Source organism: Astatotilapia calliptera, chromosome 20 (assembly GCF_900246225.1).
Source record: "Astatotilapia calliptera chromosome 20, fAstCal1.2, whole genome shotgun sequence".
Taxonomy (NCBI): Eukaryota; Metazoa; Chordata; class Actinopteri; order Cichliformes; family Cichlidae; genus Astatotilapia; species Astatotilapia calliptera.
The window spans coordinates 10,736,286-10,808,374 of record NC_039321.1 but is presented as its reverse complement, the minus strand read 5'-3'; the positions used below and the strand labels follow the sequence as shown (position 1 = coordinate 10,808,374).

The window sequence follows — 72,089 nt, the reverse complement described above, 5'->3', positions numbered from 1 at the left end:
GTGAAATCAGACACAACTTAAAGATGCTCAGGAGAATATTTTCATAGCCATTTAATCAGGTGAAGAAACTGCAGAAAGCTGAAGAAAAAATTGGTTTGAAAGAGTAAAAGGAGAGGCAGACTGATTACAGCTAGCAACAAATAATTTTTCAGTGATTATTTTGTACTGTTGAATAAACAGAATTGAACAAAGTTGGACACCTAATGCATGAACCAAAAAAAATGATGTAGAAAAACTGGACACAGTATTAATACAACACTTAAATATTTAGGCAATGAAGACACCAAGTGAAGTGTTTCAGGTGTAATTTTGCGCCATTCTTCCTGCAAACAAGTCTTAAGGTGGGCAACAGTACGGGGTCTTCATTGTGGCATTTTGTGCTTCCAAATACGCCACACATTCTCTATTCGAGACAGGTCGGGATAAACTTTTACACGATGGCTCAGGACAAATTTAGCTCTTTTTAAATTACTGTTGATCTCCACAAACTAAAGAATTCAAGTCAATTTCCACAGCTATGGGCCAGTTATGTTTACAGTTGACATTTAATTCATTGATTTAGCACACAACCATTAGGCTGGGCTATTTAGATGCTTTTCTCTTTACTTATGTTAGTAAAATGATCAGGGATCTAGGGAAGTGGTCACTTGCAATGTTGAACCTTGAACAATGTCAGAGATTTACAGTTAACAAACAGTCAGGTGAATAAACAACACTGAGACACTCGAGATATTTAACGTGCTGCACGGGTGAAATACTCAGAGAGCAATCACACCCAGTGCGAGGCACAGCTCTTTATTTATAGGTTACATTGTCAATATGTAAATATGGTCACATTTCCTGTTATGCAGGTCCTGATGCTGTCAGTGTGTAAGCTGTGTGTGTGTGTGTGTTTCAAGAAGTTTGTGTGTGTGCTAATAATGTCACAGGGTGAGCTTCCTGTTTCTGCAGAGTTGGTACATTGTGTCTGGTGAAATATGTGAACATAAGCAGAACATAACATTTGAAGCATAATCAAATAAAAAACAGTAAAAACTCTATAACATTCCCTCCTGTTGTAAATATATTTCACTCCTGAAGTTAATATTTTACACTTAATCATACTTTATTATCAGCCAACAATCACTTGCTTATAACATTTTCAATTGTAGCATCATTCAGTATGTGTATGTGTTTTCCTATACTAAATCCTCTTCGTCCAGTTCATCTTCTTGTGGCAGTCCAACATAGGTGATCACTGTGGCCTGTACCATTTTGTCAATCATTGATCTGATACAGGGTAGAATGCAAGTTGAGAACATGCAAAGCAATAAAAGAAGAACTCCTATCAAGACAAGTCCTTTGATCTTCCAGCTGCCGCTCAGCAGCCAGGTCAGCCAGTCCTCTGTGTTCGTGACATAGTCTTGCTGCTCTGCATTACTCAGTTGTCGTAACTTGTCTAGGGCGGTGGTCATGGTCAAAGAGTGCACGTTGTCCGGGATTTAGGTGCAACAAGTGGTGTTGAATAAGACACAGAGGCCCCCTCTCTCAGCGAGAATCATGTCCAGGGCGACTCTGTGTTGCATAACCACTATTCTGATCGCGTCGATTTCCCCATTCTGAGCCTTGTTTATCCTTGTTGAGCTGTTCAGGAAAAGTCCAAATTGGTAGTCAAGAGTCTCAATTCTTAGCATGTTTTTTCCATTCCCGATCCATGGGAACAGTTAGTGTAGGACCTTCTGTCTGGTGGTCCACAACTTGAACTCCGCTGGTACATCACTGCCCCAGATTGGGTCATGCGGTTGCACGTCATCAGTGCTCCTCCTGCGTCTTGGTTGGTCCTGATGGAATACTCTGAATGTGTGGTCTGACACTAAAATTGGGGCGCAGAGTCCGGTGCTGTTGGGTGGGATGGTGAAGTATGTCTTTGAGCCACATGCCCATGCTGTACCCTGCACCCAATATGTGCCATTCAGGAAGCTTATCCGTGCCTTTCTGTCCTGCGGCATTCGGAAAGTCTGGGAGCAGTTGTGGTTCATTCCCAGCTTTCTGTTGCCGTATGCGAAGGTGAAACACATTGGATGTTGTATTCCTGGTTCCCTCCTGACATTGAAAGATTTTCCCTTGTCATTGGTTGCATTCAGGTGTACCCAGTATCGGTCATCACAGCTGTAGTTCCAGTCTGAGACCTCTGGTGTACAGAACACTACCTCATTAGTTGTATAGTTGATCAGTGTTCCATTACACCGTGGCAGGTCGGGTTTTGTGACTTGTCTCTTTAACTCAACCTTGAAGAAGAAGATGTCTTCGGGGGAACATGTTCTGCTGGTGGCTTTGTAGAATATACATAGGGCTTCGGAAAGGCTGGGTGATTTTCCATATAGGGTGGCTTGCATTGCTGTTGTTGGGAGGTGAGAACAGACGTAGCAGCCAGTGTGGTTGTCTTCTGTATGTACTCGGTTGTAGACGTACCGGTACCCGGCATTGTTCAGCCAGGGGTGGTTGTGCTCTTTGTCCATATCCTTTAGGTGTAAGTTGTCATATGACCATTTCTTTTGCAGGCGATGCTGTGGGTCCTCGTCTTTCCAGGTGAGTATCCAGCCACTATGAGGACAAGTTTCTTCATGATGACCAGGCACACCCGGGCTCCAGGTGAGTAGACCACTGGCGAGAAGACAAAAGGGCGGGATATACCCAAACAACCCTTTCCTCCACCAGGAGAACACCTAGGAGTCGGGGGAACCGGCGTCTATGCTTGTGTTGTCACTCACTTTTTTGCAGTGGCTTTGGTGGATCCAAGATGGTCTTTCTGCTATTTTGCAGGCGGTTGGTGTTGTGAGCAGGACCTGGTACGGGCCTTCCCACCTCGGTGAACTCCAATTTTTCCTCTGGAGCACTTTAATCAGGATCCAATCACCTGGTTGCAACCTGCAAGATACTGGAGAGATATTACTCGGCAGTTGGTTCTCAAACAGCTTAGTCATCCACTCTGCTAGGGTGGTTTCTCTTATAGACTTATTAATAGGCTCACTAGTGAGAGGCAGTGGAAAAAAGGTCTCCCGTGAAGTGCTTAGGGAGGATATCTGACATTCCCCCCTGTCGACACACGTGTTAATCCGTGTGTCGCTAATGCTGCTGTCTTGTGTAGGGATTTTGGCAATACTGGTTTGCCATTACAGGTCAGTAAGTCATTGTGTAGTTCTGCTCCACACGTTAGCCATTTCTTTTGCTCTGCAATAGGTGCGGCTTTCTGTTCCTCTTTAAGTACATCAAGTGGTATCAGCTGTGAAGTTTCAGACTTTAATGTCTGAAACTTCACAGCTGATTTGTATTGGTTGCTCTGCGGCCTTCTTCGCGGCTTGGTCTGCGAAGTTATTGCCTTCAGTAATTTCTGAATTATCTTTTTTGGTGTGCAACACATATTGACTGTCAGTGTGAATATTTATATCTTGACCTTTGCGCAGCATGCACGTATGATAGCCGTTAGTTCTGCACTCTGTGCTGAAAAAGAGGAAGTAAGGGCTTTTGCTTCTAAAACTGTGTCTACTGTGGTGACAGCGTAACCTACACAGTTTCGCCCGAGACTATTTTTGAACGCTGAACCGTCTTACAAAGATGTTAACGAAACCAGCTTGTGGTGTCCATTCTATTTTATCTTTCAGTGCTAGATTTTTTCCATAAACTAAGTTTTGCAATGGTTCAGCTAACAGAGCATATTCAGGTATCCAGCACCTGCAAAAATTGCAGAGACCTAAATAACTCATCATTTGTTGTTTTGTGAGTGGTTTTGGGGCATTCTACACTGCTAGTTTTCTGCTGTCTAACAGTGTTCTGCCTTCTCCTGTAAGCTTATGTCTGAGGTACGTGACCTCTTTGCCCCACAACTGTAACTTGTGTTGTGAGACTTTATGACCCTGCTCTGTTAAGTGTTGCGTGTCTCCTGTAACGAGAATATCATCAACGTATAGAAAAAACTGACCTGTGGCAGGGAGCGTGCATAATGACATAGATTTCTTTAATGCCTCTGCATACAGGGTGGGGCTGTTCTGAAAACCCTGCGGCAGTCTGGTGTAGGTGTACTTTTCATTATCAAAAGTGAATCCGAACAGGTTTTGTGAATCTGGGTGTAATGGCACAGAGAAAAACGCGTTTGAAAGATCTATAACTGAGAACCATTGTTCTTTTGGTGTCACTTGATTTAAAGTTGTGTGTGGATTTGCTACCACAGGTAGAATTTGTTCTGTTACCTCGTTTATTGCTCTAAGATCATGAACTAGACGATATTTTTCTGTGTCTGCTTTTTTCACTGGGAAAATCGGAGTATTACAGGTTGCTTTTGTTGTCTTCACTAGGATGCCTGCTTTTTCCATATCTGCAATTACTGGCCTGATCCCTGTCTTTGCTTCCTACTGCATGCAGACTGCATTTCCGCTTTTTGTAACATACAGATGCTGTAATGTTAGTTTCTGCTTCTGTATCTGTTTGTCATATGGTGGGTCAAAGCCCGGGCTCAGTTTAAACCTCAGCGTGTTGTGATACTCAGTGTATGGCTGCTGTATTGATGAGGCTGGTAAGTACCTGCTAGCTAAATGGTGGAGTGGTGGAGGCAGATCCAAGGTCCAATAATAGTGGGGCTCTCCGAGTCCCCTGCACACATTTATCTGACAGCCTGCTTGGCCTTGTTCCACATTTAACATTAGCTTAGCATACATGCCTTCTGGCCCTGGCAGGCTCAGGTTCAGTTGAGGCATTTTTAGATACCTTCTAGTTTTTTAAAGAATTCACACATCTTACATATTTCAAACTTTGAAGTTAGGGTTTTGCTTATATATATATATTTTTTAAACTTTGCATTGCTTATAGCTCACAGCTCTAAAACTGGGCATTTGTAAATCATATGCCTAATCACTATGTGTCACTGTGATCCACAAGTATTACAAGGATACTTATTGTCATTAATATTATATTTTTATTAATATTATCATCTTTTTCTTTCCATATAATAACAACAGTATATTACAACATTTTATCAGTGTATATCACTATACTACTACTGAGCCAATTTAATAGTTAGGATCATCTTACTCAGCAAACAGATAATTTAGAATTCATCCAATCTGTACAAATTGTTTTTTCTCTGAACAGGTTTGTGCCTACTTTTTAGACTGGTCTTCTGTTTGCCTCATCTCAGATCCAACCTTCAGTCACATTCATTCTCTCTGTTGCATGTCGAACCAAGTAATTTATTATTATTTTTATTTTTATATTTTATTTTGTATCCATCAAGGGCTTCGGGTGGTCTGCAGTTCCACCCTTTCCCAAGCTGGAGACATTTACCTTTTCACACACTTTCCTTGGCTGAACAATGACACAGCCTTAATGTACCTCATGCATCTCTCTTTTTTATAGAAAAGGTTTTCATGTGAATGATTTCCTTTTATTTATTGTATACAATCTGGGCATGATCACCATGCCAACTATATTTCATTGTTTAGTTCTGTTTGTAAGGTTCCTCTTAAAATAGTTACTGCAGAGGGACTGCATTTCCCCTCCCACGCAGGACAATTTAGTTTCTTTGGATTTCTCCACCTACCTGCACTTATTCGGCCGGCACCGGGATATTTTCTGTCTAACCACTGTTTATCTGCCGTGAGTTTAGTTTCGTTATTACCCATTTTGTTTATTACATTATTCACAGAACTGTGAAACTGTCTCTGGCACGAGAGTCGAGAGAGGTTACTAAGACGGCCTTCGACCCCTGTCCTATAGTCAGGGGCGGTCTCAGTTTTATGTGATGAAACACAACCTTTTTTCTCTCTCCTCACCAGTACGTAAGTTATCACAGGAAAAACAGTGAGAACGATGTAGTGTCCTAAAGTCCCTTTAAAAATCACTCATTCTCTCAATACATTTATTCAAACAGTTCGCGCAATTTCTATCCTATGTTAGTTGACACTTTCCGTACACTTATTTACCTTCTAGTAAATTTAGACTTCCAGCTTTTTTAGCTGCAAAACGAGTGTCTATTACACTGCCAGTTTCGTCTTACAAGCGAGTCTTAAAACTGCCAGTCCCCATAGGACGAGTTTTCTTGGAACAGTGTCACCCTAAACACCGATAATTTTACGCAAGGTGTGTCAAATGTGGAATAATCACCTGGCTTCGCTGTTGCCGGTCTGTCGGGCGTCCTCCTTCAAGCCCCACCGCCGTGGGCCTGTATAAGACGTTGGCCAGGACCCGAATTTTAACGTCCCTGGACTTTCAACCCTTCCTGGAGGGTGCTCTGCAGAGGCTTCAACGCAGGTTTGTCACGGCATCGGGACTTGAGGAAGGATACTGTGTGAAATGGAGCATAATATTATTATTAATACCAGTCCATAAACGGCTTCGAAGGACAAATTAATTGTCAGAGATTTACAGTTAACAAACAGTCAGGTGAATAAACAACACTGAGACACTCGAGATATTTAACGTGCTGCACGGGTGAAATACTCAGAGAGCAATCACACCCAGTGCGAGGCACAGCTCTTTATTTATAGGTTACATTGTCAATATTGACAATGGTCACTAGTATTTCTTGTTTTATACTCAAGTCTTCCTGATCATCATGTTTTCTGTTTCCTTTTTTGTTGTGAAATCAGACACAACTTAAAGATGCTCAGGAGAATATTTTCATAGCCATTTAATCAGGTGAAGAAACTGCAGAAAGCTGAAGAAAAAATTGGTTTGAAAGAGTAAAAGGAGAGGCAGACTGATTACAGCTAGCAACAAATAATTTTTCAGTGATTATTTTGTACTGTTGAATAAACAGAATTGAACAAAGTTGGACACCTAATGCATGAACCAAAAAAAATGAAATGAATCACACCCAGTGTAAAACTGAAGCTCTGAATTTACCATTACCTATGGTCGTGAGCACTGGGTAGTGACCGAAAGAACAAGATCGCAGATATAAGCGGCTTTGCCTGAAGGGTGGCTGGCAAACACCTGGCCTGTCTCCTTTAGAGATAGGGTCAGGTGTTTTGGCCATCTGGGAGGGCCTCAGAGTAGAACCGCTGCTCCTCCACATCAAAAGGAGCCAATTGAGGTGGTTCGGCATCTCACTATGATGCCTCCTGGGTGGGGTGTTCTGGGCATGTCCCAGCGAGAAGAGGCCCTGGGGAAGACCCAGGACAAACTCAAGAGAATCTATCTTTTGGCTGGCCTGGGAACGCCTTGGTGTTCCCCCGGAAAGGCTGGAGGAGGTGGCCCAGGAGCGGGAGGTCTGGGTTTTCTCTGGTTAGGCTGCTGCCCCTGCGACTTGGCCCAGGACAAGCAGAAGAAAATAGATGGATGGATGTCCAAACAGGGACTCAGAAATGCACACTATCTTGGTCGACTGCTGCATCTAAACTTTCTCCCAGACCTCTCAGACCTAATGTCCTGTTCAATATCTAATCCAAAGTTTATTTAGCATACAGACTGGAAAATCTGGGATTGATCCACTGACTTTTCAATTTGTAGGCGCTACTACCTGAGCCACAGCCCTCACCAACACTGCATGAATTTAGAAACTCCTTTTAAGTCTGCAACACATGGAAAATGTGTTTGTTTATGTGGTAAACAAAAAAGTGTGAAACAACTCAAAACATATTTTAGATTTTTCAAATAACCAGGCTTTGCTTTGAATACAGCTTTGCACACTCTTGGCATTCTCTCGTTGAGCTTCATGAGGTAGTCACATGAAAAGGTTTTCCAGCAACCTTGAAAGAGTTCCCAGAGATGCCGAGCACTTGTTTGACCTTTGGCCCTTACTCGGTCGATCTCATCCCAAACCATCTCTATTGTGTTTAGATCAGGTGACTGTGGAGGCCAGGAAACCAAATACTAAACATACTAAACCAACTAAACGCAAACTGGAAAGGATGGCATGTTGCTGTTGGTGCTGCTTCAGTGTGCCATTTTGCGACTTCCTGCAATTTTAAAATTACATTGATTAAAGTCATATTTAGTTTTGTTTTATAAATTCTCTATTTAAGCTAATTGTTTGGAGGAAATAACCCTTTTGCTTGGAAAATGGAACAAATGTACAGACCTATTTGAACTGGAAGACACTCACCTTCTATCAGTGTTTGCAACCTTATGATTGCACAGTTCTGTGTTTCTCTGTCTCTGTTTTTGTATCCAAGGGTGTGGTGCTCCTCCCTCCCAGCTACCTGTTTGCACACCTGTCATCGATCATGACAGTAATGCTGTTATACTGCTGTCCATACAATGTATTCACACTTTCATAAACAGAGTATTCATAATAATTCGTTAATATCTTAAGTTTCAGTGTGCCTTCAATTTTGAATAAACCCCCAACAGTGTCACCAGCAAAGCACCATCACACCTCCTCCTTCATGCTTCACGTTAGGACTCATCCATGCAGTTATCTCTAGCCACCTTGATTGCTGTAACAGTATCTTCACAAGTTTACCTAAAAAATCAATCAGACAAATGCAGCTGATCCAGAACACTGCTGCTCATGTTCTCACTAAAACCAAGAAAATAGAGCACATTACATTACCCCAGTTTTAAAGTCATTGCACTGGCTCCCTGTAGGTCAGAGAACAGACTTTAAAGTGCTTTTATTAGTTTATAAATCCTTGAATGGGTTAGCACCAGAGTACATTAGAGATCTGCTATCATGGTACAAACCATCTAGATCAGTTAGGTCCTCCAGCTCTAGTTTACTGACTGTCTCTAGAACCAGAACTAAACAGGGAGAAGCAGCTTCTAGTTTCTATGCTCCTCACATCTGGAACACACTATCGGGAGAAAGCAAAGCTGCAGAGACACTGAACTCTTTTAAGTCTAAAATTATGAGTAACTGATCCTATTATGGCTTTCTACTTGCTCGTTTTAATTTTCATACAAATTATTGTCTTGATTATTGTTTTATTGTAAATGTTTTCTTGTATTTTAACTTTTAAAGTGATTTATGTTCTATTTTATGTGTTTTAATTTTAATCATGTGAAGCACCTTGAATTGCCTTGTGCTGAAAGTGTGCTATACAAATAAAATTTGCCTTGCCTTGCCTGGGAACCATACATACAGAGACCATCCATTCACCTTTTCTGCACCGCACTAAGACACGGTGGGTGCAACCACAGGTCTCAAATTTGGACTCATCAGACCAAAGCAAAGATTTTAACTGGTCTGATGTCCATTCCTTGTGTTTCTTGTCTCGGATGAGAGGTGAAACGTCTTCAAGGAACTTAAAGAAGTCCAGATGCTTTTCTTTCCAAGTTCCTTAGACATCTGACTAAAGACCATTTTCTGTAGATCTGATCTACCTGTGTCATTCTACTCTGGTTTGTGTCTTTATGTTTATTTCTTGTAGAAAGTCCATTGCTAGCCTAACTAGATGACAGAAACCATGGTTAGTTTGCTTTGTAACACTAGTTTACATGGTTTATTAACATTGGTTGTCACTATTTTCCACAGAAGAAAGGCTTCAAAAGATCATCACCTTAAATGACAGCAACTGGATAGTACTTCGTGTTCAGGGTGGTAAGAAATCTTCTGAATCTGTTGGAATAAACAACATCAGATTTTTCATCCGTGCTTGAGTTAAATCAGCTAACTGCACCAACTTGAGTTGCTGAACAGTCCTCAGCTCCTGCTTCCTCCACAGAAGGAAATATGTGTGATGTAAAGCTTCCAGTGGCCCCTTAACTTTCAGCCATGAGTTGTTAGAAGTGTTGTCACAAGATTAAAATAATCCATAAGTTTACATCACAGCATTGCCTACTAATATAAGTTTTCTGAAATGTTAGAGAATGAAGATGGTTAGCAGCAAGTTATTGCAATACTTGAAGAAGTAGGGATGAGGAGCTGAGTGGAGTAGAAATAATGGCAGACAGTTGCACAATGGTGATGGAGTCTGATGGCTGAGACGCTGTCATGCCGGAGGCTTAAAGGGTCAGTGAGTATAAATTGGTGGCATCATATAACAATTAAAATTGAATAGCCCCCAACTGTGTTGGGACAACCTATGATGTCTGTAACATAAACATAACATTACAAAAGTTTGGTGAAAGGTGGAGGGCTCTGTGTAAGAGAACCTGTTTCCTGGAGGGAGATACGGAGAACTCATTATGAGCTGTTGAATGCAAACTTATGATAGTAAGAAATTATTATGAATACTCTGTGTTTGACAATATAAATACATTGTATTGACAGCAGTGTAACAGCACTGATATAATGATCAATGACAGATGTGCAAACAGGTAGCTGCGAGGAGCACCACACCCTTGGATACACAAACAGAGAGACAGTCAACACAAAGGAAGAGATACACAGAAGTGCGTGATAATAAGGCACACTGTGCAAACACTGGTAAAAGGTGAGTGTTCCAGTTCAAATAGGTCTGTACATTTGTTCCATTTTCCAAGCAAAATGGTCCAGAAACAATTGTAACTTGAGCCTATAATGTTTAACACACTTTGCACTGCATTGTCCATCCTCAGGATCAATCAATCAATCAATCAATCTTTATTTATAAAGCACTTTTCATACAGAGAAAATGTAGCACAAAGTGCTTTACATAGTTAAAAGCAGCCCACCCCACCCTCCAACTCACTCCCCACACTCTCAATACACATATATCCCCCCACCCACACACACATACACACACGCGCACACTTAAAGAGTAAAAATTGGGCTGGGCTCGCATGAGCCAAGTGAGGAAACACTATAACAGGGAGCCGTCTGCACCGGGAGCCGGTCACAGACCGCAGCCTCCAGGCTGGGCACACAGCAGGAGGGAGGCAAAGGAGCCCCCCAGCCAGGCTGAGAGGACCCCAGAGACCCAGCAGCCACGGTCAATAACAGCCCCGGTGCAGAGAGCGCCCTCCGAGGAAACACTGGAGATATGACGCAATACAATATATATAGGGTAAAATGATAAAATAAATAAGAACAGGATACAATATAAATATAAATAGAATAAGAAGATTAAAAAATGAATAAGAATAAAATCAAACAAATATTAGGTAAATCCTAAATTAATAATAGAATAACAGGATAGAATAAATAAGCATAAAATAAATAAACGCTAAGTAAAAGCTAAATTAAAAAGGTGGGTCTTGAGCCTGTTCTTGAAAACATGTACGTTCTCTGCGGCCCTGAGCTCCTCCGGCAGGCTGTTCCACAGACGAGGACCATACCACTGAAACGCTGCCTCTCCGTGAGTATGTGTCCTGACTTTAGGGACAATCAAAAGGCCAGTACCAGAGGACCTCAGGGTCCGCGAGGGTTCGTATGGTAAAAGCAGATCTGAGAGATAGGAAGGCCCAAGACCATTAAGACATTTAAAAACCAATAAAAGAACTTTAAAATCGATCCTGAAACACACGGGGAGCCAGTGCAGCGATTCTAAAACCGGTGTAATGTGGGCCCGCCCTCTGGTCTTCGTCAGCACACGAGCTGCCGAGTTTTGCAAGAGTTGTAAAGTTGAAATATTCTTCTTAGGAAGACCAGAGAGCAGGGCATTACAGTAATCAATGCGACTGGTAATAAAAGCATGCATCAGCATCTCCGTGTTGGCCCGAGAGAGAATAGGGCGGACTCTGGCTATATTTTTTAGATGATAAAATCCAATTTTAGTTACATGTTTAATATGTGGGATAAAACCAAGCTCAGAGTCAAAAATAACACCCAGGTTTTTCACTTGTAGCGAAGGACATAGTGAAAATGCCTCTAATTTAGACAAGAGTTTCTCTCTCTGAGCCTCAGGACCGACAATTAAAACTTCAGTTTTGTCCTGGTTAAGTTGTAAAAAGTTTTCTGCCATCCAAGATCTTATATCCAAGATACAGTTAAAGAGGGCATCCATTTGTCTGGTGTCATCAGGAGACACGGAGATGTACAGCTGCGTGTCATCAGCGTAACTGTGGAAGTTCACTCCATGCCTCCTGATGACACCACCGAGAGGGAGCATATACAAATTAAAAAGTACAGGGCCTAGAACCGACCCTTGAGGCACACCACATGTCATTTTATGGATCTTAGAGGAGCATGTATCCATACTCACCATAAAAGTTCTGTCAGAGAGATAGGAAGTGAACCAGCTGTGTACAGCACCAGAGAGGCCCACCATGTGTTTCAGTCTGTTTAAAAGAATAGCGTGGTCTACTGTATCAAAGGCTGCGCTTAGATCCAGTAGCACCAGGACTGAGAGCTTTTGGGAGTCCCAGTTACATCTAAGATCATTTAAAACCTTTAGGAGAGCCGTCTCTGTGCTGTGGTTCACCCTAAATCCAGACTGGAATATCTCCAGGATCTGTCTATCATTGAGAAAATCAGTAATCTGAGTAAAAACAAGTTTTTCTAAGACTTTACTTAAAAATGGTAAGTTGGATACAGGTCTGTAGTTATTAAAATCATTACAATCCAAATTGCTCTTCTTCAGAAGGGGCCTCACCACCGCCGTTTTAAAGGCAGCAGGGAAGACACCCAACTGAAGAGAGCAATTCATCATGCATAAAAGCTCAGCCTCAAAAAATCCATAAAGTGTTTTAAAGAGTGAAGAAGGAATTGGATCTAAAAGACATGTGGTGGGTCTCACTGTGGAGAAATTTGAAGTAAATTAGCAGTGGGTCATTTTTTGCTTAAAATTCTTTCAAATATTAGGTTTGGGCAAGCCAATCCAGTGAGTAATATTCTGTCATTGTAGCAATTTCCACTAAACCGTGATAACAGGGTTCTTGCTGATCGGAGTTGGCTTAGCCCTGGTTTATCGGAGAAATAAGAGAGCGAAACCGGCTGTTCAAACCCCCCCAAGGCTGCCCGCTGGAATCAAAGCGATGGGACGAGGCGCGACCTCTCACAACGAACGTAATATGGTTAACACCTTGGAGACGCTTACAGCTGCTGTGTAAACACCAGCAAGACATCAGGAACTGCTGCGTTCTGGCCTTCACAGAGACATGGCTGGAGCCCAGCGTCCCCGACTGCGCCATCACGCCGGATGGATTCACTGTTTACCGGGGAGACCGAACGAAGGACTCAGGCAAGAAAAGGGGAGGAGGGGTGTGCTTTATGGTTAACTCCTTGTGGGCTAGAGATGTGTGTATCTTAAAAACTTACTGCTCTCAGAGTCTCGAGCTGCTGACCATTAAAGTCAGGCCTTTTTACCTCCCGAGGGAGTTCAGCTCAGTTCTCCTCTCAGCTGTTTACATTCCCCCACATGCTGATAAGGCTACTGCTATGGACGAACTGTATGACATCATTACTGGACTTGAGAACAAAAATCCAGAAGCTGCCTTTATTGTGCTGGGAGACTTCAACAGAGCCAACATGAAGAAGGTTCTCCCCAAATACTATCAGCACATCTTCTTCCCCACAAGAGGTGATCAAACATTGGACCACTGTTACACTCCATTCAAAGAGTGCTACAAACCCCTTCCCCGCCCAGCTTTTGGTAAGGCAGACCATTGTTCCATTCTGCTGCTGCCTGCATATAGACAAAGACTGAAACAGGAAAAACCAGCTTCCAGGGTCATCTACAAATGGGACAGTGAGGCTGAGGAGGTCCTGCAGGACTGCTTTGACACAACTGACTGGCAGATATTTGTGGATGCAGCTGATGGCAACATCAATGAAATCGCAGACTCTGTCATTGGATATATTGGAAAGTGCATGGATGATACCATCACAAAAACCACTGTCCGCATATATCCAAATCAGAAACCCTGGGTAAATAAAGACGTTCACGCCAAGCTAAAAGTGCGGACCTCTGCCTTTAACTCCGGGGATGCTGATGCATATAAAGCAGCCAGGTACGACCTCCGAAAGTCCATAAAAAAGGCCAGAAAGGACTACAGGGACAAAATGGAGTCCAGCTACCACAGCTTTGACACCAGGCGACTGTGGAATGGACTGCACAGGCAGTGTTCAGTCCACTGCATCTCTCGCAGACGAGCTCAACAACTTCTATGCTCGTTTTGACGCAGACAACAGAGAGCAGATCCTCTACCCTCAGGAGGACAGTGAGGCTGCAACTCTAACTCTGAAAACAGAAGCTGTGAGATGGACCTTTTAAAAAGGTAAATCCTCACAAAGCTCCAGGACCAGACGGCATCCCAGTCCGGCTACTCGGAGTGTGTGCAGACGAGCTGGCAGAGGTGTTCACCAACATCTTCAACCTCTCCCTGAGGCAGTCAGTGGTCCCCACGTCCCTCAAAGCATCCACCATCATTCCCGTTCCCAAAAAATCAGTTGTCTCCTGTCTGAATGACTACCGTCCTGTTGCACTGACATCCGTCATCATGAAGTGCCTGGAGCGGCTGGTCAAAGGTCACATCTGCTCCTCCCTCCCTGACACACTGGACCCCCTTCAGTTTGCCTATCGGACAAACAGAGCCACAGAGGATGCCATCGCCCTGGCAACGCACACCACCCTCACTCACCTGGAGAAAGGGAATACATATGCAAGGATGCTCTTCATCGACTACAGCTCGGCATTTCACACCATCATCCCCTCAAAAATTGCCACGAAGCTCGTCGACCTTGGGCTGGGAACACCGATCTGCAGATGGATTCTAAACTTCCTCACAAACAGGCCCCAGGTGGTGAGAGTTGGTAAGCACACCTCCTCATCACTCATCCTAAACACAGGGACGCCACAGGGTTGTGTGCTTAGCCCCCTCCTATATTCCCTGTTCACACACGACTGTGTTGCTAAACAAGTCCAACATCATCATCAAGTTTGCGGATGACACAACCATCATAGGCCTCATCACAGACAACGATGAGACGGCCTATAGAGAGGAGGTGATGGCACTGTACGAGTGGTGTCTGGAAAATAACCTGACTCTCAACATCAGCAAAACTAGAGAGATGATAGTGGACTACCGGAAACGACCAGTCAGGGAACACCAGCCCATCCACATCAACGGTGTCAAGGTCGAAAGGGTCAGCAGCTTCAAGTTCCTTGGAGTCAACATCACTGAGGACTTCTCCTGGACCCTTCACACAGACACTGCTATCAGGAAAGCTCGCCAGCGGCTTTACTTCCTGAGGAGGCTGAGGAAGTTTAGCATGAATGCCAACATCACATCACCTCAAATTTTTACAGGTGTGCAATTGAGAGCTTGCTGACAAGCTGCATCACAGTTTGGTAGGGAAGCTGCTCTGCCAGCAGCCGTAAATCACTACAGAGGGTGGTGAAGGCAGCAGAGCACATCACTGGCACGAGGCTTCCTGCCATTCAGGACATTTATCTCCAGCGATGCCTCCGTAAAGCACACAGCATCATCAAGGACCACAGCCACCCAGCACATCAGCTGTTCTCCTTGTTACCATCTGGCAGACGTTACAGGAGTCTGTCTGCTCGGACTACAAGACTCAAAAACAGTTTTTACCATCAAGCCATACGACACCTCAACCACAACACTTAAACACACACAACACAGCAAGTACTCTGTTTAATCTGCACTGGTCACTCCACTTTATTGTCATTGATATTTATATTTAAAAGTGCAATACTGTAATTTTCTGCTGCTCATTCCTGTGCAATATCCCATCTGCCCTCCCGTCATATTTCTTTTCAAGATTTTCTTATTTAATCACTAGTGTACATATATTTATATTTATAGATACATATATATTTAGTCATCTTTTCTCTTTTACCATGTCTCTCTAATATTTTGCTCCTTACTATTTTTCTATTTTCTTTATTATTTTCTTTTCTTTTTATTATATTTTCTCCTACTGTATCATCCTGCTGAGTGACTGCTGCTCGTCAAACACATTTCATTGCAATGTTGACCGTGTGCTAACTTGCATATGACAAATAAAACTGAAAACTGAAACTGAAACTGAAGGCTCAAAATAACACCGTTGAGCGTATGGGGGGATACATCAGAGAGAGGCCTGCTCAGAATGAGACCCTTGAACGACAGTTGGAACACATCGCGGAACGGATCACTGCAGTTGTGAGGTCTCAGAATCAAAAGAATGACAACACCATGGAACAGAAGTTTGATACCATCATGGGGAGGCTCGCGGCTCTCCAACGGGAGATTGAGAGACCAGCGTCGGTGTTAAAGAGCAGCCTGAAAATTCTCCTGGGCTGCTCGCATGGAAATTTACAAAATCAATATCAAAATTGCGGACCCCCATCACAGCGCCAGCTGCAGGCCCAAGGCTGGAGCCGAACAATCACTCCCTGATAACGACTGTGTTATGACTGTTCTTCCCATCCCATGCAAGGCCACCTGGGTTGGCTGGAAGACTGTTTACTTAGCCTGTCGGGGCGAAGGACACTGTCTCAGCTGAACTCTGGACACACACACATACACTGATGTGCACACACTGATCCCCCCCTCCCTTTCCATACGCCTTCGATGCTTGTGCCCTACTGGGGAAGATGGCAGTCAACTGGACCAGTGCAGACATGCTGCAGGACCGGATGCGCTGTCTACACCGGCTCTCTCTTACTCTTTACCCGCCCCTGTTGCTTGTCTTGTGTTTCTATGGTGTATTGATAGTCATGTGCTTTTGTGCTGAGGTGTTTTTTCTGTTATTAAACTGTTCTCCCACTAGGAGCTCAGTCTGAGTGGAGTTTTTTTTCTCCTCCTCTTACCTCATGTGGTGTATTTTCGTTGTTTTTTTTCCTATCAGCCTACCTTTCTGACATGTCTCCCCAATGTGATGTTTGTGTAAAGTTGGTCAGAAGGTTCCTTTGTAAGTGCGCATGCGCCATTAACGTGCTGCCTGCTGTAACCCTAATTTCCCTCGGGATTAATAAAGCATTCTGATTCTGATTAAACAATTACCTTATATAGAGGATTTAAAAAAAAAAACCAAAGCAAGATGTGACTTTTATCAATTTATCTGTAAAAGTGCAAAAAAAGTACTGCAAGACATTATAATTTAAAAATATTGTGTCACAATTTTTAGCACTACAGAAAGAAAATTGTTGAATGATTCAACAGTTTAGTAAACTTAATAACTTGCCTCCAATTAAATTGAATGAAATTTAAGATTCCATTGTTACTCCCTGTTAGGGCTGCTCAATTAATCGAATTTTAATCACGATTACGATCTGGGCTTTCAACGATCATTAAAAATGACTGAGCCGATTATTAGCCCCTCCCTCGTGCTTTACTCTCGCGCTGCTCCGTGTGGCAAATCCAGCGCACCTCTCTGCATTTCGAACACGTGTCACAACAATTAAGAGCAGCCAGTGTTGCCAACTTAGGGACTTTGTCGCTATATTTAGGGAGTTTTCAGACCCCCTTAGTGACTTTTTTTCTAAAAAGCGACTAGCGACAAATCTGGCGACTTTTTCTGGTACTATTGGAGACTTATTTATGACGACATTTTGACGTGAAAACGCGTATCGCTCTTACTCTCAACAAGCAGCGGGTGCTGCCGTGGGCACCTCACCCGTGCCAAAGCTCTCCCAGGCGGAGGATAGTCCTCCCCCGCTGTTATCAGGGCAGGAGATGTTCACACCCATGCGTCCAAAGGGCAAATGAATCGCGCATGAGTGAAGCCGCTGCTCCCGCACTGACTGTAACGCAGTCAATTCTTCTTCTACTGTTATGCTGTTTTGTGGATCACAAGGTTTAAAACTACTTATAAACAAACACTCTCACACACAAAGTGACTCCACCAGAGTGCCAATTTCGGGTCACTTTTGCCAGTCCAGGCCCGGATAAAGGAGCAGGGTTGGAACTGTGACATTAAAAAACAATAATTGCTAAAAGAAATTTAATTTGTAGTTCTAAATAAATTCTAACTGCTTTTAGGACGTTTTTTACTCACTTTATGTCTCTTCCACGATGTTATTTCTCTCTCCAACAACGTAGGTTACAATTACATTAGCATGACCAATTATACAAATTAGGCGATGACGTCATTTGGCGACTTCTAGCGACTTTTAGGACAACCAATAGCGATTTTCCTTACTGAGGAGTTGGCAACACTGAGAGCAGCGGTCCCAACCTTTTTTGCGCCACGGACCGGTTTATGCCCGACAATATTTTCATGGACCGACCTTTAAGGTGTCGCGGATAAATAAGACAAAATAAAACTAGTACCGGTACCGAAAAAAAGAAAATTTATTCATAACACACGTGAAAAGACCAAGGAAAACTGAGTAAACGATAAAAACGATAACAAAGTAACGCTGAAAACCGATAAAAACCCTGAAAACTATACATTTCACACCTGAGCCTCAACTCTCGCGGCCCGGTACCTAACGACTAACGGACCGGTACCGGTCCGAGGCCCGGGGGTTGGGGATCGCTGATTAAGAAGACCCGAGGGAAGCTCGGAAAGCCAAGCAGAAGTTATTTGGACAGGAGAGTGACTGCTGTTGGTTTAAAAGAGAGGTAAAAAAAAACTTCAGTGGTGTGGAAACATTATGGGTTCACGGAGTCAGACGTGGATCAAGTAGACATAGTGTGTAAACTTTGCTACAGTGTTGTAGCTGCACCACAGAGCAACACTGCAAAGTTCACTACAGATGTTTACATTTTTCATTTATTTTTTATATTGCAAACATTTGCACTGTTATCAGTATTTGCACACTATTTTATGACAATCTTTAAAGTCATTATTCAATACATATTGTTAAATAAATATCGTCAAATAATCGAGATCTCAATTTCAGTGAAAATAATCGTGATTATCATTTTTGCCATAATCGAGCAGCCCTACTCCCTGTGGCACTTATAGTGTTTTCAGTTATTATCTTTAATAAATGTGTCCAAATCAAAGATGAGTTATTCACAGTAAGCAGTACAAAGGCCTCTAACGTTGTATTGTTTCCAGGTGCTTGTGAAGTGCAGTTAGCTTCTTTAACCTGTAGATGTGAATCAGGTCAGGGCCTGATGCTGTGGAGTCCTTCATACTGGAGACTTTCTTGCATTTCTGCCACTGTGATGGTTACTGGATCTTGTTCAGTGAGGTTGCTTTGCTCTGCTTTCACTAACCACTGAACATTGTTGTTGTGTTTCCTCCATTTCCCACATGCTCTTCCAGAATTGCAAACCTTGGTGGGGCTGTTCTCATATTGTTCCCCTGCCAATGAGTGTACACCGTGGATCATTAAATGGAAAACACCTGATTTAAACATCTGGTGAAAGGCTGCAGAAGACTGTCACCTCAAATGAGAAAACATTTGGATAGTTACTTCACTACCTATTGTTTTTCATATTCTGGGTGATAAAAAAAATCTTCTGAATCTGTTGGAATGAACAAAATCAGAATAAATTTTTCATCCATGCTTGAATTACATGAGCTAACAGCTCCAACTTGAGTTGCTGAACAGTTCTCAGCTCCTGCTTCCTTCATAGCAGGAAATACAATATTTGTCTATGATGTGAGTCTTCAGGTGAACCATTCGTTTTCAGCCATGAGTTGTATCAAAGTACTGTTAAACACAAGATTGCTACCAAAATAATCTATATAGCAACATTAAAACATTACCTACTAAAATAAGTATCCTAACTTGTCAGAGTTTTTTTTTGGACCAAACACATATATATAAGATATGTAAGTATATCATTAGATGTGAAACGTAGCAGAGGTGCAAGTGCCTGGCTTAAAACAGGACATATTAGCTGCATTTAACCTTCAGTTACTCTTTATATAGTTAGTTTGGAGTCAGACCATGTTTCTTTCTAGCTGACCGTCCTGTTGCTCCCATTGAAATTTATACAGCCTATTTAAAATCTAAAACTTAAAATTGTTTTAGCCTACTGTTGTTGCCACTGTCCTGTTTGAAATGGAATGAGAGAAGCTGCTTATGTGCATGTGCCGATATTAAACCCAGGAACAACATTCAGGTAAAAATGAAAGAACAAATGATCCGTCAATAAATTTAATGTTGGATCAGTGTTTCAATATTTATATCTTTTATTAGATGTACATGTGGTTTGGTTATTTGCCTTTTGGTTGAAAGTACACCGAGAGAGGACTTTTTATTAGTGATCTTTATAATAATTTTTTTCATATTAATGTAATATTTTCATCTACCGTATTTCCCGGACTACAGAGCGCACCTGAATATTAGCCGCACAAGCTAAAATCAGGGGAAAATCCTGTTTTGTACATACATTAGCCGCACCTGACTAAAAGCCGCAGGTGTTTCAATGTTGACTTATCATATGTAAGAGAATATGCACAAAGCGAATTGTCAGGAAAGAGATGGCTGTTTGGAGACACACCCCTGTTATTAATATTTTGAAAAACAAGTTATGGGTACATATTTGCATAACCTTTTAGGGTATATGTACAACTAGCGGTAATTACAAGTACAAAACATGTACTGTGCTTCATAAATGAGTAACAAATGTAGTACATAACAATAACCTACAGCACACCAGAAAAATAGATTCAGACTACCTTTTAGGCTCAGGTGCAGCGACACGGCTTTAACAAGAAGAAAAGTCAGTCATTCACCACCATCTTTCTCTTCTTCCTGCCCACTAAAACCACCAAAGTTCTCTTCTCCAGTGTCGGAAACAAACAGGCTCAGGGTGGCTTCGTCATCCACTCTCAGCTTCTTTCTTTCGTTGTCACTTTCAAAACCAAAGAAATCCTCGTTGTCAGTGTCAGAGTCGAACACCCTCTGAAGAGCCTCCTCTCCATCATGCAGCAGTCCAGCCCTTCGAAATCTGTTGGTGATCGTGGATGTTTTCACACTTTTCCACGCTGTCAGAATCCAATGGTGGAGTTGGGCATAACTTGCTTTTTGCAAGTTTATCGCCGCTCATCATCCAGGCCTCCAGCTGAACGGGTAGCGCTACTTTGAAGTTTGTTTTTCGCGCTACCTCGTACTGCACTACGTTGCCTGACGGATGGACATGTGACCAACATACCACTCTTGAACTCCGATCCTTCCGCCAGGCAACGTAGTGCGGTACAACAGCGGAACAAACAAAACAAATCCGCTCATGGACAATCCATAGAAAAGCCGCACCTGACTAAAAGCCGCAGGGTTCAAAGCTTGTGCAAAAAGTAGCGGCTTATAGCCCGACAATTACGGTAATTGAATACAATCTATTTGTGTATGATTGTCAGTCCAAAGAGGGAGAGAGGAAAGAGGGGAATGTGAGGAGAAAGTACAAGGTCAGGAAGAAACAGGGAACAGTGACTGGCACAACAGAAACTGTTAAACTGCTTGAGAGAGTTGACCACCAAAAAGTGATAGTGTGGCGGACCACCAGGTGGCTCCATTCACACCCAAGTTGAAGGGAAGTGTGGGGGTGGAGATTTTGGCGCTTACTAAATGTGAAGTTCTGAGAGTGAGTTAATAAAGTTGTTGGAGTGAGACACTGAGACATCTCCTGTCGTTATTACATACCTCCACATTGGTGACCCCTGTAGCGAACATGCTAAGGCTCGACGATGAAGCCAGCTCTGGCCTGGAAGCATCGGCGGCCGCCGGACCTTCACCTCCGCCGATGGCTGCGTTTGCTGTGGCGCTTAAATTGCCAGATTTTTGGCTTCATGATCCTCCTTCATGGTTCGTGCACGTAGAAGCTCAGTTTGCTCTTCGTGGAGTTTCAGCCGACGACACTAAATACCACCATGTGGTGGCCTCACTTGACCCGCTGTCAACCCACCGCGTGATGACTCTCCTCCGGGATCCCCCAGCCCAGGGCAAGTACGCCGCCCTCAAGGCGCTGCTGCTGCGGCGTTACTCCCTCTCTGATGCTGAGCGGGCCGAGAAACTCCTTTCCATCGCGGGCCTGGGCGACGGCACCGCTCTCGAGCTCATGGAGAGCATGCTGTCCTTGCTGGGCGCGGATGACGGAGGATTTCTCTTCACCCACCTCTTTCTTCGACAGCTGCCGGCTCCAGTGCGCGCTGGCCTTGCCAACTCCCCGCTATTGGCCACGAAGGATTACCGCTCCCTTGCGGAAGAGGCAGATCGCATCCTCCTGGCTACCAGGACTTTCGGCGTCCAGACGGTTGTTCAGGACCCACCAGCGTTTTCCCCCGCCCCCTTACCGATGCTCCAGGGGCCCTCCGACTCGTCCACGGTGGCCGGAATCGCTGCACGGCGGCACCGCGGAAAGGGGCTTTGTTTTTATCACCAGCGTTTTGGAGCGAAGGCACGGCGCTGCCTCCCGCCTTGCAGTTTCCAGACCCAGGGAAATGGGCATGTCAGCGCTCTGTAGCAGCCGCGACCGCTGGCAACACGGAAAGGCTGCTTTTCTTAGAGGACTCACGCTCGGGGAGGCGTTTCCTGGTGGACTCCGGCTCACAGAAGAGCCTTCTTCCCCCGGCTGGCTCGGACAGGCTAGCTGAGGGTTGTGGGCCATTGCTAACAGCGGCTAATGGCTCTTCCATCAAAACCTTCGGTGAAAGGTTGGTGACTGTTTGCTTTCACGACCGTGACTTTCAGTGGAACTTTGTTGTTGCTGCTAGCTCTGTGCCTATAATAGGCGCTGATTTTCTTTGTGCTCACGGGCTGCTGGTTGATGTTGCTAACAGACGTTTAATTGATGCTGTGTCATTTTCCTCATTACCCTGTTTGACTCGGGGTGCTCAGCCCGTGGTGCATGCTAACTCAGTAGATTCGGGTGACGTTTTTCAGTGTTTGCTTTCTGAGTTTCCCTCACCGCCTCGACCCCGCCAAACTGGCTGTCGCTCGGGAAGAATTTGCCACCATGGAGCGTCTGGGCATCGTGCAGCGTTCGAACAGTGCCTGGGCTTCTCCGTTACACATGGTGCCTAAATCTGATGGTCGGTGGCGACCTTCCGCCATCTTAATAATGTCACAGAGAACGATCGTTATCCCATTCCCCACATCCAAGATTTTTCCGCCCATCTTGCGGGGACCTCGGTTTTTTCGAAGATCAATTTGGTACGGGGATATCACCAGGTTCCCGTGCGCGCGGAGGATGTCCCCAAAACCGCCGTAATTACACCTTTCGGCCTTTTCGAGTTTCTGCGCATGCCGTTTGGCCTGAAAGGTGCCGCCCAAACCTTCCAGCGGTTGATGGACTCGGTCTTGCGCGGGCTGCCCTTTGTTTTTGTATATCTTGATGATATACTGGTGGCCAGCAGCTCGAAGGAGCAGCACATGTTCCATCTGTGTCAGGTTTTTCAGCGTTTGGCGGAGCACGGACTGATTATTAATCCGTCTAAATGCCAGTTTGGGTTGCCCGTTCTCGATTTCCTTGGGCACCGTGTTTCCGCCGAGGGTGCGGTTCCGTTGCCTGACAAAGTCCGAGCTGTTTCAGAATTTCCGCGTCCCACGAATGTTAAGGCACTGCAGGAATTTTTGGGGATGGTGAATTTTTACAACCGTTTTCTCCCCAGAGCGGCACACCTGCTGAAGCCCCTTTATGGGGCGTTAAAGGGTAAAAAAGCTAATGACCCCGTTGACTGGTTTCCGGACAGCATCCAAGCGTTTTCTGATGCTAAGTCAGCGTTAGCTAATGCTGCCCTTCTGGCCCACCCATCCCCCTCAGCGCCGATTGCGTTGACCACTGATGCGTCGGACATAGCAGTGGGTGCGGTGCTGGAACAGTGAATCTCGGGTGTCTGGCAACCGCTCGCCTTTTTCAGCCGTACGCTACGTGACAACGAACGCAATTACAGCGTTTTTGACAGGGAGCTACTGGCGCTCCACCTGGCGTCTCGTCATTTCCGTTTTTTTCTCGAGGGTCGTCACTTTACCGCATACGTGGACCACAAACCCTTGACGTTTGCCATGTCCAAGGTTTCCGATCCATGGAGTGCACGCCAGCAGCGCCAGTTGGCAGCCATTTCTGAGTTTACCACGGACATTCGGCACGTGGCTGGTAAATCCAATCATGTGGCTGACTGTTTGTCCCGTGCGCTGGTTTCTCCCGTCTTTCTCGGCATAGACTACTCCGCCATGGCTGCCGATCAGAGCGGTGACCCTGACATCCTCGCGCTTAAATCCACCCAGACGGGCCTCATACTAGAGGACAGACCCGTGCAGGACGGTGGTCCCCTCCTCGTCTGTGACGTTTCCACCGGCCGCCCTCGCCCAGTGGTTCCCGCTTCCTGGTGTCGTCAAGTTTTTGACTCGGTACATGCTCTCTCTCATCCAGGGGTCCGGGCCTCTGTTAAACTGGCCAGCTCTAAATTTGTTTGGCCAGGCCTTCGTAAATCTGTTAAGGAATGGGCGCCGGCAGATGTAGTGCCGGCCCAGGCCCCTCGCCGTGGCCGACCTCCTTCGATGGGGTTGACAGACTCTGGTTTTCCCCTCAGGACTACCCCCGGACCACCGGCATTTGAGCCTCCTCCTGCCTTTCCTACTCGCCTTCACCAGCCTCGTTCACAGGATGGACCTTCCTCTGCCCGTTCTCTCCCTCCCAGGTTCAGTCGTTCGGGTCGTTTGCTTAGACCCAGGGTCCTGGACTGAATGGAGACCTGACTGTGTGTTCAAGGGGGGGTATGTGTGGCGGACCACCAGGTGGCTCCACTCACACCCAAGTTGAAGGGAAGTGTGGGGGTGGAGATTTTGGCGCTTACTAAATGTGAAGTTCTGAGAGTGAGTTAATAAAGTTGTTGGAGTGAGACACTGAGACATCTCCTATCGTTATTACATACCTCCACAATAGACAGATTTGCCAACCTGAAGGTGAGGTGACATAGGTTAAAATAAAATAAAAAATCTGCAGAGCCATATTAGTATCTGCAGTAAAGATCTTTTCATACATCGTATACATTGTACCATAGGCAAAGTTGCCTCCATTTTCATCATTTTTTTTAATCAATATTTTGTACATTTGTACATTTCAAGGACTATTTTTGGAGTGTATTTTGTGTATTTTTTGTGTATTGAGTGTATTGTATTATACATACACATTCAAAGTGAATCTCTGACAAAAAATGCACTCAGTTTACTTCTTACTCACTATGAGCATCATTCATTATTCTCCCCCAGTAATTAAGGTTAGAATATGTATTTTTTTTTTTATTCCAATCCATTCTTCGTTTGCAGCATTTAAATAACCTTTATCCGATTTGATGGTTTTGTTAGAGACTTTTAAAATAGTGTTTTGCTTTTCTTTCACAAATGTGGGATTAAATTGTGTTAAAACGTACAAAACAGTGATGTCATGTTTTGTGACGAGGACCCAGGCACAGAGAGACTTGATGAATTTAAGAATCTTATGATTTAATAAAGAAATTTGCAGACTTGCACAGAGATGGTAAAATTTTGATGACTGACAAAGACAACAGATGACAGGACAGGGAGGAACAGGGGTTTAAATGCACCAAGGAGACAGTCAGAGGGAACTTGGGACAACTGGAGACGTTTAAGGATGCAGGGACTGACAGAGACGGGGAAGAAGTCTGATCGTGACGAGTAAAGTTTATCTTGCCTGGCTGGGCAGCTCTTTGGGTGCTCAGCACCCCCAAAGTTCTGATCCTAGAATCGCCCCTGCTTTGAAGTTGTTAATCCTGTAGGTAATGGAAACGCGAGACCCAGGTTGATAAAAACGTCCACTACCCACCACTGCTGTGGTAGTGGACGCCAGGGGGACCGCCTCCAGCCACCGGGTGGTGTGTTCAACAATAGTCAAAAGGTGCATAAAACCTTGCGACTGCGGCACAGTATAGTATAGTAACGATTGTCCTTAATGTAAATATGTAAGAAAAATTGTGTATGTTTCTGTTCTGTGTCCTGTGTACTGTTTGTTGTATATGTGTCTTTCTGGCTGCTGTTAAAACCAAATTAAAGGATTATTCTATTCTATTCTATTCTATTCCGAAAAACCCAGTCGTTACCACACAGATGAGGGCCCTCAGTCATGAGGGATGCTCTGACATAGCCAGCAGCCGTTTGACACCCCTGCAGCTTTATTGTTCCACTGACAGAAAAAGCATCTCCCCAATCATTGTGGCACCCCCTCGTCTGTAGGGCGAAGAAAACATCTCAGGTGGGACCTGCTTGTCATGCCAGTAAGGTTGGAAACCATCAGGACCATCAAGGTTGCATTTTTTTACAGGAGAAAAAAAAAAAGGTTATATTTTTTTCTCATCAGAGAATTGGTTTTTGAAGCCCTTCAGTCTCAGATGCCGTTTGATGGTTATGGGGGTGCAGTCGGCACCACTAATGGCCTTAATTCAGGTTGAAGATTTTTTAGGTCTTCCACTTCACATTTTTGTTCCATAACCCCCAGGATTATTTAAGAAATGACCGTCTTAACTGCATCCCACCTCAGCAGCGATGGCCAGTGTTGGGAAGGTTACTTTTAAAATGTATTCCATTACAGAATACAGAATACATGCCCCAAAATGTATTCTGTAACGTATTCCGTTACGTTACTCAATGAAAGTAACGTATTCTGAATACTTTGGATTACTTAATATATTATCATGCTTTTTACAACAATCAGAATCAGAATACTTTATTGATCCCTGGGGGAAATTAATTTTTGTTACAGTGCTCCATTATAAACCAACATTAAGACAAGACAGACAATACACTAACTAAGAATAGTACAATATATACATATATATACATACAACAATGTGAATGTACTATTGCTGTGTGATTTATTACTATTACTGAAGGTCCGCGACTCTGAACTGTAGTAAACGGACCTCTGACTAATACGGCGCGGTCCCTGTCGGCTCGTAGCCGAAAAATAGCTTTACTTTGTTGTGTAGGTCAACTTTTCTTGCGAGAGACAGAGAAAGGCGTTGAAAGACTGCTCCAACGGAACTTATTGTTTTCGGAGGAAAACACGAACACGGTGTACAGTCGAGTCTTAATAGCTTACTTACAACTGGGCTCGTCAGGCACTCTTCTTGGCTGCAGTGGTTATTATTATATTTACATGCTTCCAGCTCCCGTTTTTGCTCGATGACAACTTGTACCTTTCCACTCCCCTTTTTCTCCCTCCTCGCGCTCACAGACACATAATGTGTATGGCAGTCCATTCTCCCTGCAACACGGACTACACTGCCCATGATGCTACATTCCTTGTAGCATTCTGCCTGTTAGCTTAGCACAACAACAACAACGAAAAGGCGCTCTCTCACCCAGGAAACACACAGTCGCAGAGAGAGAGAGCGTCGCCCTGTAACCATGGCAACCGTAACGCTGCCGCCTGGAACAAAAGACCGTAGCTGTCAAACAAAACCCAAACAGTCCTGACCCGCGACAAAATGAAACAGGAAAGTACCGCAGTGTAATCCATTTATTTCAACAAAGTAACTGTATTCTGAATACCACCTTTTTAAACGGTAACTGTAACGGAATACAGTTACTCATATTTTGTATTTTAAATACGTAACGGCGGTACATGTATTCCGTTACTCCCCAACACTGGCGATTGCGCGCTGTGAGCGACCCTGCTTATGCAGTTCAACGAGCCGACCATGTTCAAAAAGAAACGCTTTTTTGCTTTTGCCATCAGAACATCCTGACAGTCTGACTACCTGACAGAAAATGACAATGAATCCACAGTTTTGCACAGATTTGGCCTTTTAAAGGCATGTGGTCCTAAATATTTGATCAGCTGTAAAACAGCCTGTACCAGTTTAAGTTTGTGAAATGTAAGTTAAATGTTTTGTCTCACTCCCATTTCTGCTTGTTGCATGTTGTTGGAACCTTGTTAAGATCCAACCATGCAAAAGATGATTTTTTGCCATTTTTCAAGTGGTCTTAAACTTTTGATTAGGACTGTATTTAATAACCGATTAGTTTCTTCTGAATGGATTAAGAATGCTTTTTTTCCGCATTGCAATGCATCACAATTGTAAATCATTATACGATTAATTGTGTCAGCTCTATTACATGTAAGATTGTATATTTGCTTTTGAAATGGGCAGTTTGCTTTGTGCTTTGTATTTGCTTTCAGACTGCAAGGAAAGAACGCTAATCTAAACCGAGCATCTGAAGAACAATATGCAAGTCCTCCAGCACATTGAATCCAAAACCAGTTCCAGTTCCCCAGACACCATCAGAGACTGTTTTGAAAGCCCTCTAAAAAGAAACTTTGTCAACCACTGCAAGTATTAAGTGTTTTATTATGTACTTATTTGTTTTTGATTGTACTAAGTTTGATATTAATTAGATCAGTGCCTTTTTAGTCATTAATTTTATAATTAAATATTAACTGTTTAGGGCGGTGGTTAGCACTGTTGCAGCACAGCAAGAAGGTCCTGAGTTCAATTCCACCATCAGGCTGGGGTCTTTCTGTGTGGAGTTTGCATGATCTCCCCGTGTTTACATGGGTTCTCCCCGGGTACTCCAGCATCCTCCCACCGTCCAAAGACATGCAGTTTGTGGGGATAGGTTAATTGATTAATCCAAATTGCCCATAGGTGTAAATGTGAGTGCGAATGGTTGTCTGTCCCTGTGTGTTAGCCCTGTGACAGACTGGCGACCTGTCCAAGGTGTACCCCGCCTCTCACCTTATGATAGGCTCCAGCGCCGCAACCCTGAAAAAGGATAAGCGGAAGCAAATGGATGGATGGATGTTAACTGTTTAACTGAATCATTGTCTCTACTGGTTTTTAGTAATGTTTCTAGCAAATTATGACAAAAAGTCAAAGAATGTAAGTTTTATGCCAGTTATCCCTATTCTGTTTATTACCTCATTTGTTGGACCTTAATTTTTTTAGACGACATTCTGGCTGCAACAGCTGCCAATAATTTTGTGTAAATATGAACTTTTGAATAAAAAGGCATGTTTTGTATTATACAGCTCTTCTGTGCTTTGTCAATAGGAGACAGTAAACAAGCTTATTAAAATGTATTTTAACTGGTTTACTTTATATTAGTTTTTTATTTCAATGTAATAATTGTACAAAAACCAAAGTTCACTGTGAATTTTACATTTATCAACAAGTATACTGTTATGTATTTTGTATTATCACAATATTTTCTACGGTGAAATCCTGGCAACCACAGCAGCCAGTAATTCACTGTAAATTCTACAATATTTTTTACAGTGTCCTACAAAACGTGCTTCTTAGACACAAGGTATTTTTAGCCTGTTGTTTAGCACAGGTCAAAATAAAGGACAAACAATACATATGCTTAAGCAGCATTTTTCTATTTGTGGGTTCTTCCTTAAGTTGCAGTGCATTTGACCTTACAGGCCCACTGGAAGCACCAAAACTCCTTTCTTTATTATTTGGAGAATTGGGACAGCTCTTACAATGGCTACCACACAGGTTACCTGTCTCATTTAGTAATGAAAGAAATGAACTATTTGAACACACCTTTTGTCTTTTTTTGTTGATAAGATTTTGTTTTGTTGATTTCTTTAATTGCTTTCTGGTTTGTTTCGTGTGGGGCCGAAAAAGTATGTTGAAACACACATTCATTTCTAAATAAGTTTTGTTTGCATTGGAAATAATCATGTAGGGCTGTGATCCAAAGTTGTTCCACAAACTCAGTGTCTTACGCTTTCATTTATTTGGTTAAATGCAAAATGCTGGGTATTGACTATATATTTGGGTTTCAAAGTACACATGTAAATGTTTCCACATTCAAATCCATTTTCCCTATTTGCTCCCTTTCAACATGCAAAATAACCTACAAACTGTGTGCGTGTGTGTACTCTCTCTGGCAATTGATGAGATAACATGACACTTTTTCCAACAGAACCCAAAATCACCCCAGGCCACAGAATATTTGCCCTTTTTATATATATATATATATATAATATATATATATATATATATATATATATATATATATATATATATATATATATATATATATATATATATATATATATATATATATATATATATATATTTTATATATATATATATATATATATATATATATATATGGTTCTGTTTGGCTCTTTTCCCATCAGAATTGTTTTCTATAGTCAAATAAAGATGCCCAACGGATTTACTTTATCAAATGGACTAAATGGAGAAAGAAAGAGGGAAAGAAAAAGAACGGGGAAGAGGGATGGTGATGAAGGCCAAAAACCAACAAAAACTGACAAAAAATACATATATTAATCACCTGGTTCACCCTGTTGAGACAGAAGAAAGAGAAAACAAGCAAAGAAAAACAGAGCAATATAATAAACAACATCATCGCAATGATCTATGTGAATATAACAGTAAATATTAAATATTACTGTGCAGCACGTAAAATCGACAGTGCACAGTGTGCTTTGAGGTAGCAGCAAAAAGGGTGTAGTTTGTGTGTGTGTGTGAGCACCTGTGTGTACACCTGTGAGCATGAGCGCGCTTGTATTTAAAAGGTTCCTTCATGTAATGATCTGCTAGAGGTTGTGAGGGGCCATAGCCCTGTCCTCCTAGGTATGAAGCAGCTATGGAGGAGATCCAGGCTCCAGACATCCAGAGACCCGCAGAACACAAGAGACCAAGGAAGACCAACGAAGGGGCAACCGTGCCACTATCCCTGAAAGAGCTGAGGAGAGCCCCAGATGAGGGGTCGCTCAGCAGCCACGGAGCAGAAGCCAGGGGGAATTGCAGTGGCTCCGCCGGCAGTCAGCTGTGCTAGAGTGACCGAGCCCCAGGCTCCAGGCCCCGACAAGCAGCCACCAGGAGTGAGCCGGTGGGTACCTGGACGCCCATCCCCGGTCACAAAGAACCACCAATGCAATATCTGAGGGCGTCTGCCACTGGCAGGGGGACCGGTGGGGGGAGATAGGCTATTTGCCCTTTTTAACCTCTGCTGATTTCTACTGGTTTCCATTAAATAATGTGGGTTTCTGCGTAAGTCATTAATATATAGTAAACAAAGATATATAAAGGGACACTTTGAAAACACATCAGATATCAATGGGGAAAAACAATGTATGTGCCAGATGTGCATATACACAGGTTTTTCTCCAACAGTGGCAATTTTCTGGGCAGAAAAATCTAAATCGAAAACAAAGATCTCCTTTGCAGGATTTGTTGCCAAATGTGTCAATCATAACTGGATCAAAATCAACACATAGGAAATTGACCTCCACTGAAGACATCGAACAACAGACAGCAAAACAAAGGTCACCTTGGAGGATGTCACAGCAAAAGCAGAAGGTGATATTACCACCGAAGTACACAAAAGCCCATACACAAATAAGGTGGGGATTTCTAAGCTGTTACCTTGTGTGGTTAAGATACAATTTATTAATTGAAGAAATTTAAAAAAATGTTTGACAGGAATAGAAAAAGTACTTCTAAGTTGTTCAAAAGACATAAGAGTATTATTCCTAAATGTATAAGACACTTTTCTTATACCTTGATCGAACCAAAATTTAAAGCCTGCATCCGCCCTACCAGGAGGAAAGTTATTTCCAAATATGGGAGTAAACCTAGACAGTTGTAACATTTCTCCCAAGTAGTTATGTGTTTCAAACCAGATCAATATAGTGTTTTTCAAAAAGGGGTTCTTAGTTTGCTTATTTAGTGTCTTCCTGTCAGCTGAGTAAAGATATATGTTAGGGGGAATTTTGATTCTGTAGACTCCATAGAAACCCACACTGGAGTCTGCTCATTAACAAAATAAAACATTGCCGCTCTGATTTGAGCAGCCCAGAAGTACCACTATTTGGAAGTTGTAAACCCCCTCTTTGATAAGGAAGGTATAGTAATGAGATTCTGAGTCTTGGTCTTCTGTTATTCCAAATAAAGTTTCGGAATAGTTTTTGCAAGTATTGATTAAAAAAGGTAAAGATATTTTGGCAAAATTTACATTTTTAGTATATTAATTAGTTAGGAATCCACACATATCTTTCCCCTCTTCTCCTTCAAGGAGGCCCACCAAGCAAATATTATTTCTTCGGCTATTATTCTCCAGCTCTTCTACTCTTCTATTCTGTCACAGTACTGGGTCTGCAACCCAGTGTTTGCATGTGTTTTAGTTATATTTGTTGATTATTATATTTCATGGGTTTTGGTTCTGCTTGTGTTATATTTTTAGTCCTAGGATTTTGGTTTCTGTAATTTTGCCTTTCTCATGTTCCTCGTGTTGTCACGCTTGAAGACTGAAGTTCATAGCCATTGCCAAGGTAAATAACACACACGTCAAACTATTACATATGAGATCCTTCAGTTTAAGGTTTTATATAGTAGGTCACAGGTCTGTATGTATTAAAATGATTGGTCTTATGAGTATGTCAGGGGTTGACATTTGTTCAAACACAAGTAAGAGAAATGAGACAACTGCAGACCGACTCAGAGAGTAATTAGAAAACGTGCGCACGGGTGAATGTCTCTGAGAAGACAAAACACGGGTGAATGTCTCTGAGAAGACACACACACGGGTGAATGTCTCTGAGAAGACACACACACCGAGCACAGGCTGCTTGCTTTATTTATAAGGCAAAAATGGGTTACATAGTACTTCCTCTTTTAACTGTCAGGGAAGAGGTTAAACATTAAATCAGCTTATCTGATCTTTCACACACTGGGATAAGAATACAGAAGTATATCATGCTTTATCTGACATCACAGACACTGAAGTAAACAATGCATCCTTATATCATGCTGTCAAACATCTCAGACACTGAGGTAAGGAATGCATCAGTTTTCCTTTAACAATAGACTTGGTTAGGTGATTCTTCAACAATAGGCTTGGTTATGTGAAAATATATGAACACACAAAATATAAGGCATACTTGGTTAAAATATAAGGCACACTTGATTATATTGTATTATAGAGATTTGGTTATAATGTATAATGTAGAAAATCTCTAACAGAGTATAAAATGTTATCAATAAAATTTTATTAAGAAAGCAAAGTTATTTTCTGTTATTTTGCCTTTCTCGTGTTCCTCATGTTGTCACGCTTGTCTTCGTGTACCCTCTGACAATTCTTCGTCTCATGTCAGTGTATTCTGTTTTGCTTCCTCGCTGTCCTGTCATGTTTAATTAGTCCCAGCTGTGTTTCCCTCCCGTTGCCCGGTGCCTGATCACTCCCTGGTGTATGTTAGCCCTGTGTTTTCCTTTACTCTTGCATTGGTAACCGAACTTATGGCTGTGTGTCTCCCTGTGGGCCTCCTCATGTGTTTTGTTTTATACATGTCCCAGAATAGTGCTGTATTTTTTCCTTTCAGCAAATAAAGCTGTATTTGTGAGTTTAAGTCCTGCTTCCGTGAGTCTGCATTTGGGTCCTTTTCCTGCCTGCTGCACAAATCCTACACTGGCTGCAACTTAAATGTAAAACAGCCTTTTCTCAGTGCCAGGGTTTCTTTGTCTCACTGGGCTACACTACAAATATGGTCCAATGTAGGAGGTTCAACGTGACTGATGGACTTACTGTGTAGATATGGGAGGAGGGGGGGGGGGGGGGGGGGGTTCTTCTAAGCTGACAAATACACAACTGTAATTAAGAAAGCAATATTATGTTTCTAAATATACAGCACACTAAATCCTATACACAGGTATTGCAGCAGTGATGTAAGCACCACACCCATAGATACACATACACAAATAGAAAGACAGAAAACACAGGGGTGGAGATTAAACATCAAATACATTTTATTATAAGGAGGAGAGATTGAAGTGCATAGCAGTCAGAACTTGACATCAGTAACAGAGACATCGTTTTCATGCAGACTGAAGTTCATCGCCATTGCCAAGGTAATTAACACACACGTCAAACTTTACATGTGAGATCCTTCAGTTTAAGGTTTTATATGGCAGTTATTAAAATGACTGGTCTTATGAGTATAACATGTTATCAATACAATTTTAGTAAGAAAGCAGGAAGCTTTTTAAAAAAGGAAAAAGATGCAGGTATAATGTAAAGTACATTTGGCAAAATGTTTCCATCTTTAATGTTCTTATTTAATTTTTTTGTTCACTGCATCTTTAAATCAAATCAAATCACTTTTATTGTCACATCACATGTGCAGGTACATTGGTACAGTACATGTGAGTGAAATTCTTGTGTGCGAGCTTCACAAGCAACAGAGTTGTGCAAAATACAATAACGTAAACAAGCAAAATACAAGAATGGCTAATCTGAAACTAATAAATATATGTACAATATATAATAGTATACTTTGTGAGTGAGTTAGTGTTGGAATTTCTGCATAGTTCCATTTTGTCTTTTGTTAAGTTTTTGATATAATGTCAACCATTCTTAAAACATTTTGTGTTCAGAAGAAAAAAAATCTGAGTTACAAAAAGAGGAATTTATGTTTTCTGCACTGAACAAAACATTTTTTTTTCAACTTTATTATGAAAAAAAAAAAATCATTGGTCAACAAACAATCAGTCACTATAAAACTCAAATAAGTCAAAGTCAACAGAATTGTAGAAATGCTATTTCAGCTCAGTATTGACTGTTTCAAAAAACTGACTATGTTAATTCCACACATCATACAAAATTGTATAATAGTTCTTTTTGGTACAGCTTCTTGATCCACAGAGTTGTGGATCCAGACTCTCTCACCACCTCTCTTTAGTGATGTGTGAATCATGAACGAATCGTTCAATACTCGAGAATCACTTTACTGACTCGTGAATCATGATTCACAAGCTCAACTGACTTATTCACTGACTCATCCCTGTTGCTGTTAGCAAACTAATTTCATAGAAATATATCTAGCTGATAATTAAAATTGTGGAAAAAAAAACAACAACAGCCAGTTTCTTAACAAAAAAATTTCTGCTCTGAACTGGAAGAAAAAACCCTGAGTGGAAACTCACATCAAGACAATAGCTCATCAGTTCACAGTAGCATCACTCTGCTAACATACTAACAGAATCGTAGCATGAACGAATCACTCACTCACTCACCCCCTCCCTTCCTGTGCTGAATCGTAGCATGAACAAATAGGGGCCCTTTCTCAATTCTCAAGTACGCGAGTTCGTTCTCGGTGAGTCCATACCTGTCGAGAACGCATGTGAGTATGGACTTGCCGAGAACGTGAACACGAACTCGCGATTTGTACAATTGGGACACCAGCGTACCTGATGATGTCACAGGTCCAGAGTTTTTACTGCCGTCCCCTCTTAATTTAACTGTGATTAATATGTTATGAAGCTTAACTTTAATCACATCCAAACCGATTTACTCAGGAACAAATAAAACACTGAAATAAACCAAACATTAACATTTAGAAGTGATCTAAGTGACTTATATATCATGTTTAACCTCAGTAGCAAAAATAATGTACATGTATGCCTTAATATAAACAAACAGGTGAGATGTTAGAACACTTTATTTTTATATTAGTGGACACATCAAAAATTACAATAGCCAGATGCTGGGGTTTGGAAGAGAACTGAACAAATATTTAAAATATAATCTGATCATTTTGAAGCAGTCTTTAGAATCTCCACGTATTAACATGCTGTTTTTGTTAGCAGTGAAAATGTTTCCTCCTGAATTAAAATATATCTCAGCCAAGCCGATTTACTCAGGAACAAATAGAAACACTGAAATAAACCAAGCATTAACATTTCGAAGTTATCTAAGAGACTTATATATCATGTTTAACCTGAGTAGCGAAAGACCGTGGGGGGGTTGAAAACGATGTGCCGGGAGTCCGCCGATCTCGTGATCCTCGACCTTCCGGTCTGCTATGGAGCTGGTGGGTAACAGACGTCTCTGAAAACATCGGAGCACATTTGGAAATATATGATATCTTGATAAATCGAGCAGATATTTGAAGCTTACACTTGAAAATAACGTAAAAGTTCATTTTGCGACCCATAAAGAGTAATATTTAAAAGTTTGTAGCTGCATTCTGGGATATTTAGCTGTACCAAGTAAACACAAGTCACTACTGATGGATGCTCGATAAAATAGGTGGAGCGAGAGCACATCCGGAAATCTTTTGCGTTCTCGGCTTCATGCGTACTTTGAATTAGAACAGTACTTGGTCTCCAGCTGATGACATATCACGAGTACACAAGAACGCAAGAACGCACAAGTACGCATATTGGCTGTGTCCCAATTCAGGGTCTGCACGCTTGAAGTACGCATTTTAAGTGCGATTACGTCACCGCCACGTGACGACGGCTGTCCCAATTCAAAGTGTACTTCAAATGCATACTCCAAATGTGCCATCGATTTCCCCAAATATCAAGCGTGGTCCCATATATCCCACAATTCATAGCGCGGCGGTGGGTGTGGATAATTTTGCTGCAAAATACGGCAGAAGGGAGCAGCCGAAGAGTGAACTGTCAAAAGTAATTGAATATGAGCATTGCCGTTATGGGTTGCGTCCTTCTCCCATATGCTCTTCCAGTATTGCTCCGTCTCCAGCCTTGGTGGTGCTGTTCTCTTATTATTATTGTTCCCTTGCCACTGAGAGTACACCTTTGCTGGTTCTGTGGAGAACAGCTGGTTTATTCTACTGCCTTCTATCTCTCTGGTGTACCTCCTCAAGCGGCTGGCCAAGGCTGTGAGTCTTTGCTTGGCAGTTTCCAAGGCCTCAGGTATGGACAGCTTGCTGAATTTCTTATGCACCTTCTTTGTCGCACCTTTCTGCAACTCCGTTAGTTGGCTAACCTCCCTCCGTGCTACTTTGATCTTGCCCTCTAGCCTCCTTCTCCATGGAGGGTAAAATTTAAAAAATGACCATTTTTAAGCATCCTTCCTTGAATGTTTTTTTTTTTTTTGCCGGTCCCGTTTGGCTCTTTTGCCATCAGAATTATTGTCTAAAGGCGAAGAAAGATGCCCAACAGATTTACTTTACCAAATCGACCATTCCAGCCTTGCCGTATTGGTCTATTTGATTCACCTTTTATTTATTTATTTATTTTTTTTATTGTCACTTGTTAAATACGGAACAGACTTGACTGGGGAAAAGAAAGTGGAGAAAGAAAGAGGGAAACAAAAACAGTGGGGAAGAGGAACGGTGATAAAGGGCAAAAAACAAAAACCAACAAAATAAGCAGACGAAAAATACATATATCAGTCAATCAATCACCTGGATCACCTGTTGAGAAAGAAAAAAGAGAAAACAAGCAGAGAGAAAAAAAAAGAGCAACATATTAAACAACATCATCGCAATGATCTATGTGAATATAACAGTAAATACTAAATATTAAACATTATTGTGCAGCACGTAAGATCGACAGCGCACAGTGTGCTTTGAGGTAGGAACCAAAAAGGGTGTAGTTTGTGTGTGTGAGCACCTGTGTGTACACCTGTGAGCATGAGCGCGCTTGAATTTAAAAGGTTCCTTCATGTAATGATCTGCTAGAGGGTGTGGGGGGCCATAGCCCCGTCCTCCAGGGCATGAAGCAGGTATGGAGGAGATCAAGGCTCCAGACATCCAGAGGCCCTCAGAACACAAGAGACCAAGGAAGACCAACGAAGAGGCAACTGTGCCACTATCCTGGAAAGAGCTGAGGAGATCCCCAGATGAGGGGTCACTCAGCAGCCGCGGAGCAGAAGCCAGGGGGGGTTGCAGTGACGTGCCTGTGAGCTCCGCCGGCAGCCAGTTGTGCCAGAGTGACCGAGCCCCAGGCCCAGAGGCCGGGGCACCCCACCCCCGAAGTGGGCCGAGCGAGCCCCAGGCTCCAGGCTCCGACAAGCAGCCACCAGGAGTGAGCGGGTGTGTACCTGGACGCCCATCCCCGGACACAAAGAACCACCAATTCACCGATGTCTGAGGGTGTCTGCCACTGGTAGGGGAAGTGGTGAGGGGAGATAGGCCTCCATACCTTGGAGGGCCTGAGATGTCCCTAGAGAGGTGGAGTCTGATACCCAACCTGACATATACAGGGAGTGCAGAATTATTAGGCAAGTTGTATTTCTGAGGAATAATTTTATTATTGAACAACAACCATGTTCTCAATGAACCCAAAAAACTCATTAATGTCAAAGCTGAATGTTTTTGGAAGTAGTTTTTAGTTTTAGCTATTTTAAGGGGATATCTGTGTGTGCAGGTGACTATTACTGTGCATAATTATTAGGCAACTTAACCCTTTAAGACCTACCATAGAACCAAGTCCGCCAGAGCTTATATTATATTTTTACATGCTGTGGAGCCATTTTTGTGGCATCAAATGTCAAACATTAAGGAGGAAGCATGGTTTGGGTGTTTTTCTTGGATACAGGTGACTTTTACAGAGTGAGAGGCATCCTGAACCAAAATTGCTACCATAGCATTCTGCAGTGGCCTCTGGTATGCACCTAGTTGGTCAGGGGTTCATCCTACAGCAAGATAATGACCCAAAACACGAGTCCAGGCTATTACAGATCTATCTTAGGAAAAAAGAACAAGAAGGCAAGCTTGACAACATGGAGTGGCCAGCACAGTCTCCAGACTTAAACCACATCGAGCTGGTTTGGAATGAACTGGACGGAAGAGTGGAAGCAAAGCAACCCAGAAGAGCCACACATTTATGCAACAGTTAGGAAGACCTTTCTGAAGAATATTTGGCTTCTGATGTAGAAAGAAGGGCACAAACACATTCAACTGTTATATCTGTTAAAGGCAGCTACTTTGATGAGTCAGAAGATTAGAAACTGTTTGTTGTTTATAAATAGATTCTATGATTTATTTTTTAACTTAAAAAGTTGTTTATTTGTTCTGTGCTTTAATTCAGAGAACTGAAGTGTCAGAGTTTCAATAAAAAACTGGAAGAACTGGTAAGTTCTCACACTTGACCAGTATTGAAAAATTACAATTACATTCATTGACTGTTTCCTTTTATATCCAGAATGCATGTTGTGCAAAACTGTAATCTTTGGTCATTTAAACATTTACAGCACTATGGAGAAGCACTTGAACATCAAAGATTTAAACAAGGTGACGTAACATGAAAGTATCTTCTATAATATGGTCTTTGGTCTGTGGTCTAACTTACTGTTGTGATTAGCACTTCATAAAAATGTGAATTCATAATATATGTGTATCATGTGTATATTTGTCTATGTAAGATATCATTTGATGATCTTTTTAGGGAAATACAATCTTTATATTTAACTCACCTTAGACATAACGTCAGTAGGCTGGCCAACTGCCAGTGCCTTGGTCAAAGGCAAGGTGACAGAAAATTTGACCTAGCATGAGGCACAGTGTTTACTCACCAAGAAGTGAGTGCTGAACGAAAATCTGAGACCAAGTCCTCCAAAACCCTCCAAGTTTGTCTATTTTTTGTTCATTTCTCTTCACACAGGTGTTTAATGATCCCATCCATGGCCACATCGAGTTACATCCACTACTTGTCAAGATCATAGACACACCTCAGTTTCAGAGACTACGAAACATAAAGCAGCTTGGGGGCGGTTATTTCGTTTTTCCAGGAGCATCGCACAACCGCTTTGAACACTCAATAGGGTATGTCCACTTGTTTACAGTCAGATACACTAGTAATGCTTTTCTTTCAGTGCTGCATGATGAAGTGTGTGTGTGTGTGTGTGTGTGTGTGTGTGTGTGTGTGTGTGTGTGTGTGTGTGTGTGTGTGTGTGTGTGTGTGTGTGTGTGGTTTTTGGTGATACAGGGTGGGGCACTTAGCAGGAGAACTTGCAAAAACTCTGAAGCTGAAACAGCCAGAACTCGACATCAGTGAACGAGACGTCCTTTGTGTGCAAATTGCAGGTCTCTGTCATGACCTGGGTAAGTGCTGCACGTCTTTCACTCTAATAGCATCAAGTTTATAATACTAGCCAGTGTAAAATAAAACATGCTTGGTAAAATGAAAAAGGCAAATGGTCAGTGTGTGTGTGAAGTATAACAGGAGGCATTAATTATTATTATTATTTTTTACATTTGTTTCTCCATGAAGGACATGGACCTTTTTCCCATCTTTTTGATGGAATGTTCAACCCCGAAGCAGACCCAGAACATAAAGACTGGAAGGTAAGAAAAAAAAAAATTTCTACTTTGAGACGCGACATAATGGCCACCCACAAAAATCAAATATATTTGAAAACACTGTCAGATGCCATCTTGAGGAAATAAAGTACACATGGCACTAAATGATAGAAACAACACAGTGTTAACAATTATCAGCACAAACAAACAAACAAACATGATTTTCTGCTAGAAGAAGCCATACCACTGTTATGTCCACGCTCATCATGTCAAACTCAAAAGTTGAGAACCTCTGGTTAAAACTGGAATACAGACAATAATTACCTCTATTAACCCTTTAAGACCTACCATAGAACCAAGTCCGCCAGAGCTTATATTATATTTTTACATGTTGTAGAGCCATTTTTGGGAGCATTTCAAGTTGCTATACATCAATACAACCATTACAGCCTAAATTTTAATAATATGCATGCATTAAGTGCATAGTAATTGTATAAATTGCAAAAAAAGTGCAATAAACTACAAAAAAAAATTAAATCGTTTTTGTTTTTTAACATATATTTCTAGTTAGAGAAATTTAAGAGGCTTATCCCTCAAAACTGTAAATACAAAAAAGTTGCACAAACTAGTTTCCCACCACAGGAAATTTATTTTGAGTGTCTGCACACCAATTTCTATACACTGCAGGAAAAACAAAAATAAATATTATACTGCAAATTTGCATCAAAATAAACTATTTCCAGCAGTGCAATATGAGTCCTAAGCATCCCAGAAACGACACAGAAAGTCATAAAGTCAAACATAACTTTTAAAAACACCAGTATAAGCTCATGAGGCCTTGATGGTAAAAAAAAAAAAAAAAAACTACATTTCCGCAAAAATGACGTCACTTCCGGTTTCGGGCAGGTCATGGCGGACATGCGATTCACGATGATGGACGTAGGAAGTGTTATTAACAGCTGATCGGATCGGCAAAGCGAGTTTCTGGAATATTATGTTTTTGTTGCTGCAAGCGCTTTTTATGCCGTTTTTGCAAAGCTATATGCAGTGTTGGGGAGTAACGGAATACATGTACCGCCGTTACGTATTTAGAATACAAAATATGAGTAACTGTATTCCGTTACAGTTACCGTTTAAAAAGGTGGTATTCAGAATACAGTTACTTTGTTGAAATAAATGGATTACACTGCGGTACTTTCCTGTTTCATATTGTCGCGGGTCAAGACTGTTTGGGTTTTGTTTGACAGCTACGTTCTGTTGTTCCAGGCGGCAGCGTTACGGTTGCCATGGTTACAGGGCAATGCTCTCTCTCTTTCTGCGACCGTGTGTTTCCTGGGTGAAAGAGCGCCTTTTCGTTGTTGTTGTTGTGCTAAGCTAACAGGCAGAATGCTACAAGCATAGCTCTAAAGAATGTAGCATCATGGGCAGTGTAGTCCGTGTTGCAGGGAGAATAGACTGCCATACACGTTATGGGTCTGTGAGCGCGAGGAGGGAGAAAAAGGCGAGTGGAAAGGTACGAGTTGTCGTCGAGGAAAAACGGGAGCTGGAAGCATGTAAATATAATAATAACCACTGCAGCCAAGAAGAGTGCCTGACGAGCCCAGTTAGCTATTAAGACTCGACTGTACACCGTGTTCGTGTTTTCCTCCGAAAACAATAAGTTCCGTTGGAGCAGCCTTTCAACGCCTCTCTCTGTCTCTTGCAAGAAAAATTGACCCACACAACAAAGTAAAGCTATTTTTCGGCTATGAGCCGACAGGGACCCCGCCGTATTAGTCAGAGGTCCCTTTACTACAGTTCGGAGTCGCGGACCTTCAGTAATAGTAATAAATCACACAGCAATAGTACATTCACGTTGTTGTAAAAAGCATGATAATATATTAAGTAATCCAAAGTATTCAGAATACGTTACTCTCATTGAGTAACGTAACGGAATACGTTACAGAATACATTTTGGGGCATGTATTCTGTAACGGAATACATTTTAAAAGTAACCTTCCCAACACTGGCTATATGTGGAAGGAAACTGACCTAGGACAAGCTGATGGCATAAGATGTAAGTACAACTCCTCCGGTTTCATATGCAAAAAAATTATTGCGCTAGCTCATATGGTTGCAGTGCTACCGTGATTTAAAAATAGTTACGCAAAACGGAGCGTGCCCGCTCTGACCGGTTTTAAAGGGTTAAGAGATGGTCATGTGCTCAAATTTGATTCTGTATGTTGTATCTGATCATTTTAAACGTTCAACCATTTGAATTCTGTTCTTAATATAAACAGTAATAATGTATCTCTTGCAGCATGAGGATGCCTCTTTAGAGATGTTTGATCATCTGGTGGTGGCGAGTGATCTGGCACAAGAGATGGAGCGTTATGGACTGATACTCCCACCTGACCTGACATTTATCAAGGAGATGATTAAACCTCTAAAGATTGATGACGCTGAGGTACTGGCCAGTTACTGTCTGAATATTATGAAACCATTCGTTATCATCGCTGTCACGAACGTCAATTCTGGTGTCGTCTCCACAGTGGCCGTATGAAGGTCGAGATGAGAATAAATCCTTCCTCTATGAAATTGTGTCAAACAAGCAAAATGGGATTGATGTGGACAAATTCGACTACTTTGCCAGGTGGGACTTGTGTTGATGACAAACTCAGTATTTCTATCTACAGCAAGTCTTAAAGGTGTTTTGGAGGGTTTACCATAATAAATGTAATTAAATTGATGCATGTCCTCTCTCCTATCTCAGGGACTGCCACCACCTGGGCATCCGGAACAACTTTGACCATCAACGCTTCATCATGTTTGCCAGGGTGTGTGATGTGAATGGGAGGAAGCACATTTGCTCTAGAGACAAGGTGTGGATCCCTGCTTTTTATCAGTTTTTAATGAGTAATTCATTATCTGATTGGCTGTGACTAAACTATAGGCGATGGTCTCAACAGGAAGTGGCAAACCTGTATGACATGTTCCACACAAGGAACTCTCTCCACAGAAGAGCCTACCAGCACAGAGTAACCAAGAGTGTAGAAATTATGTAAGTACCAACTGTGTAATTCTATTGTAAGACAACATTTATTTCATCTACAGAGTTCCCATAAAGTCATATACTGGGTCTTTTTTTTTATCCAGGATCAAAGACGCCCTCTTGAAAGCAGATCAGTACATCCTGACTAAAGGTTCAGGAGGGACAACGTTCTGTCTCTCCAAAGCTAAAACTGACATGGAAGCCTACACAAAGCTGACAGGTAGTGGAAAACATGCTCTACATATTTCCTTTTAAAAAAATACTAAAATGTCTATACATACATGTTCTGTCAAGTGATTTGTCTTACTTTGAAATAATTCTACTATCTCATTGATTTTAAGTGTTTTCAGTGCAGGATGGATAGATAGATAGATAGATAGATAGATAGATAGATAGATAGATAGATAGATAGATAGATAGATAGATAGATAGATAGATAGATAGATAGATGTTGTTCTGTCAAGTAAGTAATTTAATTATTTTTTTTGTTGTTGTCCCGTTTGGATCTTTAGCCATCAGAATTGTTGTCTTAAGGCCAAGAAAGATGCCAAGCGGATTTATTTTACCAAGTGGATCATCATGGCCTTGCCATATTGGTCCATTTGATTGGCCTTTATTATAATTATGAATTTATTTTATTTTATTTTCGGTTGCTACAAACGGGACAGACATGACTGGGGGATAGGACAGGGAGAAAGAATGAAAGAAAGAGGGAGAGAAAGAAAAACAGAGGGGAGAAGAGACGGTGAGAAAGGGGGGAAGAAAGAAAGAAAAACAAACAAAACACCTGGATCACCTGTATGGAGAAAAAAAACAGAAGAGAAAACAAACAAAAAAAGAGCAACTTGCCTGTCCAAAACATGAAATGGACACACATGCAGACGTTGCATTGCCAATAATCTTATATAATTCAAGAATTTGGTAGTGAACAAAAACATATAATATGTATGTAAAAATGTATGTAAATGAATTAACGTCTGTTTAAATGCTTACCAATGATTATTTTCATGTTGGTTTGAAGTTGAAAAAAAAAATCTCACTCTGCTGTTACTGCAGTTTATTGCAACTTACTGCAACTTCTGCATTTGTGTTGTTGTTTTTTTTTCACGCTTTGGAGATGCACAGCGTGAAAAAAAAAACTGTTGACTGGCGTGACTATTACAGGATTTGCCATGATGTCAGGTTGATTCTTCAGTATGACGGATACGTCTCTACTAGTTTATAGTAAACTGTAAATTTATTTATTTAATACTGCAGTATTACTAATGCTTTGCTTGCTTTATCGCTTGCTTATTTTGTTTTGTTTATTAATGTTAATCAATTTTTTGTGTGTCTTTCTTTATATGACATTACTGATGAACTTGTGAATGTTTCTTTTGTTTACTTGAATTGACCTGATCTTAACTTTGTCTGTTTACTCTGCAGATCAAATGATTGAAAGAATACTCCACCCTTGTTCTTGTTCAAATGAATTCACTCCCTCTCCTCTGGAGGAAGCAAGGATGATTCTGCAGAGGATCATGTCTCGAGACCTGTACCAGTTTATGGGTGAAACCAAGGTGTGCAATCAGGGATGGACTGGGAAAAAAAATTGGCCCAGGCTTTTTTGGCCCACTTACTTCTGCATATCACCTTTAAAAACTATTTATCTTGCTTTGTTATCGTTTAGTATCATTTTTTTCAGCACAACCTCATATTTCTGAATTTACAGTTAGTTTTTCATTTTGACACAATTACTCAATTAATAATTGATCTAAAATCAGACAAAAAAAAAATCTGAGTAGAAAAGGTTATATTTTTTACTGTAACAACCACAAACATGTTTAACAGATCATAACTGGAAATGTAAATATAAATTGTAAATTTATAAACAAACGACAGTTATTGCAAATAGCTATTTGCAACTATTTGCAGCCATGGCGTTCTTTTATAGCCATTTCAAACTATTTACAGAACAATCTGGTGTTCTGCATCAAATAAGATGTACATTTTTCCACCAATAGGAAAGGGGTGTTTTTTATTTTATTTTATATTTGTTTGGTCATAAGCAGAGAGTGCTTGCTAGCGCTGTCCTTAGATGTAAATTTGACAATAGCATTCAGGAAAAATGCGAACATTTTTTTTATCATGGCTCTGGTTTTACGTGTTCTTGTCAACACAATTTAAAAATTAGTATATAGTCTGAATACCTCACTTTACACACAAAAATGGACACTGAGGCTTGTCTTGGGTTCACATGACATCTTGTTGCTATGTCATCTTAAATTGGTCATGTTACCATGGTTTACTAGTTTTCTTTCTCAGCCAATCAGCAGCACTTGTGCAATTGTTTCGCCCCCATAGCTCCCGGTAAGCTGTAGACAGCTTCAACTGTCTGTGTGTTTACAAATAGTAATGTGTCCGTGCAGCATTTTCTTTTTAGTAACGGTAACAGCATTCTAACAGTAGAAATAGTAATGAGTTAGATTACTAGTTACTGAAAAATGCTGTTATTCTCATCACTGCTCTTCTCTTCCCCACCTCTCCACAGCTGGGGCGATAACAGTGCAGCAGCTAACATGGTGGTTGATTTGACTCATTTTGCTGCATCTGTTAGTTTATTTTTATTGTTTTCTCTCAGGTGTGGACCAAAACAACTGCACCAAGACCCTGTGGCTCCATCAGATGATCTCATGACTCATTGAGTGACACCACTGACCAGTCAGTTGGTGGCATGAGGTCTGACCACATCACATTTTAGTACCTGCTCAGATCGCTTTGAACCCTGACTGAGCAGGCGCTATTTTAGTACCTGGTACAAGGTACTATGACCTAATAGAAAACCCTGAAAACTGTGGCGAGTAGATCCAATTAGGTACTAATAAAAAGGGGCTTTTGGAGAAGGTTCGTACATAATTCAAACTCGATCCCAACAGACTACCAGGTGTACATTGAGAGTTTGAACTAAAAAGCTTCTGTAAGATTTACATTAGAAAAAAGGCAGGAAATTACTGTAGATGTGTAAAGGCCTGTACAGGCTAGTATCTAGCCGTAAAATAAATGGAAATTGTCCTCTGGGAAATTCCTCCGGGAACTGCATGCATACTCCCGCCACATCAGGACTGATATTGTCATGCACCAGGAGGAATCCAGGACCCAATGCACCAGCATAGGGTCTGTAAGCGTGGGACTTCAACCCAAGATCTGTTGCATAACCTGTAGAGGTTTGTGTGTCTCTCCATGGATATGCCTCCCTAGACCATCACTTATAAACCCTCAAACTGGTCATGCTAAACAATGTTACAGGCAGCATCACATTTTCCATGGCTTCTCCAGACCCTTTCACAGCTGTCCAATGTGAGCCTTTCTTATGCGTTCACCTCTCATCTGTGAAAAGTGCCGGGTTCCAGTGGTAGACTTGCCATTTCTGGTATTTAATGGCAAATGTGTGGCGCAAAAGAGCAGATACTGCTCTGGACAGGACCTTCTATGGCGCTTTCCTGCTCTCCTAGAGTTACTGCTGTTAATGCCCTGGATTCTCCTCCATTCTCTTGAGACTGTACTGGAAGACACAGAAGAACATCTGGCAGTGGCTTGTATTAATGTGCCATTCTGGAGGATTTGGACAGCCTCTGTAGGGAACATGTATTGCATCAGTCTTCCAGTAGTGACACTGACCCTTGCCAAAAGCAAAACTAGCCAAAAGCAGTGAGCCAGCCTGACGCAGGGCTTATGCAGAGAGACAGACAACCATACCCACCTGCGGGCAATTTAGATTCCCCACTTAACCTAACCCCACTACTTACATGTCATTAGACTGTGGGAGGAAGCTGGAGTACCTGGAGAAAACCTCCAAAAGAACATTAAACTCCACACAGAAAGGTCCTGGCCAGATGCAAAGTTGAACTCAGGACCTTCTTGGTGTGAGGGAACAGTGCTAATCACCACGCCACTGTACTGCCCGATGTTCTCAATATTTGAGACAGAGTTAAGCTGAATTCATCGTAGCTGATCTTGATACCATTTTGAAACCATTTAAATCCTAAGTGAGTCATTCATAGTCACCTACATAATAGCTTATTAGCTCAGTTTAACCTCCATTTTATTTTATTGCTGGAAAACATCTAGTTGATTACAATATTTGTTGTGTGTGAGTGCGCTAAAAAAGAGAGAGATGATGTGACTCTTCTCTCCCTTTCTCAGCTCAAGAAAGAAGACCAAGAAGAAATACAAGTAAGAGTGAAAAGTGATCATAAAAAGAGATCAGCAAAACAATGATAACACAATGACAGCACATGTTCTTTCCTCCATCTGTCAGAAGATGAAGGACAGCTTGGAAAATGAACTGGTTAAAGTCATTCCAAAAGACAACTTTGAAATTAATGTGAGTTTTTATTCTAATTATACTCAGTAATAAATCTTCCTAAAATCTTGGCTTTTGTTTTGTTTTTTTAGCTAAATTGTGTTGCCAACCTCGACTGAGTCATAATGTACATGTGAACACTGCTCGTTTAGGTTGTCACTTTGGACTATGGGATGAAAAACAAGGACCCCATCAATACCACATATTTCTACACTAAGGCTAACCCTACTGAAGCATTCAAGATTCCCAGAGAACAGGTCAGAACTACTGCATGTCTTTGCATGAGCTGTGTGTTCTTTCTGTAGATGTCTCTGTAAAACAGCTTTTATGTTACTGTCCTTGTTGTCAGGTGTCCAAGCTTCTCCCAGTGTGCTTTGCTGAGAAGATCCTCAGAGTTTACTGTAAGAACTCAGCGAGTCTGAGAGATGCTAAGTTCTGCTTTCAAAGCTGGTGTCACGAAAATGACTTTCTAACTGAGGTAACACTTTATTCTGTTTGATGGCAGTGGGAGGCATTACCATGTTACAAGCAATGTGATGAGAACATAAAGAAGAAAGCTGCAGTTAAACCTGCATATCCTGTCAGAGCCTCGAGTTAGCATTACACTTTTGACCTTTTGGTTGTACTAATGAACTTGTCTGTGTCCTTTTATATCTACAGGATCGAGACAGAGCAACTCCATGAAATGAAGATGGGAAACACTGAGAAATTAGGTTTTTTGTGTTACTGCAGAGAATTAAAAACAGGTAAATCGACAAACTAAAGTAGTTTAATGATTAAACTATTTATCACACATTTTCACAATAATCAGACTATATAGCTCAACTTGGCTCAATGGTTTGGATAAAGGCTACTGCTATGATTTGAAAAATCATTATTTATTATATAACAGGTCTCTACATGACAATTTACCAAAGGATAACAGAATCTTTCTGCTGTTTCCTCTTTAGATTTGTTTACTGCTGGTTTCTGGTCCATTCAAAATAAAGTTACTTTTCTCTTTGTTGTGTATTATTTTAAAGTAACGGCTTTTGGAACATAAGAGGGAACTATTATAAAGATACTATATTCTTAAAAATCGCATAGATTTCACTATGCTACTCATCCCTGCTGGTTAGTGTTGGAAAAAAGCATCTAGAATGCAAAACCTAATGGAGCCGGGTAGCACGAGCTCTCATTATGAAACTGACTTAACAGACATTTATAGCAATTTACATTGTATGTGATTTTTCAGTGGTCCATAGTGGTGCTCTTGGAGGAGTGGAGTTTAGGTAATAATTATTATTGTTCAGAGAGATCAAGTCCATTTGCTGTTAGCCCTTTTGCCACAGCTGAGGTTTAGACACCAGAAACCTTTGTAAACTTTGTAGGAAATGAAAGATTACAAGAACTGTGTTGAAGAGAGGCTGGACAGTGTCACAGGACAGCCACAAAAGCTTTTGGCACACTTTAGATGTTGTGCTCCAACTTACGAGCAAACCAGGTGCACTGCAGTCACAAAGTTGAGAAGAATCTTTATAACATATATCAGACCACATGTGTTTTGTAACATGTTTTTGTTGTAAAATTTCAATATTCCTGTGATCTGTGGCTGATGTGCACTTACAAGCTCTTGGCCAGAGCTAGTGAATGCCAGGTGCTGTATCAGTAAAGTGTGTGGTGCTGATATTATATGGAAAATCAAAAACTGCTACAACCATCAGTGTCTCGGTGTCATCCAGGTGACCAAAAAGTTCATTCTGTTCATCTAGCATATACAGGGAGAGCAGAATTATTAGGCAAATGAGTATTTTGTCCACATCATCCTCTTCATGCATGTTGTCTTACTCCAAGCTGTATAGGCTCGAAAGCCTACTACCAATTAAGCATATTAGGTGATGTGAATCTCTGTAATGAGAAGGGGTGTGGTCTAATGACATCAACACCCTATATCAGGTGTGCATAATTATTAGGCAACGTCCTTTCCCTTGGCAAAATGGGTCAAAAGAAGGACTTGACAGGCTCAGAAAAGTCAAAAATAGTGAGATATCTTGCAGAGGGATGCAGCAGTCTCAAAACTGCAAAGCTTCTGAAGCGTGATCATCGAACAATCAAGTGTTTCATTCAAAATAGTCAACAGGGTCGCAAGAAGCGTGTGGAAAAACCAAGGCGCAAAATAACTGCCCATGAACTGAGAAAAGTCAAGCGTGCAGCTGCCAAGATGCCACTTGCCACCAGTTTGGCCATATTTCAGAGCTGCAACATCACTGGAGTGCCCAAAAGCACAAGGTGTGCAATACTCAGAGACATGGCCAAGGTAAGAAAGGCTGAAAGACGACCACCACTGAACAAGACACACAAGCTGAAACATCAAGACTGGGCCAAGAAATATCTCAAGACTGGTTTTTCTAAGGTTTTATGGACTGATGAAATGAGAGTGAGTCTTGATGGGCCAGATGGATGGGCCCGTGGCTGGATTGGTAAAGGGCAGAGAGCTCCAGTCAGACGCCAGCAAGGTGGAGGTGGAGTACTGGTTTGGGCTGGTATCATCAAAGATGAGCTTGTGGGGCCTTTTCGGGTTGAGGATGGAGTCAAGCTCAACTCCCAGTCCTACTGCCAGTTTCTGGAAGACACCTTCTTCAAGCAGTGATACAGGAAGAAGTCTGCATCCTTCAGGAAAAACATGATTTTCATGGAGGACAATGCTCCATCACACGCGTCCAAGTACTCCACAGTGTGGCTGGCAAGAAAGGGTATAAAAGAAGAAAAACTAATGACATGGCCACCTTGTTCACCTGATCTGAACCCCATTGAGAACCTGTGGTCCATCATCAAATGTGAGATTTACAAGGAGGGAAAACAGTACACCTCTCTGAACAGTGTCTGGGAGGCTGTGGTTGCTGCTGCACGCAATGTTGATGGTGAACAGATCAAAACACTGACAGAATCCATGGATGGCAGGCTTTTGAGTGTCCTTGCAAAGAAAGGTGGCTATATTGGTCGCTGATTTGTTTTTGTTTTGTTTTTGAATGTCAGAAATGTATATTTGTGAATGTGGAGATGTTATATTGGTTTCACTGGTAAAAATAAATAATTGAAATGGGTATATATTTGTTTTTTGTTGAGTTGCCTAATAATTATGCACAGTAATAGTCACCTGCACACACAGATATCCCCCTAAAATAGCTAAAACTAAAAACAAACTAAAAACTACTTCCAAAAACATTCAGCTTTGATATTAATGAGTTTTTTGGGTTCATTGAGAACATGGTTGTTGTTCAATAATAAAATTATTCCTCAAAAATACAACTTGCCTAATAATTCTGCACTCCCTGTATTGCAAGTGATTTCTTTGCACAGTGACTGAAACAAACCTACTGATTAAACAATGGGCTGTGAGGTCAGTTTCTTGATCAATAATATGCAAATTGTCATGACTATTGATCAACAGCCACTGATTAACCACTGATTTTGTTCAAATAAAATATGAAACTCTCATATGAGAAGGATGACGTAAATATACAAATGTTGATACATAAATACCCAGTAAGTCCAAGCATCAAGTTAAGTGTACACATGACTTGTTTAAAACACGTGTATGAGCTTAAACAATTGGTAAAACAAGTCTGAACAATGTTGGACACGCCCAATGCATGAACATAAATAAAGTATTTCTTGTTTTATAGTCAAGTCTTCCTCATCATCATGTTTTTTCTTTCCTTTTTTGTTGTGCAATCAGACACAACTTAAAGATGCTCTGGAGAATATTTTCATAGCCATTTAATCATATCAAGAAAATGGGATGAAAGTAACTGTCACGGTTTGTGGAGACAGACCGTGCGGAGATGTGTGTGGTGGACCCAGGTGCAAACACAAGTGAGGATACGGGAGTGAACCTAAACAAAAGCGAGCCTTTTATTGTGGCTGATGATCACGAAAGAAACAAACAAGAATGAGGGCAGCACAAGAGCAGTAACTAAACAGAAACCTAAACTGGGAACAAACTATGGTAAGGCTATGGCTGGGGATACAAAAGACTGGGCATGGAAACACGGAGCGTGGGAACACAGACGATGCGACACAGATTACATGAAACACAGAGACTAAATACACATGAGGGATGATCAGGGGAAGTGGCCACACATGGGAGCACAGCTGACACACATGAACCTAACGACAGGACAGGAGAGGTGAAACTAAATACACTGACATTGAATACAGACTTTCAGAATAAAACAGGAAACTAACAGACACAAAGAACCAGACAGGACACTGAACTTGACAGGCAGACTCATAAGTAGACACAATAACACCATGGACAGACAAGGAACACAGAGAAGTGGGAGCAGGCAGGCAAAGAACAGAAACCTAACAAATGGCAAATCACAACAGAATACACACTCGGAATGAACAAAAGCATAAGGAAACAAAACACTGAGTCGGCAGGCTCAGGACCATGACAGTAACTTCAGAAAGCTGAAGTAAAAAATGTTGTGAAAGAGAAAATGGAAAGGCAGTGGACTGATTACAGCTACCAACAAATTATTTTTTCAGTAATTATTTTGTACTGTTCCTGCCCAGCGATCTTAGCTAATTATAGGCCAATCTCCAACCTTCCTTTCATATCAAAAATCCTTGAAAGAGTAGTTGTCAAACAGCTAACAGATCATCTGCAGAGGAATGGTTTATTTGAAGAGTTTCAGTCAGGTTTCAGAGCTCAGCACAGCACAGAAACAGCTTTAGTGAAGGTTACAAATGATCTTCTTATGGCCTCTGACAGTGGACTCATCTCTGTGCTTGTCCTGCTAGACCTCAGTGCAGCTTTCGATACTGTCGACCATAATATTCTATTAGAGCGATTAGAGCACGCTGTAGGTATTACAGGTTCTACGCTGCAGTGGTTTATATCATATCTATCTAATAGACTCCAATTTCCTCATGTAAATGGAGAGTCCTCTTCACACACTAAGGTTAATTATGGATTCAGTATTCATTGGATACAGGGTTCAATGCTAGGACCAATTCTGTTTACATTATACATGCTTCCCTTAGGCAGTATCGTCAGAAGACATAGCATACATTTTCACTGCTATGCAGGTGATATCCAACTTTATCTATCCATGAAGCCAGATTGTCAGGGGATTTTTAAGTTTTATTGTCATGAAATGCAACTGAGTGATATACTGATAAGTGTTTAATATTTCTGCTTATGCAAACGTCTTTCTATCATGAACTCTCTGAACAATCACATCACAACACCACAATGAGTTGTGAAAACAAGCTGTTATTGTTAGATTAAGTTCCAGCAACTGCATGTTCTCTCCCCACGAGTGAAGAGTGTGCAGCTAAGCTCCTGTTTTATCTTTCCTTTGCCATGTGACATCACTATACTGAAGTGTATAAATAAAGATGCAAGACAAGTGTAGGTGTGTGAGTCTTGTTGGGCTCTCACCCAACTTCACTACCTATTGTTTTTCATATTTTGGGTGTTAAAAAAATCTTCTGAATCTGTTGGAATGAACAAAATCAGAATAAATTTTTCATCCATGCTTGAATTACATGAGCTAACAGCTCCAACTTGAGTTGCTGAACAGTTCTCAGCTCCTGCTTCCTTCATAGCAGGAAATACAATATTTGTCTATGATGTGAGTCTTCAGGTGAACCATTCGTTTTCAGCCATGAGTTGTATCAAAGTACTGTTAAACACAAGATTGCTACCAAAATAATCTATATAGCAACATTAAAACATTACCTACTAAAATAAGTATCCTAACTTGTCAGAGTTTTTTTTGGACCAAACACATATATGTAAGATATGTAAGTATATCATTAGATGTGAAACGTAGCAGAGGTGCAAGTGCCTGGCTTAAAACAGGACATATTAGCTGCATTTAACCTTCAGTTACTCTTTATATAGTTAGTTTGGAGTCAGCCCATGTTTCTTTCTAGCTGACCGTCCTGTTGCTCCCACTGAAATTTATACAGCCTATTTAAAATCTAAAACTTAAAATTGTTTTAGCCTACTGTTGTTGCCACTGTCCTGTTTGAAATGGAATGAGAGAAGCTGCTTATTTTGTCATATGTGCCGATATTAAACCCAGGAACAACATTCAGGTAAAAATGAAAGAACAAATGATCCGTCAATAAATTTAATGTTGGATCAGTGTTTCAATATTTATATCTTTTATTAGATGTACATGTGGTTTGGTTATTTGCCTTTTGGTTGAAAGTACACCGAGAGAGGACTTTTTATTAGTGATATTAATAATAATTTTTTTCATATTAATGTAATATTTTCATCTAATTGAATACAATCTATTTGTGTATGATTGTCAGTCCAAAGAGGGAGAGAGGAAAGAGGGGAACGTGAGGAGAAAGGTCAGGAAGAAACAGGGAACAGTGACCGGCACAACAGAAACTGTTAAACTGCTTGAGAGAGTTGACCACCAAAAAGTGATAGACAGATTTGCCAACCTGAAGGTGAGGCGACATAGGTTAAAATAAAATAAAAAATCTGCAGAGCCATATTAGTATCTGCAGTAAAGATCTTTTCATACATTGTATACATTGTACCATAGGCAAAGTTGCCTCCATTTTCATCATTTTTTTTATCAATATTTTGTACATTTGTACATTTCAAGGACTATTTTTGGAGTGTATTTTGTGTATTTTCTGTGTATTGAGTGTGTTGTATTATACATACACATTCAAAGTGAATCTCTGACAAAAAATGCACTCAGTTTACTTCTTACTCACTATGAGCATCATTCATTATTCTCCCCAGTAATTAAGGTTCGAATATGTTTATTTTTATTTTTATTCCAATCCATTCTTCGTTTGCAGCATTTAAATAACCTTTATCCGATTTGATAGTTTTGTTACAGACTTTTAAAATAGTGTTTTGCTTTTCTTTCACAAATGTGGGATTAAATTGTGTTAAAATGTACAAAACAGTGATGTCATGTTTTGTGACGAGGACCCAGGCACAGAGAGACTTGATGAATTTAAGAATCTTATGATTTAATAAAGAAATTTGCAGACTTGCACAGAGATGGTAAAATTTTGATGACTGACAAAGACAACAGACGACAGGACAGGGAGGAACAGGGGTTTAAATGCACCAAGGAGACAGTCAGAGGGAACTTGGGACAACTGGAGACGTTTAAGGATGCAGGGACTGACAGAGACGGGGAAGAAGTCTGATCGTGACGAGTAAAGTTTATCTTGCCTGGCTGGGCAGCTCTTTGGGTGCTCAGCACCCCCAAAGCTCTGATCCTAGAATCGCCCCTGCTTTGAAGTTGTTAATAAGATAAGATAAGATAACCTTTATTAGTCCCACACGTGGGAAATTTGTTTTGTCACAGCAGGAAGTGGACAGTGCAAAAGTTATGAGGCAAAAATTAGAATACAATAAGAATACAATAAGAATAAATACAGTACACAACTGTACAGAATAGAATAAAATAAAATACTAATGTGGCGTGAATAAGGCACGGCGGGACCACGGAGCAACGTTCAGAACCAACTTTATTTTAATTCACGTCACACCACACACCCACCAACCCCTGAATCCCCGTGTTTTAACACGGCGGGCGTGATTGCGGATGCCGTGCAGGTGCGTCCGCACGGCACCGCAGACCACGCCCCACCACATACCCCTATCGGCCGATTGAGGCCGGGGAGCAATCTGGCCGAACCTACTCCCCCCCCCCCCCCCCCCCCCCCCCCGCGAACTGGGGCGAGACTCGGCCCAAAACATCGGCGCCCCAGCCCAAGCGACGGGGAAGCGTCCATTCTGGTGGCCGCCCGCGCATCCAGCGGCAACGGCGAAGCTGGTCCGGAGGTCGGCCGCGTAGCAATCGGACACGGCCCCACAGGCGTGGCCGTGAGCTCCTGTACACAGGCGGCTGGGCAGACGTCAGGCGCGCAGAATCGACTGGTGGCAGCGAGGCTGGACTAGCCAGCCCGCCGACCCCCGGCTTAGCGGGGCTGTCCCGCTCCTCTGCCTCCAACTCCGGCTGCGCAGGCTGCTCTGGAGCAGGGACCTCCGTCTCCTCGCACGGCTGCTCCGCCACCGCCACTCCCGTTTGGAGCGGCTCCCCGCACTGCGCCTCTGCCTCCAGCAGGCACAGCCCCTCGTCCACCTCTAGGTGGAGCGACTCCTCTTCCTCCGGCAGGTGTAGACCCTCGCCCGCCTCGTCCTCCGCCTCCGATTGGAGCGGCTCCTCCACCGCTCCCGGCAGGAGCAGCCCTTCACCCGGCTGCTCCTCCTCCTCCGGCAGGCTCGGACCCCCTCGTGACTCGTCCACCACCTCCGGCTGCCGAGGTGCCCCACACGGCTCCTCCACCGCTTCACTGTCCTCGGGACACACTTGTGGGGGTGGCGCCCAGGCCCAGAGCAGCGCCACCAGCTCCCACCAGCTCCCCAATCCTTTCCAGGTGGCGCTCGGACCGGTCCTGCAGCTCTTCCTGCTGGCGACGCACCTCCGCCGCCTGCTCCCGCTGGGCGGCCGCCATTTCGGCCACCCTCCGGGCCAGCTCCTCCATTCCCTGGCTCCGATACGGACCCGCCGTGCCGCCTCCTGGGTTTCGGCACCAATGTGGCGTGAATAAGGCACGGCGGGACCACGGAGCAACGTTCAGAACCAACTTTATTTTAATTCACGTCACACCACACACCCACCAACCCCTGAGTCCCCGTGTCGTCCCCCGATGAGAACATAAACAAGAAAGCTGCAGTTAAACTTGCATAACCTGTCAGAGCCTCAAGTTAACATTACACTTTTGTACTAATGAACTTCTAAATCTAAATTCTAAATCACTTTTATTGTCACATCACATGTGCAGGTACATTGGTACAGCACATGTGAGTGAAATTCTTGTGTGCGAGCTTCACAAGCAACAGAGTTGTGCAAAATACAATAATGTAAACAAGCAAAATACAAGAATGGCTACATCTGAAACTAATAAATATATGTACAATATATAATAGTATATGCATTTCTGGATGTGTATACTAAATATTTTTCTACGTGTGTGTGTGTGTGTGTGTGTGTGTGTGTGTGTGTACACATATTTTACAAATTAAATAGAGTAAACAATAAATAAAATATATAAAATATACAGAGTGAGACATGTGCAAAACAGTGGCATTTATATACAGTATGGAGTGCATAATGTTAAAGTTCCAGTAGTGAAGCTGAGGTGTCTATGAAGTGTTCAGCAGTCTGATGGCCTGGTGGAAAAAGCTGTCTCTCAGTCTGCTGGTACGGGACCGGATGCTGCAGAACCTCCTTCCTGATGGAAGCAGTCTGAACAGTTTATGGCTGGGGTGACTGGAGTCCTTGATGATCCTCCCCGCTTTCCTCAGGCACCGCTTCCTGTAGATGTCTTGGAGGGAGGGAAGCTCACCTCCAATTATCCGTTCAGAGCACCGCACTACTCGCTGGAGAGCTTTGCAGTTGTAGGCGGTGCTGTTGCCATACCAGGTGGTGATGCATCCAGTGAGGATGCTCTCAATGGCACAGTGATAGAAGGTCCTGAGGATGCGGGGGCTCATGCCAAATCTTTTCAGTCTCCTGAGAAAGAAGAGGCGCTGCTGCGCCTTCTTCACTGTTTTGTTTGTGTGTACTGACCATGTAAGATCCTCAGCCAGATGTACACCAAGGAACCGGAAGCTAGGGCTGCTCGATTATGGCAAAAATGATAATCACGATTATTTTCACTGAAATTGAGATCACGATTATTTGACGATATTTATTTAACCCTTTAAGACCTACTATAGAACCAAGTCCACCAGAGCTTATATTATTTTTTTACATGTTGTAGTGCCATTTGTGGGAGCATTTCAAGTTGCTATACATCAATACAACTGTTATAGCCCATATTTTAATAATATGTATGCATTAAGTCCATAGTAATTACATAAATTGCAAAAAAGTGCAATAAACTACAAAAAAAATTGAAAATCGTTTTTGTTTTGTTTACATATATTTCTACTTGGAGAAGTTTAAGAGGTTTATCCCTCAAAACTTTAAATACAATAAAGTTGCAAAAAATAGTTTCCCACCACAGGAAATTTATTTTGAGTGTCTTCATAGTTTTATTTTGGAGATACAGCAATTTTTATATACTGCAGGAAAAACAAAAAACAATCCTATGATGCAAATTTGCAAAGAAAACAGCAGGTGCATCATTTCACTGTGGGAAGTGTTACGAACAGCTGATAGGAACGGCAAAGCGTGTTTCTGGAATATTATGTTTTTGTTCCTGCAAGCGCTTTTTATGCAATTTTTGCAAAGCTATATGTGGAACGAAACCGTGACCGAGGACAAGCTGATGGCATCAGATGTAAGTACAACTCCTCCGGTTTCATATGCAAAACAAATTATTGCGCTAGCTTACACGGTTCATGTTAGGTATTTTAGTACCATGGGAGCATTTACTGGATATTGTTTTATAGTGACATCATGCAGGAAAACTCTGTCATTCAATAAGGCCCCTTTGTTTCAGTGTTTTTCTCTTTGACCCAAGAATTGATGTGTGAGAATCACAGGCTGGTACAAGGTTGAAATACCACAGAGATCACTCCCTCAGCTACATTAGTTTCTTAATCTTTTAGACGCCTGTTGAAGGCCAAATGGTTTGTTTCAGATTTCACTAATGTAAGAACTCTTCGTTTTGTGCCTTGAAAATATGTCGCTGAGATAATCACAATTGTAGCTGAACTAATAAACTACACAAAGGATGCTTCTTCACCCAAGGGCAGGAAGACGCTGCCTTATCTTGGTCTGTACTGGTTTAAACTGATAATCTGCTGTCTCATGAATTTTACCCTCTATATAAACTGTTGTACTTGTGAATAAAGTTGAGTCACTTTGGGAAGACAATCTAAAGCAGTCTCTGTTTTCTTGTTCTCCCAAGCTGCTCCCGAGCTCGTACTAACACGCTGAATGGCATGCTTGAATATTACTTGAGAATATATTTGACTGTGTTACAGACTAAGGGACATTCTCTGCTGATAGGTGAAGGTACATTCTCTGCTGATAGACGTCCACGCCTCGGAGGAAGACGATCCACGGAGTAGGCCCTGGAAACAGTTTCCTTCAATTTTGGTGTCAGAAGTGGGATCCTGACGAAGGTAGGCACTTGTCTTTTTATTTTATAAGACTGTGTTATGCCTTTCTCAGTGATCCACATAGAAACGGGATACGCTGACGAGGCCTTCTTCAGTGGCCCACATAGTAACAAGTGGGATACACTGAGGAGCCTTATTTAGTGGCCCACATAGAAACACAGGAAGTTGCCTGTTGTTTTGTAAAATAAAAGTAGAAAGGACACAGGAAGTTGCCTGCTGTCATAAACTAAGAAGTTGCTCACCAGCAGAAAGGACACAGGAAGTTGCCTGGGGTCATAAAACGAGAAGTTGCTCGTTAAAAAGTGAGAAGTTGCTCACTAAAAACATAAAATTGCTAGCAAAAAATCAAGTAACCTCAGGTGTGCCACAGCAAAAATAGAAACTAACTTAAATCCTTCAAAGCGTCTAAACCCCTCTGGAAATCACTGACCATGGGTCAGAATAATTCAAAGACCTTAGACGGGTCCGATAAAAACTCAAAATTAACTGTAAAACCGAAAAAAATAAAATATAAAATCACAAATAGCGGCTCAGTACGACTCCCACTTCCGGTTACGTTTAACCCACGCTCGCGAATCAATGAAGACTTCCATGATTACGTATCCAGAACATGCGGAAGTGCTTACGTGACTGATTTCGTCTCGAACTTAAGAACTATAACTTTAATGCATCCTAATGTATTTCCGGAGCCCTATCCCGAACGATTATCGCCAGAAAACAGGTCAGTAGAAATGTTAAATACTATTTGTGATAAGAAAAGTAGGCTGATTAAAAAGTCCTGTAAAAAATATATGATAGAATGTCGTGATGTGACCAATCGCATGCTACCACTATGGAAAAAAGGACCCGAGCCAGACGTAAATGCTTTAAATCAAGCCAGTGTAGGCTCTAGTAAATCCACTGCAGAAAAAACTAGCCTTATATGCCCATCCGTTCAACCTACGGCTCCGCCGCCTTATGATGAAAAAACAGAATTAATAGCTGCTGCGGCGGCTGCACGTCATCAGCGCGTATATCCTGATTTAACAGCAGAATCCCAAAAGAGTGAGGAAGGCACTGAAATGACACCTAAATCAGAAGAAGATGACTGGTTTAACCTAGATCAAAGACAGGAACGAGAATACACTGAACGAGAAAGAGAGTTACAGGAACATAAAAAGCAAACAAAACAGTTAATGACAGAGTGTGAGGAAATCATGAAAGATCCTTTAACTGAACGTACGGAAGCCGAACTGCAGGAAGCCGTTTCTGTCATAGATAATCATGTTCAGCGCCACACTAGAGTAGCGAATGGTTTAACTGTGCCAAAAGCAATAACTAACACCAGAAATTTAATAAGGAACTACTTAAAGCAGAAAAAAGAGGAAAAAACTCAAGAGGGCCCCCACAAAAACACCCGTTATAAAGAAAAGCAGGGATCACAATTTAATGACGTCAGCACCTCCCTCCCGTTCATGATAATAGGGGACATGTGTTGCATTCAACCCCCTAAAATTTCAGAGTTAGCAGCAACCATTAAAGAACTTCCCGATCCTCTACAAAATCCTACAGCCTTTGTTTCTGCATTACAGAGAAGTACCAGATACCACCACTTGGGTGGGCCTGACTATAGATATATATTATGTCAACGAATCCCAGGTGTGACTGAATCTCAGCTTATTGAAGAAGTAGAGGAACTAGACCCTAAAAACGACCAAGCAGCCAACACCACCTCGTTTTTGTGGATAAATGATGACAAAATCACAGCCTTTTTTCAAAATCTAAAGAGATTTCTGCTCACAATGTCTAGAGATAAAATTGATTTAAATGCAGTAACCATGTGTAAGCAAAAGCCAGATGAATCCATTCTAGTGTTTATGAAACGTTTCACACACTGCTGGACTAATGAGGCATGCATGCCTGAAGGAGGAAATGATCAGATTTTCATAACAACATTCTTAAACAATATTCATCCAGAATGTTCACAACTATTGAAGCTGACTGCCACTGATAATCTCTATGACATGAAAATAAAGAACTTTATCACACTTGTCATAACAAAAGCTGGTGCAGATCTTTTCCCCAACAGCACGAAGGCTAAAAGTGTTAAGATGTTGTTGAACTTTGATGTTGAAGGCTCAGAGGAAAGTGAAAAAATGATGTATGCAGGGGCCCCGCCCCCTCAACAAGCGCAGCAGGGAGATTTCAGAAGGAGAGATAGGAGTGGAGACGTATGTTTTTATTGTGGAATAATAGGACACTGGAGAAGGGAATGCAAATCAGCAGCAGGTAGATCTCAACCACAGAACACAGGACCAGCTCCTGCCACTAGGCGTAAGCAGAGCTCTTACAGACAAGGTAACTGGCAACGCAGACAGGAATCACATCAAAATAATGGCCCCTTTGCACTTAGGCAGCAACCTTATAATCCACATTTTAATCCCCACCCATATGATAACGAAAGACTGGACCGACAATAGGGAGGCCCAGGTGATGATGAGGGACAGTGTAAAGCACTACACACGATGCTGCATTTGCAATTGTCCCGTAACACAGAAAGCTTGCCCATGTTAGATATAGAGATAGGTGAAAAGACTTATTCCTTTTTAGTTGACAGTGGAGCCACTAAAAGTTCACTGTCTGGAAAATTCTATAGTGGGCCTGTTTCCTCTGTGTGCATCAACACCATGGGAATAAACGGAACTCTAGTGCAATGCCCCAAAACTCATTCTCTAAAAACACGCTGGGGCCCAAAACCAGATGAAATTACATATCATCCATTCATAATTATTCCAAACTCGCCTGTGAATCTATTAGGCAGAGATTTAATGGCAAAAATGAACTTGTGTATTTCATTTAACACAAAGGGTGAAATGTTTGCAGATACTGATAACAGCTATGTTTTCTCTGCCCTATGCACCGACACCATGGAGAAGGAACAGCCTCTGTGTCAGCTGGACGCCTCAGCGGAGAATGAACTCAATATCCATCTGACTGGTATCCCACGTCACACACTGTGCCAAACACGTGTACAGACACCGTTACCAGGTAGCCCCATGCCTGGAAGCCACATATTTGTTTCTCTCACACTGTTCAACAACATGATAACTGCTCACACCAGTGAAGGCCAAACAGTGGTTTTGTCACATAACTCAGACATAGGCTATGACATTACTGCACCATGTCGACACATAGATCTAACCTACCCCATACACTGTACTATCTCTGCTGTCACATTGCCAGCTGAATATCAAAACATGACATTATGGTCAAGAGGTGAGAATGATGTAGGATTTATTGACTGTACACCTTATCATGCTCAGCTGAAAAACAACAAGCCGGTATATGTCAAGCAATATCCCATTTCCGCTGAAAAAGCCGCAGCCTTAGACATCATCATAGGAGATTTATTGACAGCTGGAGTAATAAAGCCCACAGTATCTCCATATAACACTCCTGTCAATCCTGTGCCAAAGCCTAACAAACCTGGCGTATGGCGTTTCACACAAGACTTAAGGCAAGTTAATGCAGTCATCATGCCTCTGCCACCTCTGGTTCCAGATGTTCCCAGCATACTGACATCTATTCCAGCAACAGCTACACATTTTACTGTGGTGGATTTGTGCTCCGCCTTTTTCTCAGTGCCTGTGCATAAAGACACACAGCCGATATTTGCTTTTACACATAGAGATGAGCAGTACACATGGACTCGCTTACCCCAAGGCATGGTAGACAGCCCTGCGGCTTTCTCAATGGTAGTACGTGCTACCCTGGACGGCTTCACTCCTCCAGAGGGCTGTACTCTGATCCAGTATGTAGATGATCTCCTCCTCTGTGCTGAAAGTGAAAAACTATGTCAAACTGCCACACACATGCTACTCCAGCACCTCCAACAGACTGGCCACAAAGCATCAGCAAAGAAAATGCAGTACTGTCAGACTTCTGTTCAATATTTGGGATTTACACTGTCTCACGGACAACGTTCTATGACTACAGACAGGGTCAAAGCTGTGACCTCTGTCCCTAAGCCCACTACACAGAAAGAAATGCTGTCTTTCCTAGGCATGGTGAACTATTGCAGACAGTGGATACCAGACTGTTCTTTTCATGACCACATTCTGCGTGAATGCTGCAAAAAAGACAAGCCTCCTCGAATACTGTGGTCCACAGAAATGACTGCCTCTTTCAATGCATTACAGGGAGCGCTGACCTCCGCCCCTTGTTTGGGTCTGCCTGACTACCACTTACCGTTCCACCTGTACGTCACAGAGAACGGCACAACCTGTGCAGGTGTATTGGCCCAAGAGCATGGCTGTGGCTACCGTCCAGTAGCCTTCTACTCAAAGGTGCTGCCAGCAGTAGTTCAGGGGATGCCGGCCTGCCTGAGAGCAGTAGCAGCTTGCTCTATCATGATAAGGGACTGCGAGAAGCTCACACTCTCACATGACACTATTCTACACACCAATCACCAGGTCACGACCATTCTAGCAAACATAACTACACAACACATGACCGCACAACGTCACTCAGGTTATGAAGCTACACTAACTTCAACAGCAAATCTCACTATAAAAGCAAGCAGCACACCCAATTCGCCAGCACACTTACTTATTCGTATGCTGTGTTCTTCTGACCGACAGGATGGTTCAGACGACCCTGACAATCATGATTGTATGACACGTATACAGGAATCCACAGCACCACGCCCAGACTTAGAGCAGACACCAATCCCAGACTCAGTCATTGTTTATGTGGACGGGTCCTGTTCAAAACCAAATGACAACTTATTTCTTTGTGGCTATTCGGTGGTGACATTGCCTGACATCATACTAGAGGCTCACTCATTACCATTTCACTCAGCACAAAAAGCAGAACTCATGGCTTTAATACGCGCCTGTGAGTTACATGTGGATAAGCGGGTAACAATTTACACTGATAGCCGTTATGCATTCGGTGTGGTGCATGACTTTGGCACATTGTGGAGACAAAGAGGATTTAGATCTGCTGATGGAAAATCGATCGCTAATTCTGACCTTGTTCAAAGACTTTTGCAGGCTATACAGCTGCCATCGGCAATTGCAGTTGTTAAAACGAAGGGGCACAGCACGGCTGACACAGACGAAGCAGTGGGAAATGCTCTTGCAGACGTAACCGCGAAAGCAGCTGCTGCCTCACAGCAACCACCCAGAAGGGAAGTATTATCTTTGCCTTTACAGCTGCCACTTGTCACGCTCCCAGACTATTTAGAAACAAATGTTGACCTAAAATTCATACAAGAGCAAGCCTCTGCCTTAGATTACACTTACTGGGAAAGTAATGATTGTACCTTAGATAACAGAGACGGCTTATACAAAAACCTTGAGGGTTTGATTGCCCTCCCATCTTCACTACTGCCAATCCTTGTCCGCCATTTTCACGGTGTGAGTCATGTCGGACAAAGAGGGGTAATAGGAGCAATAAAATCAAGATTTGTAATCAAGAAAACATCACACGCAGTAAAACGCATATTAGCAACCTGTCTAACATGTGCACGAACTAATGTAGGAAAACCAAAAGCAAAACATCAGCATTTACCACAACCAGATTTCCCATTTCATACATTACAAATTGATTTTACACACATGCCAGCACAAGGAAGCATCAAGTACTTACTGGTAATAGTGGACCAATTTAGTAAATGGGTAGAAGCTTACCCAACATCAAAAGAAACTGCAGAAGTAGTCTGTCAAAAGTTGTGCAATGAAATAATACCCAGATTTGGAATACCTCACCAAATTAACAGTGATAGAGGACCTTCATTCACATCAGAAGTAATTCAAAAGTGTGCTAAAACTCTAGCAATAGACTGGAAATATCATGTGCCATACCATCCTCAGAGTTCAGGAGTTGTAGAAAGAATGAATAGGACCATAAAAAATCGCCTGACTAAAGCAATGATAGAAACAGGAATGACCTGGATCAAACTACTTCCTCAAATCCTCTGCGAGATTAGAATGACTCCATCCACAGCAACCAAATTATCTCCATTTGAAATAATCATGGGAAGACCGTTTCCAACACCATGGTCAGCCTCCAGAGGGGCACCGCTATTGGAAGGGGACATAGACACTGCATTGTCTGACTATGTTCATAACCTGGTAGAAACACTGAATAATAACTATCAGAAAGTTTGTCTCTCTCAGCCTCTCCCTTCCATAGATCCAACCCATCCGTGGAAACCAGGAGATGCGGTGTTGGTACAGTCGCTAAAACCAAGGGCACTCGGGGAGGCCGCGTGTTCCAGCCCCCAGACTGTACTTGCAGTGACGAGAACCAGCATCCTAACAGACGGACAACCTCAGTGGATTCATGCCAGCAGGGTTAAGACCAGCCCCACCAAACCACCTAAGGCGTCGGATCAAGTAGATGACGACTCAGGCGAGCCAGCGCCCGGATTCAATACACCTATAGATGACGACTCAGGCGAGCCAGCGCCCGGATTCAATACACCTACACACACACAATCACTGATTAACACACAACACCTGAAAGAGCCAAGACTCAGAAAGCCCTTTGATCCCCCGCCTGAACAACAACAAGGTACTCGAACATCCAGCAGGAACAGAAAGCCTAGAGTACCACACAATGTCTAACCTGATAAAGATAGACTCGTTTCATCCTGATAATGGAGAAAATGAAATGCCCATTGTCATCACACGACGCTTATACGGTGTCTCTCGAACCTGGGACCAGGCCAGGAGACGACTAAAGAACTGTCTTTTTTATATATTTAGGTTATTAATCATATCTACTGCATTAACCTTAGGATTTTTATTTACTATTTCGTATTGTAAAGTGCAACCCTGTTCACATTTCTGCAAGCCACATTTTGCTGACAATACCTCATGCTCCACTTGGCAAGACACCCACCTAGTACAGCTACTTCAATGTATTTGCAATTAGCACAAATTGATCCTGAGGATGTGCCAGATGTTACCAATGATGTTCCTGATGTGTATGTTGAACATTAGGTTGTGAACTATTACATTTTATGATTTGCTTTTTATATTATATTATTACATTTGTGATTTTTCCTTTCTATTTGAGTTATTATTTTTTTTTAAAAATAATAATAAAAAAAGAGTGGAACTGTTAGGTATTTTAGTACCATGGGAGCATTTACTGGATATTGTTTTATTGTGACATCATGCAGGAAAACTCTGTCATTCAATAAGGCCCCTTTGTTTCAGTGTTTTTCTCTTTGACCCAAGAATTGATGTGTGAGAATCACAGGCTGGTACAAGGTTGAAATACCACAGAGATCACTCCCTCAGCTACATTAGTTTCTTAATCTTTTAGACGCCTGTTGAAGGCCAAATGGTTTGTTTCAGATTTCACTAATGTAAGAACTCTTCGTTTTGTGCCTTGAAAATATGTCGCTGAGATAATCACAATTGTAGCTGAACTAATAAACTACACAAAGGATGCTTCTTCACCCAAGGGCAGGAAGACGCTGCCTTATCTTGGTCTGTACTGGTTTAAACTGATAATCTGCTGTCTCATGAATTTTACCCTCTATATAAACTGTTGTACTTGTGAATAAAGTTGAGTCACTTTGGGAAGACAATCTAAAGCAGTCTCTGTTTTCTTGTTCTCCCAAGCTGCTCCCGAGCTCGTACTAACACGCTGAATGGCATGCTTGAATATTACTTGAGAATATATTTGACTGTGTTACAGACTAAGGGACATTCTCTGCTGATAGGTGAAGGTACATTCTCTGCTGATAGACGTCCATGCCTCGGAGGAAGCCGATCCACGGAGTAGGCCCTGGAAACAGTTTCCTTCAGTTCAGGTTCTACAGGGATTTAAAAATAGTTACACAAAACGGAGCGTGCTGCTCTGACCGGCTTTAAAGGGTTAACAATGACTTTAAAAAAATAATATAAAATAGTGTGCAACACCACTGAAGTTTTTTTTTAAACTCTCTTTTCAACCAACGGCAGTCACTCTCCAAATAACTTCTGCTTAGCTTTCCGAGCTTCCCTCGGGTCCTCTTAATCCGCGGTCTCCACCCTTTTTTGCGCCACGGACGGTTTATGCCCGACAATATTTTCACGGACCGGCCTTTAAGGTGTCGCGGATAAATGAGGGAGGGGCTAATAATCGGCTCAGTCATTTTTAATGATCGTTGAAAGCCCAGATCGTAATCGTGATTAAAATTCGATTAATTGAGCAGCCCTACCGGAAGCTGCTCACTCTCTCCACAGCAGCGCCGTTGATGGTGATGGGGGTGTGTACTTCTCTGCACCTCCAGAAGTCCACTATCAACTCCTTTGTCTTTGCGACGTTGAGGGTGAGATGGTTGTCTTGACACCAGTGGGTCAGGGCGCTGACCTCCTCCCTGTAAGCCGTCTCATCACCGTTGGTGATAAGACCCACCACTGTAGTGTCGTCCGCAAACTTCACAATGATGTTGGAGCTATTAGTGGCCGTGCAGTCGTAGGTGTAGAGTGAGTACAGGAGAGGGCTCAGTACACACCCCTGTGGAGCACCAGTGTTCAGTGTGATGGGGGATGAGGTGATGCTGCCCAGTCTGACCACTTGGCGTCTGTCAGACAGGAAGCTAAGGATCCAGCTGCAGAGGGAGCTGCTCAGTCCTAGATCCTGCAGTTTCCTGTCCAGCTTCGAGGGAACGATGGTATTGAATGCTGAGCTGTAATCTACAAACAGCATTCTCACATACGTGTCTCTCTTCTCCAGGTGTGACAGGGCAGTATGTAGTGTCAGGGCTATGGCATCATCAGTGGACCTGTTGTGGCGGTATGCAAACTGTAGAGGGTCCAGTGAGTCGGGTAGTGCAGAGCAGATGAAGTCCCTGACCAGCTTCTCGAAGCATTTGCTTACGATGGGGGTCAGGGCTACAGGTCGCCAGTCGTTCAATGAGGAGATGGTGGAGGATTTGGGTACAGGGACGACGGTGGCCATTTTGAAGCAGGCTGGGACTACAGACAGAGAGAGGGAAAGGTTGAAGATGTGCGTGAACACTCCAGCCAGCTGAGCCGCGCATGACTTGAGGACGCGGCCGGGAATCCCGTCCGGACCAGTAGCTTTGCGTGCGTTCACCTTCCTCAAGCACCTCCGCACATCCTCCTCAGACACAGTGTGCGCACTGACGTCATCCGCGGTGCGCACACTGTCCGAACACTGGCCGAACTTGTCTGTATCTGCAGGATCGAGACAGAGCAACTCCATGAAATGAAGATGTGAAACAATGAGTTATTTTTGTGTTACTGCAGAGATTTAAAAACGGGTAAATCAGCAAACTAAAGAGGTTTGATGAATAAACTATTTATGACACATCTTCACTATAATCAAACTATGTAGCTCAACTTGGCTCAAAGGTTTAGATAAAGGCTACTGCTGTTGTGATTTGCTCATTGTGTGAAAAATCATTATTTATTACGTAACAGGCCTCTAGATGAAAATTTTGCCAAAGGATAACAGAATCTTTCTGCTGTTTCCTCTTTAGATTTGTTTACTGCTGGTTTCTGATCAATTCAAAATAAAGTTTCTTTTCTCTTTGTGTGTTATTTTTAAGTAACAGCTCCTAGAACATAACATATGATACAAATACTATATTTTTAAAAAATTGCATAGATTTCACTTTGCTACTTATCCTTGCTGGTTACTATTGGAAAAAGCATGCAGAATGCAAAACCTAATGTAGCCGGGTGGCAAAAGCTCTCATTATGAAACCCCAGTCACCAATCAGACATAATAGACACTTATAGCAATTCACATTGTGTGTGATTTTTCAGCGTTCCCTACTGGGGTAAGTAGTTTGGGTAATAAGTCTTATTGTTCAAAGAGATAAAGCCCATGTGCTGTTATCTCCATTGCCACAGCTGAGGTTCAGAGAAGATTGAAACCTTTGTAAACTTTGTAAGAATGGAAAGATTACAATAACTGTGTCGAAGGCTGCACAGTGTCACAGGACGGCCACAGAAGCTGTTGGCACAATTTAGATGGTTATGCTCCAACTTACTAGTAAACCAGGTACACTGCAGTCACAAAGTTCAGAAGAATCTTTAAAACACATGTATCAGACCCCCTGTGTTTGTGTAACCTTTTTTTGTTGTAAAATTCACAAGTTCCAATGTTTTGTGGCTGGAGTTCACTTATGAGCTACTGGCCAAAGCTAGTGAATGCCAGGTGCTGGATCAGTAAAGCGTGTGGTGCTGACATGACATGCTATTGAATGAAACATTCAGATTAGCTTCTGTTAGAATCTCTGAATATAATATTTTTAACTGCTTTGCCAGCGCTCTACTTCCCTGTTTAAATACTTATTTAATTGATTTTATTTGAAAATAAAATATACAATATTAACATAATGTTCCCAATTGATGCATTCTACCAGAGTTAGCTTAAAGCTCATTTCTATCTGGAGTCGATAGAATTTCCTGCAAGGGAAATTCTTGTGTTACAGCAACATGATAAATCTTAAAAAATTAAAGTGGCACAGGTGCTTGTTAAGGGCCTTATACTAGATACATACACACAAACCAGTGATTAAAAAAAAAATACTAATCAAAGTTAAAATTAAGTTAGTTAAAAACAGAAAAACTAAGGCTGATATTGTGTATGAGAGCAAGTTGCTATACATCGATGCAACTGTTATAGCCCAAATTTTAATAATATGTATGCATTAAGTCCATAGTAACTACATAAATTGCAAAAAAGTGCAAAAAAACTACAAAAAAATTACCCCCCCCCCCCCCTTTTTTTTTACATATATATATTTCTAGTTGGAGAAATTTAAGAGGTTTATCCCTCAAAACTGTAAATACAAAAAAGTTGCACAAAATAGTTTCCAACAACAGGAAATTTATTTTGAGTGTCTTCATAGTTTTATTTTTGAAATACACTCATTTTTATATATTGCAGGAAAAACGAAAAATAAATCTTATAATCTAAGTTTACAAAAAAACAGCATGTGCATCAAAATAAACTATTTCCAGCAGAGCAATTTGAGTTCTAAGCATCCCAGAAACGATACAGAAAAGCACAATGTCAAATATAACTTTTAAAAACACCAGCATAGGCTTATAAGGCCCTGAAGGTTAAAAAACAAAAACAAAAAACAAAAAACCCTACATTTTTCACATCACTTCTTGTTTTGGGCAGGTAATGGCGGACACGAGATAGCGCTGACGTCTATTCCAACAAAGGAAGTGTTATGAACAGCTGATCGGATCGGCAAAGTGTGTTTCTGGAATATTATGTTTTTGTTGCTGCAAGCACTTTTTATGCAGTTTTTACAAAGCTGTATGTGGAAGGAAACCGTGACCTAGGACAAGCTGATGGCATCAGATGTAACTCCTCTGGTTTCATATGCAAAAAAAATTATTGCGCTAGCTTACGTGGTTGCAGAGCTACTGGGATTTAAAAATAGTTATGCAAAACGGAGCGTGCCCGCTCTGACCAGTTAGGGTTAAATGTACAAATGACTTGTTTAAAACACGTGTATGAGCTCAAACATTTGGGAAAACAAAACGTAACAAAGTTGGACATACATAATCCATGAACCCAAACAAAAATGCAGTAGATGAACTGGACACACTGGATGAACACAACAAGATCCTTGAGTGATTGTTCTGCAAGTATTTCTTTTTTTTGTACTCAAGTTTTACTCCTCATAATCACTTATTTGGTTTCATTTCTGGTTGTGCAATCGGACACAACTTAATGATACTTTTGATGAATATTTTTGTAGCCATTTAATCATGTAAACAAAATGGGAAGAGAAACTGTAGAAAACTAAAGTAAATAAGACATTTTCTATACGTTTTAATTGGGTACGCCGATAAGTTACACAAAAATACTCAAGTGTGTTGTAACAGGAAGTTATATTATACTGCAGAGAGAGCGAACAGCCTCTTATTTATGACAGTGTTATTTGGGTGATCATTGACAAGCTTTGCTGTTGAAGCAGCAACACCTGTATGAGTGCACTGTAACATTAAGCTATAGAGAACACCAGAAAGTTTTCGTTCTATCCTGTCTGCAGTAGACAAGTTGGCAAATATAACATTAGAAGATGATATCAGATAATAATCTAGAAAGACATTATTACTATCAGACTGAAGAAGTTATTTGGATGAGTGACTAAACATTTCTCCCACTGAAAAGGCTACATCAGAACGAACTGAATGATCTTGTTGGGATTTCCTTACCTGGATTGTTGAGCCTACATCAGCACATTATTATTAGTATAATTATTTTTAGAGGTGCTGTAAGGAGACTGAGTGGTGCTTAAATATCCCCCAAGAGAGTCTAAACTCGCCTATGGTTTCAGACTCAGACACGCAAGATTTAGAAATCCAGAATTCAGCAGCTACACATTGGACAAGGCCTTCGGAGAGGTTTCATTTAACACCACTCTTGATGAATTGATGCATATTGTAATTTTCTTTATTAAAAAGAACAATTTACCATAGCTTGTGCATTTAAGTGCATTTTTTGATGTCAAACTCTAGTACGAGTTGGATAATGTAAAAAGAGAAATGATAATACATGAATATGCTGTGAGTCCAAGCATTAAATGTACAAATGACTTGTTTAAAACACGTGTATAAGCTCAAACATTTGGGAAAACAAAATGTAACAAAGTTGGACATACATAATCCATGAACCCAAACAAAAATGCAGTAGATGAACTGGACACACTGGATGAACACAACACGAAGATCCTTGAGTGATTGTTCTGCAAGTATTTCTTTTTTTGTACTCAAGTTTTACTCCTCATAATCACTTTTTTGGTTTCATTTCTGGTTGTGCAATCGGACACAACTTAATGATACTTTTGATGAATATTTTTGTAGCCATTTAATCATGTAAACAAAATGGGAAGAGAAACTGTAGAAAACGAAAGTAAATAAGACATTTTCTATACGTTTTAATTGGGTACGAGTTACACAAAAATACTCAGGTGTGTTGTAACAGGAAGTGATACTATACTGCAGAGAGAGCGAACACCAAGTAACAGCCTCTTATTTATGACAGTGTTATTTAGGTGATCATTGACAAGCTTCGCTGTTGAAGCAGCAACACCTGTGTGAGCACACTGTAACATTAAGCTATAGAGAACACCAGAAAGTTTCATTCTATCCTGTCTGCAGTAGACAAGTTGGCAAATATAACATTAGAAGATGATATCAGATAATAATCTAGAAAGACATTATTACTATCAGACTGAAGAAGTCATTTGGATGAGTGACTAAACATTTCTCCCACTGAACCGCTGGACTCCTGGCACCAGGGAGTCATTCACAGGGTCACATCTTGACACACACACATCCCTACACGACACACAGACAAGGTACTTTTTTCTCACATGTATACCATGTAGACGTCATATGTTAATGAACTTATGCATATTCATGTAATATTAAATCCAGTTCTTTGTATTCTTCAACAGCAAAGAAAGACACGGCTCAAAGTGGTCTAAGTCAAAAAATGATCTTTAATTTGACATATTCCGGAATATGGAGACTGAGCAGACACACAAACACGCCAGCCCAAGTCTCAAGCAAAAGCAGGAAACCTGATTATTTATATACTTCCTCTAGACGTCACACACTTTAAGTTTCGATACAAACAACTTCTTATATGTCAGTACCTTTATTTATTAATATACTGGTACAGCTGCACACGGACTTCCTGTTTTTCAGTCTGGCTGAACACTTAGTTTATGAGTCAAAAGTGGCCTTGCTTTACAAGCCTTTATTACTAAAATACATAAAACAATATAATCAGAAAATAAGCGCTAACAATATACGTTTATTCCTTAACAGTAACCACAATAAAGAGCAGTGCTACGAGGGAGCAGACGAGAGCAACTGGGGTCAAGCGAAGGAACGGCTCTCGTCACAGTCCTCTACCTCGTGCACGAGTAACACAAAGAACTT

At 41.8% G+C, this 72,089-nt stretch overlaps 1 protein-coding gene across 1 annotated transcript; it reads left to right on the top strand.

Moving 5' to 3' along the window:
* The first annotated feature begins 33,467 nt into the window (after positions 1-33,467).
* LOC113013909 (deoxynucleoside triphosphate triphosphohydrolase SAMHD1-like) lies at positions 33,468-48,010 on the top strand. The gene is made up of 17 exons (XM_026155141.1): positions 33,468-33,529; positions 38,462-38,504; positions 38,625-38,664; positions 39,035-39,195; positions 39,359-39,474; positions 39,644-39,717; positions 41,972-42,118; positions 42,204-42,304; positions 42,425-42,533; positions 42,621-42,712; positions 42,808-42,923; positions 44,129-44,262; positions 46,886-46,915; positions 47,001-47,066; positions 47,198-47,302; positions 47,395-47,523; positions 47,706-48,010. Exons 3-17 carry the CDS (start codon positions 38,629-38,631, stop codon positions 47,727-47,729), a joined length of 1,440 nt encoding a protein of 479 aa, XP_026010926.1. The 5' UTR covers positions 33,468-33,529; positions 38,462-38,504; positions 38,625-38,628; the 3' UTR covers positions 47,730-48,010.
* Positions 48,011-72,089: the final 24,079 nt, after the last annotated feature.

Excerpts from the sequence above, each read along its gene's own strand:
- LOC113013909 (XM_026155141.1), top strand. The coding sequence starts at position 38,629 with ATGGAGAAGCACTTGAACATCAAAGATTTAAACAAG. Across the intron at positions 39,475-39,643 it reads AGGTCTCTGTCATGACCTGG|GACATGGACCTTTTTCCCAT; the intron begins GTAAGTGCTGCA and ends TTCTCCATGAAG. Across the intron at positions 47,524-47,705 it reads AAAATGACTTTCTAACTGAG|GATCGAGACAGAGCAACTCC; the intron begins GTAACACTTTAT and ends TTATATCTACAG.